General features: G+C 36.1%; 2 protein-coding genes across 4 annotated transcripts; both read right to left on the bottom strand.

Moving 5' to 3' along the window:
• Positions 1 to 5,592: 5,592 nt before the first annotated feature.
• On the bottom strand, positions 5,593 to 12,405 carry LOC126809541 (adhesive plaque matrix protein 2). The gene is made up of 8 exons (XM_056098878.1): positions 12,303 to 12,405; positions 11,761 to 11,900; positions 11,190 to 11,275; positions 9,459 to 10,580; positions 8,930 to 9,068; positions 8,035 to 8,179; positions 6,291 to 6,382; positions 5,593 to 5,952 (listed from the first exon to the last, which is right to left on the bottom strand). Exons 2-8 carry the CDS (start codon positions 11,886 to 11,888, stop codon positions 5,796 to 5,798), a joined length of 1,869 nt encoding a protein of 622 aa, XP_055954853.1. The 5' UTR covers positions 11,889 to 11,900; positions 12,303 to 12,405; the 3' UTR covers positions 5,593 to 5,795.
• A 19,846-nt stretch (positions 12,406 to 32,251) lies between these two features.
• Positions 32,252 to 66,671, bottom strand: LOC126811469 (transmembrane protein 26). Of its 3 annotated transcripts, XM_050537108.2 has the most exons (4): positions 61,668 to 62,185; positions 45,544 to 45,796; positions 35,027 to 35,165; positions 32,252 to 34,536 (listed from the first exon to the last, which is right to left on the bottom strand). In XM_050537108.2, the coding sequence occupies exons 2-4, from the start codon at positions 45,777 to 45,779 to the stop codon at positions 33,835 to 33,837; spliced, it is 1,077 nt and encodes a 358-aa protein (XP_050393065.1). In that variant the 5' UTR covers positions 45,780 to 45,796; positions 61,668 to 62,185; the 3' UTR covers positions 32,252 to 33,834. The 3 variants fall into 3 exon arrangements, with proteins under 3 accessions (XP_050393065.1, XP_050393068.1, XP_050393067.1); XM_050537111.2 differs by lacking the exons at positions 45,544 to 45,796; positions 61,668 to 62,185 and adding an exon at positions 66,351 to 66,671; XM_050537110.2 differs by lacking the exon at positions 45,544 to 45,796.
• Between the last annotated feature and the right edge of the window lie 5,418 nt (positions 66,672 to 72,089).

Here is a 72,089-nt window from a genome sequence, read left to right as displayed (position 1 = left end):
CCAGATATCATGTTAAGTATCACTAAAACGCACGTTCATTTCCCTTTTCAAATACTTTGAAAAATGAAATGAAATGAAACGAAATGAAATGGGGTTTAACGTTCTACTGTTCTGCTCCGATAAGGTTTGTGAAGATGGGCATACGCCATACAGTGTGCTAGCAGCGGCACTATGACCAACTGTCAAGGGATCTTTTACGTGCACGCCAATCTGTACAAGTTCCGACATAGGCGTACGAGCCGGGGAGGAGGGGGGGGGGGGGTCAATCTGACTTTTTGGGAAGACAGGTAAAGTAAAGAAAAACCATATCATCTAGTTGGCAAAATAAAGTTCCCGAAATCTAATACAACACAAATATTACTTTTCTTTTAATTGAATACCACGAATTTGTACTGAATTGACTGTTGATTAAAACATTTTGCCTGGACCCACTCTACTTTGTGTGACATTTTTCGGACATTGATTATTATTTGTGAATGCAGCTCCAACAGTCGAATTGGGTGTTGGAATTTAGGTCGGCATAGAGTGGGATTTCGGTTACAAAGCCATTGGACAACTTTAGAGTTGCTAGAATAGCAGAAAAATGTATTTGCGGTGGTTAAATTTTCAAAATTTTCTTCGGGAGGGCCAGGCCCCCATACCCTGCGATGATTAATTGGACCACATTGAAGTTGCTGTATTCACGGAACGCGTTTAAGGCAGTTAATTTTTCAAAATGTTCTCCCAACGGTCCCGCCTCCGTGGACTGTAAACGATTGATTGGTTGATTGGATTTCGAGTCAGCCTTCTTAATTAGGCTATGCGAGACCACTTTGAAGTTACTGTATTCACGGGGTGGAATAGCAGGAAAACGTGTGTGCGGCCGCCAAATTTTCCAAAATATTCATGCATGGGGAGTCCCTATACGGTAAACTTCGCGCCTCCGTTCTCGCAGAAGACCGGCGCCGCCGTCTGTAACCCGATTTTTTTTCGGGCATTTCAGGTTCTGCCCCCCTCCCCTAACTTTCATCGAGCCCGGTCGCCCATGAGTTCCGATAAACTTTCCCAGCCAATGCATGGACCCAACACACGAACTCCTAGCTAGCGAGCCAACGTCTTACCCACCTAGCTACGTGGCACCCTACTTTTTAAAAAAAGATAAAAAGATTAAAGTTGGCGCCGAGGGGTGGGGGGTATATGAAATAAAAATGTGGGGCTTATCGAAGGCGCATGATTCCACAGAAGTCATGGTCATCCAGCAAATTCCTTATTGCATGCCAGCTTGATTCACCCTTATTGAATGGTAAGCCGATTTATTGTTAGTCTCGGTCACCCAGAACCTCCAAGTCTTCGACAAACGTATTGTATGGGGACTTTGTATGCCAGCTTGATCTCTGCCCCTTCTACTCACCTTGACCTTGTAGATTGATCGCGAAATTATTAATTTCCGTCCTAGTCCGGACTTGTTTCCGTATGCGAATGAGCTTCATCATAATCCCATATAAGGTATATGTTCTAATATGCTAAGTTCTATTATGCATTTGTCTATTATGCAAAATGTAGAATGGAGAAGTGTAATGTGCAATATAACTATTATACTGTATTTTGTATTCTGTATTTTAATACTGTGACATTGGTGTTGTGGAGCAATCCGCTGAGTTGGGAAACCAGAAACCGCCAATCATGGCTGGTTGGTCTTATGAATTTCTTAAATCAGGAACTGGTTGCATACGCTGACTTGGTAATACTCAAAAATCGCTAATTTAGGGGTTAGCCCACCATTAATTCCTTAAGATGGTATCCTAGTACCAACTTCTAGTGGATCATCCCATGTACATCATACTGAAAATCCACCAAGGGGTTCGGAAGTTATCGACATGACATTTACCATTCGAAATGCGACGAATTCCCCGAAAACCCTCACCTTGATGCGGATATCCATGGAGATCATAATCTTCTTTTTGGTGACGCTCTTTAAAAAAGCCCAAAGGCTTAATCAGATATAATTCGAGCATGATCGACACAAATCTTGATCATCGATTAATAGGCTTAATTTTTTTATTTTTAACGTTCTAGTTTTTACTGTAATACATTTTGATGAGACATATTTATACTGCTATAAAGTTAGGGCCAATACGCGAAACTAAATGCAATTAATCTAAGATAATATCATGTTTAAAATAATCTTAAGTTAATTCGAATTAAAATCCACTAACATAAAATCGTTTATATCCCAACATTTGCTTTATTTGCGACGTAACAGGTTGAACGAAGAACGATTTTAATCATCTTAAAAAACTTGTTCTTCTTAGCGCTTAACGTCCGCTTCCACCGAAGGTAATATCGCAGACAAGTTGTCTTAGTCTAACATAGCCGCCTTTATATTAGACCCTATAATTATTATATACGGCTGCCATCTTGGACTCAACTTGGGTCCAAATTACCTCCGATCATTTTGTTATGTTCTTCTCACGAAATAAACCGTAAAACGTCAGTATTTCAGTTCAGGAATGCATTATCTCTCAACTGACTGCGGCTAAAATACTCCACAAAATAACATACTCCCCGCTGTGTTTCGTTTGATTAGAGCTAATCCCACTAAACACTGCTTTAATGGAAGCAAATTTCTGTTCCAAATTATGACTGGTCAATAGTCCGATTATCAACCAATGGCTAAATGCGTAACAATGTCATTACGTTTAAAACAAAGCTCCAAATTGGACCAAATATGTTTACATAACGTTACGTTATGACTCAGGATTTTATTATGCCCAATTAACCAGTGCCTAGCAGAATATTGCAGAAAATCTAATTGCGTGACAAACGAGGCTATCAAGAAGAATACAATGTAAACAATACTGTATGAAGATGAACAATACTTTCACCGTTTTTAATACCTTAAATCAATGTCCAAAGTTTTAGGGAAGATCCCAGATTAAACGAAGGGCTGTCATGGTGCTGTACTTGGGATAGATTTGATTGAACGGGAAGAATTAACACACTCCCTCAAAAGTTCAGGTATCAGAAGCCAATCCAGCAATTGCCAGAGAGGGATTATTCGGGCCATTGCTTCAGGAATATGCAAAATAAGAGATAAAAGCACGCTCGAAAAAAACAATACAATGATGTTTACAAGGCATGTTAATATTAGGGATTCTTCAACTAATTAGTGTTCATAGTCAAGTGCTATTTTTTTAATTAACAAATATGAATTCCACCATAGTTGGCAAATATAAATTGGGACAATGGAAATTCAAGCCCATAGCAATTTTAATGGAAGCGTGACGTCGCGGCGAACAAGGGGATGCAACTATGATTTTAACCCGGATGAAATAACTGGAATCAGACCACCAATGTTTGTTTCATTGAAGTGGCTATTCGACCAGCTGAGCTGTAACATATTTTCAAACTTTTTCTCTATGTAATGAACAGACTGTTACATAGTTATGAAAGGTCGACAGGGGCATTCTAACTTCCAAGTTCCGGCTTCCAACTTTCATGTTCTGACTTCCAACTTCCAAACATAATAGTGGCCAAGCGAATATTTACGGTGGATCCAGTTTTGAAAATCAAGTCTAGCCATTCTAACGGCATAAACGCAGCGCGGAGGCTCAAAGGGATATATCTCTTCTAAAATATTTTGGTGCAGCCCATAACTTATTTCCCCATTGACTTTGCCCAGCTCCAATTTCCCCCAAAATTTTCGTTGGGCAACAGATAGGGCAACACTTGACCATGCCTTTGCTTCAAATTTTGAATAGGATTGACGACTGAGATACTAAAACGTGTAACTACCCACCATACATATCAATGTAACCAGCCTGTAATTTCTGTAATTCTGTTATCCTTCCACCTAAAACCATGAATATTTACCACAACCTGGCAGAAAATGTTAAATCAAACCCTCTTCTTCGGTTCTCAGAGAGAGAGAGAGAGAGAGAGAGAGAGAGAGAGAGAGAGAGAGAGAGACGAAATACAATTTAATTGTGGCATGCCTCCACACTTGAGATCATTAGACACGATTCTTATTAGATCCCGAAAATTCAAGCAACTGTAAACTTTCGCCGGATACTTTTGTTTACATATAATGTGATATGGGATCCCCCTTTCCACTTACCACCAGCGGTAACGCCTAAAGTGCCGACACTGACAAGAGGCGAAAACAGACCTAGTCTGAATCAGGGTTCGTTTTAATACAGCTTCTTCTAATTTATTAACTATGAAAATACAACGTATGAAGTTGGAACTCCAAAACAAAACAAAATACCAGGACTCTACAGGAATCTAGATTTGAATATTTATCAATCAGGCACCACCTCTGTAGACGCCCAAATATACTAAGCAGCAAAAGAAACGTCAGGTTTGTATGTTACTCTGAATAGACGCATTCATAAAATTTGCCAAATGTTTTATTGTATATCTGTGACCACATCTCCAACTTTACCTGAACAATAAGGCTCCTTCTCAAACATAGAATTGAACCCAGGAAATGTTCTCAAAAATGCAACCTGACTTCTGAGATGGTAATGGGTGCTCCATGATTTTCATGTAACTCATAAATGCACCCCCATACCTGGTTGAATCATTCACACTACAACGTCAGCAGCATACCACGACTCACGACAGCTCAGAGGAACCAGGCGTCTGGAAGACTCGACGATGGTCTCACTGCTCAAGCCGTTGCCAATCACTTCCAGTTCAATGTTCGGACCATCTACAGGCTTCAGCAACGCTTTCGGGCCACCAACACAACGGATGATCGCCCTAGAACTGGTAGACCAAGGGTTAGCACAAGGCGACAAGTCTGCCATGTTGTGCGACAGCACGTGCAGAATCACTTCACACAGGCGTCTGAGACAGCACGTCAGACAGTGGGAATACACGAAAAACCCATCAGTACCGATACAGTGCGCCGACGTCTCACCAGAGAGAACATCCATTGCCGTAGACCTTACCTTGGACCGATCCTCACCCCTCGCCATCGACGTGAACGTCTACAGTTTGCCCAACAACACCAGAACTGGTGACACAGGCAATGGAGAACTGTTCTGTTCACAGATGAAAGTCTGCAGATGTGTCATGGAATGAGACACATAGGGAGGTCCAAGCATAATGGTTTGGGGTGGAATCGGCCTGAACCAGAGAGTGGGTCCTGGGGAGTTCCAAAATCTTGGTCCAGGGAGAGGAGACGGCATTACAGCAGTGCGCTACATCGATCAAGCTCTCAGACCCTTAGTCCGGACTTAGTCCGATTGAACATCTTTGTGATGAAATTCAGAGGAGACTTAATAACGTCGTACTGAGACCATGAATTGTGCCAGTTTTTTTCTGAGAGTTTGGTTCCAGGTGCCAATGGAGTTCATCAATCGTCTGTTCCACTTCATGTACAGACGCTGCGCTGCTGTTATTGACACTCGCGGTGGACACACCAGATACTGATGTTTATAGACTGTGTACAGACTTTAAACCTTCTCGTAATGTTTTGGAATTGTGATGAATTAATCATTAATGTGTCAACATAATGTTCACAAAAAAATTGTTTTGATCCATTTAGTAAGTCGTTTTCTAGAATTATTTGATTAAAGTGCCTCTCAGATTTTGAAATCGTACTGACGTTTTTTCTTTTTTTTTTTGCTGTTTAGTATATATGCATTTGGATTATTCAATATTCAGTGGAGGCGCAGAAAGACATGCCGATCTAATACATTCCCCACGAAATACACCATTCATCCGCAACTCTCTTTTAAAAAAAGGTAATTCTTTGTAGCCCGATAAAATATAAATATACAACGAATGAATTCTTTTCTAAGATCTTGTTACATTTTGATGTCTATATAAGCTGCATTATCAAAATCCATTTTCACGCCATCATTGTCCCCATTTCTACTTTCTATATTTCCTTCATGAAATCCATTTCCATAGGTTGTGTCATCCATTGGGAAATTCATTTGTTCTCCTGACTTTGTTTTATTGCTAAAATAGATAAAAATAATAGTACATTATTGAATTTCCAAATGGCATTTTAATTTACAATTGCAACAAATATTGTTTGTTTAGTCAACTTTCCAAAACAAACTGCCTCATGACACCCATCATATAATGTCTATTCCATGAAAGATCAAAAAAGGTAAATGAATAAAAGTAAAGATTTTTGAGTTGAAATCCGGACAGAAAAATAGTGATCAAAAAGAACAAAAATTATTTCATTTAACGAAAATGTATGATATAGTTTCCAGCAATATCTACAAAAAAAGAGAAAATCGTCGATGTAAAAGCGAAAAATCAATTTCAGAAGGATTTTTCCAACTTACGTTTTACAAACAAATAAAAATACAGCAATTACAGCAAAAACACCTACAGCTACACCAACAATCAATTCTGTTTTATGAGAAGACAACCAAGGCTAAAATTTCAAGTAAAGCAAAACGTAGCGTTACTGTTATTGGAAAGTACAACAAAAACTTATTAGCTATGTTAACTCCCCAAATGAAAAGTTAGGGGAGGGGGGAGCATACCATGTCTAATGCACGACATCTTGATCTGAGAAGCTAGCAGGGTTAAAATATACTGTAGGCCTAACACATACTAATTAATGGAAGAACAAATACTAAAGACCCCTGAAGGATAATTATAAATGTTTACCACACACAGGAACTTTAAATTTTGTTCACATCTTTCAAGATATCAATAAAGTTAACAGGCGATAAAATTAATATGTATAGCTTTTAAGTTCCAGGGTGAATTCCAGCACTCAAAATATGAGGATAGATACCAATAATTTAATTGCCTTGAACCTGGTGGACCAAACCCCTGTTGTTAGTATGTCAATTAGAACTAAGCAATTAACATTTTGTGGTCTCTGTGTAAAGACAAGTAGCATAATTCCAGAACGGAAGGTCTACTGCTCACCACAATCATCCAAGATCTTTTGATTTTTAACACATATTTAAAGTTTCATTGAAATCGGATAATCAGTGTGGCCCCTAGACGATCCACGGCATTGTATTACATGTTTTGCCACTATTTGCGTAAAGGGGTGCTTCCATTTTGACGGAAACTTTCGGCCCGATTTTCGAAAAAATCAGATGCAAACGTTACAGGTTATAATTATAAGGCCAGCGTGCCCATTGTTTATAGGATAGTTAACGTATCAACAAACTGGACTTTTACTGAATGATGGCGACATTTCTAGAAAAACTAAAGCAGCATGGGTCCAGACATGAAATGAAATGAAATGGGATTTAACGTCCTACTGTTCTGCTAGGCTAATGAATACGGGCGTACGCCATACAGTGTGCTAAAAGAGGAAATTTTGACCGGGGTGTGGCACTATGGCCTATTCTTACATCGAATTCCAACTGCCAAGGAATATTTTACGTGCACACCAATGTATACACGGGAACTAGGCTTTTCGTCCTATCCGAACGACTAGACAGCTGTCTATGTCAGGACCTCCATCCTACACCACTGACAAGGGGAAACCACGTCGGAAAATCCCGATGAACTTTCTCAGCAAATGCAGGGATCGAACACGCGATGTCCAGACATGAACCTCCAAGACTATCCCAATAGTAGTGCCTGGCTCGTCTACATCTTCATCAAAACACACACCACCACGCACACACCCAATCTGGAAAATCCCGAAGAACTTTCTCGGCCTCCGCTATAGTATCGAAGCCCAGAACTTCGAGTTGGTGAGCCGGCACCTTACTCACAGAACCACCGTGGTTCCCGCTGTTCGACAAAGACATGTATTGGGTTTCATTCGTTTCTAATGATTTCTCACCATACCTTCAGGTGACTTATACATAAAGTAATAATAAGCATGTTATCTTTTCCATCCAAGCTGTTCTCGGACGTACTTAATTCCACAATTCTTTGCATCAAATCATACATATTGGTCTTTAGTTTTCATATGTATATAACAATCTGGACGCACGTAACTAACGTACGAAAATTAAATGGTAACTAGCTTCTGCAGGTAGGGTGGGTCTGCCGTTCAGATTGCAATCTGGATTGTGCCCTTAATACATCCCTTTTTTTACAGAAGATTACCTCAGCTGTAGTAGTTTGTAATTCTCCAGTATAAACCCTATAAGGCAGCGCTTCGGGTACTCCTTTCTTCAATTTTTCACGAAGTTCAGTCACACCTCCACTGTTATTGGTTGATACTTTAATTATAACCTCAGTTAATTGTTCTCTGACAAAAGAAAAAATATTAAATACATGTATACGCCGAATTGAAATAAATGAAATTCCAGTTTAACGCCACTTTGTCATTTGTTAGGCACACTGAAATCAAACGTTTATCTTAATCTTAAGGTGTGCGATGTATGCCACGTGTGTAAATAATTTGCAGGGAAATCTCACGGTTGAGCCCAAAACGTAACCTATCTGTCTGTACTTTCGGGCCCCTTCGGTTAAGTAGAAGAATGAAATCAGGTAGAGATTGGCAGGCCACACGTTGTTTATCAAACTGATCACCAGTAAATATTCGCTTGGTCGCCAATATAACTGATAGGGATGACATCCAGTAAAGTTAATCAGCTCTCAATTTTGACTTTTTTCTTCTGGTGTTTGAAGCATATCTGGATAAAAATGATTTCCTATTTAGTGTGAATGGGTAAATAGCTCGCGGAGGCGTAAAGCGAGTTAAAAGCTCCAATACTGCCCGGACCAGTTTGTCTTTCTACGTCCGATGTAAGCAAAGCACGTGCTATCGACGCCATATACAGTAATGTGGCGTCTCACGGTGGCGTCTTACGTAGAACTAAACTGGGTGTGACTGTAAATGTCAGTCATCTTTTGCCGTGGTTGAAGCTTCCCGCATTATGGCTGTAAAACAATTTGGTTGTTTACTAGAACATGTATTTGCATAGTTAATTTAAGCACAAAAAATACACCAGCGAAGGACAATCTGTAACTAATATACATACATGTATATACTCACCCATTCTTGCCAGTTTGATCACCCAACTTAGTAGAAACAAATGCGTCGACTTGAGAAACCAATTTGGATAGATATGCTTGCAGCTGTGTGATGTTAAACGATGACTTGCTAACCAAAAACTCAATCTTTATTTCAGCAACTGCAAAATAAATTATTGAACACTTTATCGGCTGCGTAAAGTATTGTAACCCATGATAGGCCTACACCTTATATGTAATAAGAATGTTAAAAGAGAGACTATGATGGGCATCAAATACAGTGCTAACAGATAGCGCGTTCATGTATAATCTAAACTTCGTCTTCACTGATATGCGGTGTTCAGAGGTCCGAGGTCAGGAAAAAGGTAAGGACTATTTAGCACGCCATACTCATAGCTCGTGACTGTGACGTATTGGTTGTAACACTTTACTATTTCAATGAAATTTTTACTACTTAAAAGAGTTGATAAAAAATAGAAACATCTTTCAATATACAAGTAAAGTAAATGTTTCGATCGTCAAATAAACACATATTTAAGTTGAATACGAACCCGTTTCAGCAGCTAGTGTTGTTGGCATCGGAATTTTTGCTGACGTTACCAGGTTTTCGGTAAATTCATGCGTTGTGCTACTCATTTGAGGCGAACTATGAACCACATCATTAGTGTATTCACAACTGGTTCCGTTAAATCCTGGGTAACAAATACATTTGGCCACACCAGAGACAATATCACACGTACCATGGTTATTGCATTTCTCTAACTGACAAACATCGTGTTCACATTTTGATCCACTATATCCTTTACTACAGGTACATTTTGCTTTACCAGAAACAACCATACACGATCCATGCTCACTACATTTTTCTGACTGACAGACATTGCTTTCACATTTGAGTCCACTGTATCCGTTGTTGCATCTACATTTCGCTTCACCAGAAACAACTGTACATGTTCCTTTACCGCCGCATTTCTCTGATTGACAGACATTGCTTTCACATTTCGATCCACTGTATCCTATACTACAGTTACATTTTGCTTCACCAGACACAATCATACACGAACCGTGATTATTACAATTCTGTGATTGACAGACATCGTGTTCACATTTTGATCCACTATATCCTTTGTTACAGCTACATTTTGCATTACCAGAAACAACCATACACGATCCATGATCACTACATTTTTCTGACTGACAAACACTTTGTGCACATTTGGATCCACTATAACCCTTAGTGCAGGAACACATGGATCCGTTACTTTTATTTATACAGCTTCCACCATTTAAACAAGGGTTATTTGCGCAGTGGTCAATATTGTCACATTCAGTTCCGGTAAATCCGCTGACACATTGACAAGAGTAATTTGAAGGATGATTCAAACATTTTCCATGATTTTGACATGGTCCACTTTTGCAATAGTCAATGACATCACACGTTTTACCCTTAAATCCACTTGTGCAATCACAGATGAAATCAGATGGCATGTTCCTACAGGTACCGTTATTCACGCACATGTTCTGTGCGCAATAATCATACTGTGAACAGTTCTGTCCAATATAATTGTTATTACACGAACACATGTATCCATCAGATTCAGACGTACAGTTACCATTGTAACAAGGATCACCAAAACAATAATTCCTCTTTTCGCATTTACTGCCAATATAGCCTAGAAAATAATTTATACGATGTAAAAATTTAGCTGTTCTCATGTAATCTTATATCGCCCTATACACAATACTGATAATTCTTTATTCATATAGATCGATTCGAAGAACCTGTTCTCTACTTATTAACAATAAGGGCCAGGAATGGGCTTTAGTTTAGCTGACAATAACTCTAAGTCTTTTACAGATATCGCTGAAATTCAAAAGCCCTTTTTCTCTTACTGATATAGATTAGAAATGTAAAAACTTTATATAAAAGAATAACAGTGACGCGATGACAGGAAGTTAATTTTGACGGATCATTGTCAATGGAATTAATTCTAATATTTGAAGAAAAAAAGCCAGAAAGCGGAATGGCGCAACCGAGTCGTTTTCACGACCTAAATCAAAGTTTTGCCTCTGTTAATGGTTTGGAAATGTTCCCAAAAGTGGTTCTGTCCAGTTTCACCCAGATGAGAATTATGACGTTAAATGAACTGCAGTGCACAAGAGAAGAGTGAACGGGATATTGATGCTCAATCTTCTCTATAGGTGTTAGTACTAGATATAATTGCCTGTAAGTTTTTCATACATTATATACATGTATATATGGATCAAAACAGTAAACCTACCTGGATCACATCTTATTGCACCATTAATGCATGTATAATGGGCACCAACCTCTGGTTTTTGACAGGAATTAAGTCGTAGTAGCAAACTGTAAAAATAAATGTCGTTTTAGATATGTCATATTGTTACAAAAGAAATACATATACAAGTCTAATGGGATGTTGACAATTCGAATTTGATATTCGTTAAGCATTATGCCAGTAGCAAACTGTAAAAAATGTCGTTTTAGATATGTTATATTTTCACCAAAGAAATAAACATACAAATCTAATGGGATGTTGACAAGTCGCATTTGAAATTCGTTAAGCATTATGCCATGGGAATGATGTAACATATTATGTCCTTAGCAAAACAAAAGGCTGAGCCCCATTAATTCTGATCTCTTTGCCTGCACTGTAAAACACTATCCGTATTTTTACAGCTTAATCGTCCAAGATAATGGAAATAATGCTGGTCTGCCACCAGCACACAACAAGAGTTATCCCCCTCGTGTGAATCGATTGCTCTGATGAAAATAATATGGCTGTTCTTCAACAGACTTAACACTCTGTTGTTATTAGATATTGAACTTACCTGGTAGTTCCATTGGTAAGAAAAACAAATAATGTATCTCCATCTTCGTTTATTTCAACCGTCCTTGTTAAACTACTAATAAGTTTACTGGATACAAGATTGTTGTTGTCAGACACTTCTACATGCATGGTAACATTAACCTGAAATCAGTAAATACATATTCAGGCAAAAACCTAATATGTTTTCTTTATGTCCCTGTAAAGCTGTTGGTTAATCCATTTACACTGTATTCCTACACACATTGATAAAACAGTAATGGGTGAGGGTTAATTACTTTAACAATTATTGTGAATACTTCAATTATAAACAACAATAAAGGTTTCTGGAATCATGCAGTTTTTACGGTAATTACGTAAATTGACTCGTATCGTAAATATTGGTCAAATCACCTTACAAATAAATCCTATTTTTATCTTGCAAACTTGAGTGTATGTTACACAGGGTAAGGCCTTCAGAAACCCATATAGAAATCCTTATGATTCATGGTTAACAAGATGTTTATATTGATTAATTATTTAATAGATGATGACAAGTATACTTACAGGTAAATCTGGTAGGTCTATTTCAATATCAGGTACCACAGAATATCCGTCTTCACCAAAATTTATTATGTTTTTGTCTTCATAGGGTTTCGAAGCAGCAGGGCAGTTTCTGGGTGAAAAAAAAAACACATGTCAAGATGGGTAAGTGGAAGTATCAGTGAGCGAATACAAGTATTTGTACTTATTTCCTCCATGTATAGGGGGGGGGGTGTGGATGGCCGAATGGTTAGCACGTGCGCGCTGTATCATAAGGCCTGTCATTGAGTCATCTGGCGTGGTTTCGAATCCCCGGTTGTACGTGACAAGGAGTAAGGTCGCCTGTCCAACCTCGTGGGTTTTCTTCGCCCCCCCCCCCCAGTTTCCTCCCACTGCTAAAGACCTCTACGCGCATGCGAATTATTGAAATAAAATTGAACCATCTGTTAGTCCCGAAATGACCTAGTTTGTGTCGAGTGGACGATAAACCCCATCTCTCTCTCTCTCTCTCTCTCTCTCTCTCTCTCTCTCTCTCTCTCTCTCTTCTCTCTCCATGTATAGTAATGCACACTTTTATGTACAGCAATATTATACACTTCCCAACAAGCTTCATACTCCTCGCAGTGTTTCGTTTGATTAGAACTAATCCCACTACTCACTGCTGTAAACAAAGCAAATTCTTGTTCTAAATTATGACTGGTCAATAGTCCGATTAACAACCAATAGCTAACTGCGTAACAATACCAAACAGAGCTCCAAATTGGACCAAATATGTTTACATAACGTTACGTCATGACTCACGATTTTATTATGCCCAATTAACCAGTGCATAGCAGAATATTGCAGAAAAACTAATTGTGTGACAAACAAGGCTATCAACTGTGAATACGATTTTTACTCTGTGGATATAATGTAAACAATATTGTTTTGAGACGAACAACACTTTCACCGTTTTTAATACCTTAAATCAATGTCCAAAGTTTTAGGGAAGACCCCTGATTAAACGAAGGGCTGTCATTTTGGATAGATTTGATTGAACGGGAAGAATAGACACACTCCCTCAAAATCGCAAGTATCAGAAGCCAATCCAGCAATGGCAAGAGAGGGATTTCTCGGGCCATTGCTTCAGGAATATGAACAAGCTTTGGCCTATATGAATAGTTTGGCTTGGTACCACTTTTAACATCGAAATTCTTGAAACAAGAAAACATTTAATATTCTAACTGATCCGTGATAATGACAAGGTAATAATTGAGGCGAAGTCCAAATTCATTGATAACATACAGATCCATTAACATAAACACACTGTTTTGGGAAACCGAACAGAACTAGAACTGGAATTCCCTAATTTACTGTTCTCAGTTTTGTCCGATTCACGCAAAGGGTTATTGGTACATTTTGATCTTCTTTGTTTATTATATACACATTCCTCGTTTTTAAACCAAACCTAGCACTAGCAGCCTTCACTTACAAGAATCGTTGGGTTTCAATCATATCAACTAAATTACAAATCCAAATATCTGATATACGGAGTAGATGGTCACGACAGTAACGTGAATCTAAATAAAGGGAGTTCTCTATATGATATTCATTATATAGTGTTTCATGCATACTCTGTAATAATTAACCTTGTTAAATTTGTTAAGAAGAAAGAAATGAAAAATAACCTGGCTTGATCAGTTGTGTCCAAACACACCGAAAATAGTGGATCGCATTCACTCGATTTAACGAATAAGAACCCTTTATCACAATCAGGTCTTGGCGCAGCAGTATAATTTATAAACTGTACATTGATTATCCAACTTCTTTTAACCACCTGGAAAAAAGGTTGGCATATGTAAATTACTATGTGGTAAACATTATTAGCTGAAATAACTACATACTTGCAAGTGGCGTGCAGAGGTTTTGTGATGCCCGAGACCAATCCCTTGAATGTCTACCCAGTACTCAGACATTTGAGAATGGCTCATTAAAATTTGTACATACAGACAAAATAAACGTTCAGCAAGTACAACAAAATTAACAGCAATAATTTCAAATTTCATAAAACTTAATTTTAGATTCATTCTTTGATTGTATACTCCCCTGAAATGGATAACCGGGGCCGTCGTCCCATCCACCCTCTCTCTGCACACCACTGATACTTTCATATATTCGTTTAGTATAATGAATTATAGCATATTTACAGTGACCATTTATTTGATGGAATTCTTACAATTTTATCGCACTTTTCTCCATTAAATCCTTTAGAACAACTACACCTTGCTTCACCAGAATCGACAGTACAAGAACCGTGGTTATTGCATGTCTCTGATTGACAAACATCGTGTTCACATTTTGATCCACTATAACCTTTAATGCAGGTACAGTTTGCTGTTCCGGAAACGAGAGTACAAGCTCCGTGATTATTACAATTTTCTGTTTCGCAAACATTATGTTCACATTCTGATCCATTATAACCTATACTACAGCTACATTTTGCTTTACCAGAAACAACCATACACGATCCATGATCACTACATTTTTCTGACTGACAAACATTTTGTGCACATTTGGATCCACTATAACCCTTAATGCAGGAACACATGGATCCGTTACTTTTATTTATACAGCTTCCCCCATTTAAACAAGGGTTATTTGTGCAGTGGTCAATAGTTTCACATTCAGTTCCGGTAAATCCGCTGATACATTGACATGAATAATTTGATGGTTGATTCAAGCATTTTCCACGATTTTGACATGGTCCACTTTTGCAATGGTCAACGACATCACACGTTTTACCCTTAAATCCACTTGTGCAATCGCAGGTGAAATCAGATGGCATGTTCCTACAGGTACCGTTATTCAAGCACATGTTATTTGCGCAATAATCATGCTGTGAACAGTTCTGTCCAATATAATTGTTATTACACGAACACTTGTATCCATCAGATTCAGACGTACAGTTACCATGGTAACAAGGATCACCAAAACAATAATTCCTCTTTTCGCATTTACTGCCAATATACCCTAGAAAATAATGTATACGATGTAAAAATGAGGCGTTCTCATGATTCTCACAATTTCCAATAATTTATTCCAATATTAGATATGTAATATGTAATATGTAATCAACAAGGGTAAACCACGCTTGAAAATCCCTGGGAACTGCCCCCACCAACACAGGGATCCCACCCCCATCGCAATGAAGTCACCCGGGCAGTCTATAATCTGCAAGTTATTCCTAATTTATATATGGAATGCCTTGACCCAGATAATATGACCGACTAACTAAGCCATATATTTATGTTATTAATCAAAATAGTAAACCTACCTGGATCACATCTTATTGCACCATTAATGCATGTATAATGGGCACCAACCTCTGGTTTTGGACAGGAATTAAGTCGTAGTAGCAAACTGTAAACATAATGAATTAATATTACCATGGAAATAGCCTAAAATAACTATTTCTTTAGCAAACGCACCCAAGACTCATAATTAATGGCTAGAGAATTACTACTCCAAATCCGAAAGCAAGAGTTACTCCTATTTGTAGATCGGTCGTGTAGATGGACTGGTAATTGTTTCACCAACGACGCCAACGTTAAATGCATGACATTTCTTAATTTTTACTATTACAAAGAGTCCAACTTCCCATAAACTATTGAAGGCTGCGGGTAGTTGCGCTTTTTAACCGGACCTGGTCAAAGGAAATTATAGGAAGCGACGTTATATTAGGAAGCGATCACCCTCATTCATGTATGTTTACATCCCGATCGACCTTCCACGCCAGAAAACACAAATATTCACCAAAACCTGGCAGACAATGGGCACCGAAACACCTTTCTACAACAACCCCCATGCAATGGGAGAGGGGTGGAGGGGTATGAATATGAACAACATTGCATTCGAGAGATCAGGGTGTGAATGTGTGTGTGTGTGTGTGTGTGGGTGGGGGGGGTAATTACTAGTCGTAGTCCTATCTTAAATACAAGGAACGGAGCATTGATGTACTAAAATACTGAACACACCTGGTAGTCACATCGGTAAGAAGAACAAAAAACGTATCTCCATAATCTTTTATTTCAACCGTCCTTCTTAAACTACTAAGAGGTTTACTGGATACAAGATCGTTGTGGTCAGACACGTCTACATATATGGTAACGTTAACCTGAAATCAGGAAATACATGTTCAGGCAGAAACCTAATATTGTGTCTTTATGTTCCATGTACTTGTAAAGTAATGTGATCGGGTGGCCACTGATTGCTCACCCGTAAAGCTAGTTGTATATGTCCGTGTTTCCATTTGCCACACACAGAAGCATCATATTGTTTCTATAGGTTCATTGTAAAGTAAGGTGATTATTTGACCACCGATCGCTTTACGGTTGAGCTGGTCATAAATCCCATAGAAATCTCCCATTACAATACATCTGTCCCAATCTCTGGCAGAGATTCGAAGAAATAGCTTGTGAAAGTAAACATTTAAATAGTTTGAAGACACATAGCAGAGAGTTCTCCAATCGCGCTGCTTTATATGTAAATGATCTGCAGCCAATGGTCTGTGGCACGCCGGAACAAAAATATAAATAATATTACATAATCTGATGCTGTTAATGCACTGATGAACTATAACACGATTTTTTGTCCCCCGAAGAAAGCAGGGGACTATTAAAATGGGTTCGTCCGTCTGTTTGTCTGTCCCTTTGTCTGTTTGTCTGTCCGTCATTTTCTGCTTAGAGTAAGCAGCGATTCATTGATATGTGTCATCTATTTATTTTGGGATTTCGGCGGGGGACATCAGCTTCACTGTTGGCTTGTTTTTTTTTCTTGTTTTCTTTTTGCAGTGCAGGAAGCTAGTGAAAAGGAATTGGAGATGCAAATGACTAGTTCAGCTGTATTCTGAAGATTTTGCAGACGATAGATGATAAAATACCAACCAAGAATCCGTTAATAATCTAATCCGAGATACCTGGTTATTGTCGCAGCAGAGGACCATGTCAATTAGTGACCGATACTACTGTGACAAAATCAGTTTGACAAAGTCATTCAAGAAAACTGTATTAAAAACAACAGGTACAATCCTCTTCTGTCCCTCTCTGTCTACTACCGAGTGTGCTAAAATAGATCTGCACGAAGGCCAACACAAGACAAATACAAGTTAATGTATCAACCGGTCACACTACCTATACACTTTCTTGCTATTTATGAGATGAATCTAAGCCTTTCAAATCGTATTCTCTCCTTGCAAACTCAAAATGTCAACAAGATGAACCCAAGTTTATCTTCATTAAACATTTAATATAGATGATGACAAGTATACTTACAGGTAAATCTGGTAGGTCTATTTCAATATCAGGTACCACAGAATATCCGTCATCACCAAAATTTATCATGTTTTTGTTTTCATAATTTTTTGAAGCAGCAGTGCAGTTTCTGGATAAAAAAAACAGGCAAATATGGGTGGTTGAAAGTATAGGTCAGTGAGTGAGCGAGCGGGTGATTAAATAATAATTGACAAGTATTCGTACTTGTTTCCAACATGTTTATGTACAGAAATATACACTCCACTTCACAGCTAGTTACGACTAGAATGTTTCTTAATTCAGATTGCTTGTGGCAATGAAATAGTATAAATTAAGTAGCGTTCCAACAATGATAAGAGATTCATTAAATTAATCATAATCTTTTAAGAAACCGAACAGAACTAGCTGACTAGAATCTTCCAATGTACTGTTCTCAATTTTGTCTGATTCACTCATAAATACATTTGACAGACGGGTTAGGTTTGTTTTTAATATTTTTTAAAATTATCTACTTATTTCGTGCAACCACCTGGACTTGATGTTGCTTAAAAAACGAAACAAATTCCAAATATATTATCTTTAAGATTGTATTATTAATAGCAACCCACAATTGTTTTATATTAGGAGGAGGTTAATCATGGTAAGTATGGAAATAATCTACACTTAAACAAACGATTCTTTATATAGCATATCAACTAATCTACTGTCGGGTTATTCTACTCTCTAAAATGAGAAATGAACGATTCTAAAACCCTTACATCTAAACTCATCCTCGGTATCCCCAGTGTTCTCATTCCGTCCTACTCCACTATACCCTGGATTAATCCATAGGGTTTCAACGATTTCAAATTATCTGCCCTGACCTTGATTGTAGCTAAAGTCTGCGAACCAATCAAAAATCAGTTTATAAACTAGTCATGCCCATTTACTGAATGATTTATGTAAATAATGTATATATTTCTAATTCATTTATATTTAATTGTATTATCAAATTCTGTAGTATGTTTCGCTGATTTCAAATATGTATAACATCTATATGTTTGACTTTTGTTATTATTATTACTATTTGTTCTTTGTCTGAAATGTCTCATTCTGTTATGTTTATAATTATTGAACATATACTTGGCAATTTGATTCACAATAACTTGTCAACGATATCACATCGATATCACATGGACGTAAAACTCCGGGAACGAACGATCGATGAGAGGTACTTCCCTTAGCCTACTTCCTTTGCAATGAACGATTTATGGTATTGGTCGGTAAAAATAACACAATCATCAAGGGCGGATAACTTGAAAACGCCCCCCCCCCCGAAACACAACCGAGATTAAGACAGAGGTTAGTGGAGTAGAACGGAATGAAACCACTGGGGATACCGAGGAGGATCTAAACTTGGTCTTTGCATAAAATCGATTTCGCCATGAAAAAATCCAACAAATAGAAAAGTTATATCTTGTAACATCCATAATGTAAATAGACCGATAATCTAATAATACATTCTACAGTAGATATCGCTTGTGTGATAAATTTCATAATCTTAGGAGATATCGCTTTACATGAATTTGATTGGTCAATCAAAAAGGAACTACTTTTTTTATTTTCAAAGAACAGTTCATTTCTTATTAAAAGTAACTTATTTCTTATTAAACAGGAACCATATTCTTATTAAATTGACCGTGATGGAAACACTGGGTCATTATAAAGGACTTTGCAATGTATCACTACGCCGTAATGTAATCAGGTTCAGTAAAAGTGAAATCTGTAGCAAAGAATTATATTTATTTATTTGTGCATGTAAGAAGGGATTGTGTGATAAATAAAATCTCCTACTCATCTTTTTTGATATCAAAAAATATCAACACTCGTCGATAAAGTAAAAAAAAACCCGGCAGAGCCTCGTTTTTTTTACTTTATAGCCTTGTGTTGATATTTTTAGAAATCAAAAAAGACTCGTAGGAGATTCTCTATATAACCCCATTTGTTAAGAACAGGCATCCGCTCAGTGGCGGCGCCAGCCGTCGGTGATTGGAGGGGCAAAGCTGGGGCAAAGTCCAAGGTTAAGGGGGCAAAGGCACGAGTTTTAACTAGGGGTAGGGGGCCTCCCCCAGAAAATTTTGAAAAACAGGTGGCCGGAAATGCAGCCTGGCAGTATTTCAGGCACTGATCGATGAGGTAAAGTGTCAAACGAACGGACTTGCGAATCACGCCGAAGCCCACTCAAGAGCGTCAAAGTAGGGAGTCCTCCCCCAGAGAATTTTGAAAAATAGACTGCCGGAAATGCTGTCTTACAGTATTCTGTCAGGCACCGATCGTCGAGATAAATAGATCTGACCAGATACCGTCCGTCGCCTGATCACTAGTTTATCCGACTAGAGAACAAAATGTCAAACGAACGGACTTGCGAACCTAAACGAATCCCCCTTGTGAGCGCCAAAGTAGCGAGTCCATTGGGGACTTCGCCAAGAAAATTTTGAAAAATAGACTGTCGGAAATGCTCTACAACATGCAAGTTTATGACTGAGTGGGGATGTGGGATTTATTCACCGTAGAAGGTATTGATTACCGAAACGTATCACAAATACTTTTTTTATTTTCTGAAATTATTGGGGGGGGGGGCAAACAGAGGGCAGACCAAAGTAATGGGGGGGGGGGGGGATGCCCCCCCTTGCCCCCCCCCCCCCTGGCGCCGCCACTGCCTCAGCTATGCTAATGAAATAAGCCCAGCTATATAAATAAATAATGTCTATTTATAAAGACATGAATAATAACCTGGCTTGATCAGATGTCTCCAAACACACCGAAAAAACCGGATCGCATTCACTCGATTTAACGAATAAGAACCCTTTATCACAATCAGGTCTTGGTGCAGCAGTATAATTTATAAACTGTACATTGATTATCCAACTTCTTTTAACGACCTGAAAAAATAAGTTGACTATATTTATTTAGCTGAAATGACCAATATTTACGCATATTTTAATTTGTTAATCATGCTTGTTTAGTAATGAGTCACAGTGACAAGTTATTTGAGGGAGTTCTTACATTTTTATCGCACTTTTCTCCACTAAATTCTTTAGAGCAGCTACACTTTGCTTCACCAGAAACGACAGTACAAGAACCGTGATTATTGCATGTCTCTGATTGACAGACATCGTGTTCACATTTTGATCCACCATAACCTTTAGAACATGAACAATTTGCTGTTCCAGAAACAAGAGTACAAGTTCCGTGATTACTACAATTTTCTGTTTCGCAGACATCGTGTTCACATTTTGATCCACTATAACCCTTTGTACAGTTACAATTTGCTGTTCCAGAAACGAGAGTACAAGTTCCGTGATTACTACAATTATCTTTTTCGCAGACATCGTGTTCACATTTTGATCCACTATAACCCTTTGTACAGTTACAATTTGCTGTTCCAGAAACGAGAGTACAAGTTCCGTGATTACTACAATTTTCTGTTTCGCAGACATCGTGTTCACATTTGAGTCCACTATAACCCTTAGTACAGTTACAATTTGCTGTTCCAGAAACGAGGGTACAAGTTCCGTGATTACTACAATTTTCTGTTTCGCAGACATCGTGTTCACATTTGGGCCCACTATAACCTTTAGAACATGAACACTTTGCTCTTCCTGATACGACATCACAAGTTCCGTGAGTATTACAATTCTGTGATTGACAGACATCGTGTTCACATTTGAGTCCACTATAACCCTTAGTACAGTTACAATTTGCTGTTCCAGAAACAAAAGTACAAGTTCCGTGATTACTACAATTTTCTGTTTCGCAGACATCGTGTTCACATTTTGATCCACTATAACCCTTTGTACAGTTACAATTTGCTGTTCCAGAAACGAGAGTACAAGTTCCTTGATTACTACAATTTTCTGTTTCGCAGACATCGTGTTCACATTTGATTCCACTATAACCCTTAGTACAGTTACAATTTGCTGTTCCAGAAACGAGGGTACAAGTTCCGTGATTACTACAATTTTCTGTTTCGCAGACATCGTGTTCACATTTGGGCCCACTATAACCTTTAGAACATGAACACTTTGCTCTTCCTGATACGACATCACAAGTTCCGTGAGTATTACAATTCTGTGATTGACAGACATCGTGTTCACATTTGAGTCCACTATAACCCTTAGTACAGTTACAATTTGCTGTTCCAGAAACAAAAGTACAAGTTCCGTGATTACTACAATTTTCTGTTTCGCAGACATCGTGTTCACATTTTGATCCACTATAACCCTTTGTACAGTTACAATTTGCTGTTCCAGAAACGAGAGTACAAGTTCCTTGATTACTACAATTTTCTGTTTCGCAGACATCGTGTTCACATTTGATTCCACTATAACCCTTAGTACAGTTACAATTTGCTGTTCCAGAAACGAGGGTACAAGTTCCGTGATTACTACAATTTTCTGTTTCGCAGACATCGTGTTCACATTTGGGCCCACTATAACCTTTAGAACATGAACACTTTGCTCTTCCTGATACGACATCACAAGTTCCGTGAGTATTACAATTCTGTGATTGACAGACATCGTGTTCACATTTGAGTCCACTATAACCCTTAGTACAGTTACAATTTGCTGTTCCAGAAACAAAAGTACAAGTTCCGTGATTACTACAATTTTCTGTTTCGCAGACATCGTGTTCACATTTGGGCCCACTATAACCTTTAGAACATGAACACTTTGCTCTTCCTAATACGACAGTACAAGTTCCGTGATTATTACAATTCTGTGATTGACAGACATCGTGTTCACATTTGAGTCCACTATAACCCTTAGTACAGTAACAATTTGCTGTTCCAGAAACAAGAGTACAAGTTCCGTGATTACTACAATTTTCTGTTTCGCAGACATCGTGTTCACATTTTGATCCACTATAACCCTTTGTACAGTTACAATTTGCTGTTCCAGAAACGAGAGTACAAGTTCCTTGATTACTACAATTTTCTGTTTCGCAGACATCGTGTTCACATTTGATTCCACTATAACCCTTAGTACAGTTACAATTTGCTGTTCCAGAAACGAGGGTACAAGTTCCGTGATTACTACAATTTTCTGTTTCGCAGACATCGTGTTCACATTTGGGCCCACTATAACCTTTAGAACATGAACACTTTGCTCTTCCTGATACGACATCACAAGTTCCGTGAGTATTACAATTCTGTGATTGACAGACATCGTGTTCACATTTGCGTCCACTATAACCCTTAGTACAGTTACAATTTGCTGTTCCAGAAACAAAAGTACAAGTTCCGTGATTACTACAATTTTCTGTTTCGCAGACATCGTGTTCACATTTGGGCCCACTATAACCTTTAGAACATGAACACTTTGCTCTTCCTAATACGACAGTACAAGTTCCGTGATTATTACAATTCTGTGATTGACAGACATCGTGTTCACATTTGAGTCCACTATAACCCTTAGTACAGTAACAATTTGCTGTTCCAGAAACAAGAGTACAAGTTCCGTGATTACTACAATTTTCTGTTTCGCAGACATCGTGTTCACAATTGAGTCCACTAAAACCCTTTGTACAGTTACAATTTGCTGTTCCAGAAACGAGAGTACAAGTTCCGTGATTACTACAATTTTCTGTTTCGCAGACATCGTGTTCACATTTGGGCCCACTATAACCTTTAGAACATGAACACTTTGCTCTTCCTAATACGACAGTACAAGTTCCGTGGTTATTACAATTCTGTGATTGACAGACATCGTGTTCACATTTGAGTCCACTATAACCCTTAGTACAGTTACAATTTGCTGTTCCAGAAACGAGAGTACAAGTTCCGTGATTACTACAATTTTCTGTTTCGCAGACATCGTGTTCACATTTTGATCCACCATAACCTTTAGAACATGAACAATTTGCTGTTCCAGAAACAAGAGTACAAGTTCCGTGATTACTACAATTTTCTGTTTCGCAGACATCGTGTTCACATTTTGATCCATTATAACCCTTTGTACAGTTACAATTTGCTGTTCCAGAAACGAGAGTACAAGTTCCGTGATTACTACAATTTTCTGTTTCGCAGACATCGTGTTCACATTTTGATCCACTATAACCCTTTGTACAGTTACAATTTGCTGTTCCAGAAACAAGAGTACAAGTTCCGTGATTACTACAATTTTCTGTTTCGCAGACATCGTGTTCACATTTTGATCCACTATAACCCTTTGTACAGTTACAATTTGCTGTTCCAGAAACGAGAGTACAAGTTCCTTGATTACTACAATTTGCTGTTTCGCAGACATCGTGTTCACATTTGATTCCACTATAACCATTAGTGCAAGAGCACATGAATCCGTTACTTTTATTTATACAGCTTCCCCCATTTAAACAAGGGTTATTTGCGCAGTGGTCAATATTTTCACATTTAGTTCCGGTAAATCCGCTGACACATTGACAAGAGTAATTTGAAGGATTATTCAAGCATGTTCCATGATTTTGACATGGCCCACTTTTGCAATAGTCAACGACATCACACGTTTTACCCTTAAATCCACTTGTGCAATCACAGATGAAATCAGATGGCATGTTCCTACAGGTGCCGTTATTCACGCACATGCTTTGTGTGCAGTAGTCATACTGTGAACAATTCTGTCCAATGTAATTGTTATCACAGGAGCACATGTATCCATCAGATTCAGACGTACAGTTACCATGAACACAGGGATCACCAGAACAATAATTTCCCTCTCTGTATCTACTGTCAATATATCCTGAAGTGAAAAAGAATAAGTCAGCTTTGACTTTCGATCAAAAGAATTAGAATAACAAGGTTCTTTTTAATTTTAAATCGAGATTTGTCCACATAGTGTGCGAGCTGGGTACAGTTTGATCTCAAACTTGCGGAAACGAAGTCTGAGTAGCCTGTTGGTAGTAACTACAATGTTCATCCCTGGGGATTTAGCCGTTACACATTAATCGAAATACGACGTAAACATTTTATTATTGGTGGATGGACTAACTAGAGAAACAAAACCACTAAAGAAATCTTAAGCCATAGGGTTATCAGAAAAGACATGGTCCAATGCCGCCCACAACCCAGCCGTTTGAGAAGTGGAAAGAAGTAGAACGTCGATTGTTTATTACTACAGTGCAACTGAAGAAATAAGATTGCTTGGTATAATCATGCTAGTCGATTGCTAACACCTGATGTAATCGATTTAGCACAGTTTCCATAAGAACTCACTTGGTGATTGGGAAGCTTCTCTGTCCTTTCGTAAGCCTGGAGTCGATGCCTGATAATCCTATACTTGTGTATATATGTTATATTTATGTTGATGTAAATATGTTATTGTTTCTGCGCTGTATTTATGTACGGTTTGTGAATAAAGAATTTTTATTATCACGCTGAAAAATGTTCTAGAAGTCTGCAAATGATTTTTATTCCAGACGGTCTACTTTAAATTTATGAACATGATACAGCTTTACTTGCATCCTAATCGGAACTGGTAGAAAATGTCTACTATCTATAAAGATCAGAGTTTTATTTGATTTAAACTCCGACTATGGGGGAAAATCCTTAAACTTAGAATGGCCGCCTGGTTCAGATCTTATGCACAACTTGACTGGTTGACTCCTGGGGTTCTGATAATATAAAATCGGCATTATGTGTGATATAGATGTTCATTAGCTACTAGCTTTCATGTCAATCAGAATCACAAAGGTGTTCTACTGTCTTATGGTTGCAGAAGACTAATCCATATCCATTAATACTCTGCCTGTCTGAACTTGCTCATTCGTCAGACGAAACTTGTACCTAATGTAATTGGTAGAAGCTGAAGCAGTTATATTACGAATTGTTCAACATGCAGTTTTCCGCGAAGAATTGACGATATGTCGCAGCTAACCCGGAGACAGCTCTAAATGTCAATTACAGGGTCTTCGTATTACAATTAGACCCTTACATCGAAGAGTTGGTGGTCGACTTTCCCGAAAAAAAAAACATTACCGCCAGATCCATATCTCATAGTATTATTCGTCAGGCTATATACTGGACCGTCGCTGGTTCCATTAATGTCAGTTCGCTGATCCAAAATTGCAGACCTACCTGAAGACTGTCTACTAAGATATTCCCCATTCATAAATGCTGGTATGGGCACACAAAGGAAACCCGTGTTTGGCCAATCAACAACAAATGACTGGGAAGCATATTTAGTTGTTTATACAAGCGAGCTGTACATTCCTCCATATCTTGTCTGACAACCCCATGCCACATTATTTATTAAGCGGTGTTGTTTCACTAGTAAAAAAGTCGGTTTACGACAATGTTCGATTAAATGTGATCCGTTCCGGGTGCTACTGGTGCATGTATTAATGCTGATAGCAGCCACTTCTTAAGAACTAAAACTACGTTCTAGTGTATCTGATGACCCCATCCCCCATGAATGAAATTCTTACGTCGTATTTCGATTAAAGTCGAATTTCGCGCCAATCAGTGATGCGTGACTGCTAAACCCTAGGAATGAAAAACTTAAGAAATTCATTTTGGGATCACTTACCAAGTATCTACATGTACCAACAGGCTACCCAAACCTGCTTTCCGCAAATTTGAGATGAAACTTGACCTAGCTCCCACGATATCAGAAAACAATTAATCCGATAGCTTTCATCGCAAATAAACATAAAATACAGGCGATTTTATGCTTTTCTTTGAATTCTTAATCCACAAATTTGAGTAGGCTTCTCATACTATAATATATTCACCAAAATACATTCTTGGGTCTACACCGAGACCACTTAGAAGTGAGGAGACTCTGCATAGTTGTTTATAAGACTGAAAGTCTTAATAAATGTAATAGACTTACCTTTATCAAACACTGTACGACCAAGAATGCAGGTAAAATGATCACCAGCTCCTGGTTTAGGACAGGTAGTCAGACGTAGTAACAAACTATAAAACAGATTTTCTCCCAGTCAATTTATATAGAATTGATAACAGATTTATTTATCTTTTAAAATAGTTATCATTATTATAAATTATTTTCCTAATTTCCATCAGCATCTTAAAGCTCACTAAACAATGTCAGTAAAAGCGGCGATTTAATTTTTTCGCTGCAATTTAATTTATTCGCTGTACATGTACATCGAATACTAATTACCAATATAAACTAGTTTTGACCATGTACATGATGTAAGTAAGTGGTCGACGACACGGGGGTGCTCGAGAAAGAAGAAGCATCACCTGTCTTAGATTTCAGAAATGAACTGTCAGGCATAGCTCACCCACTAATCTGTTAAAATACTTAACAACAGCAATTCATAGTTAATAAAGAAAAGGACATATACCTGGTCGTTTTATTGTTAAGAAAAACAGATTGAGGCTCGTAATGAAGTTCCACTGTTTCAGTTAAAATGCTGATAACCTTAGTTGGTGCTGAATTACTATGGTCGAACACTTTTACACTTATTGTAACACTAACCTGAAAATATATCACGATGTATATAAATGGATAACATTCATGCATATTATGGCTATTTCTGATTTTCACTGTACTAAAGGTACCACCATCTCTTATGAATTATATATATCTATCACTCATTAAGGTTACGCAGGATTTCTCAGATATTCATATGCGGTTTGTTAAATAATGTCGACATGGCGTGATTTGCTAATACACTAGATTCAAATTAGATTGTATACAAAAACTGAGACAAATCTTCTGAGCCATTTCTGAGATAAAAACGTTTTATTAACGAATCGTGCAACGAGTTTCAAAAAAATTGTGTGATAATGCGTTCTTAACATCAAGATTTGGAAAACAAGAAGGCCTTTCATATTATCTGGTATACGTTCATATCGGTGCAACAAAAAAAAAACAATTCAGCAATACGATTCATGTGTGAAACACTGAACGGGTAGTAATTATGATTTTGTTGAAAGCATACTATCGCACTATCATAATACTAATTGAAATAACACACCAGATCTACCCGATTCAATAATTCGTGGCATAAAGGTCTATATACTTACAGGTAAAGTTTGAATTTCAATATCAGGTATTAATGAATATCCATCGTCTCCAAAATCTATAGTATTTGTATTGTTATAGTATTTATTACTTCTGTGGCAATTTCTGAATAATTTTAAACATACATTATGCAAGAGCTAAATGTTATAGGCCTGAAATGTTATATAAACTATTAATTAGACATTTAATAATATAACAAAATCATAATTAACTCTCGATGCCATCTAATGGGTCCGATTTTCATTAGATTTGAATCCTATCTGCCGTTTAACAGCCGTTGATGATTAACCGTAAAAATGGATAATCGAGAGTTTGTTTATTGTCGTAACAACAGTAACAATGATAAACGAGGCTACAGTATTATTAAGATGAGTATTTCTCTGCTCAGAGTGGAGTAATTTGACTGAAATTTCCAGCATATTCCCGTTACATTATCTATTTTTTTAACTATTATAGCGAGAACTGTCAGCTCTTTATCTAATCTCCCATAATGTCGCTATAAGTATTGTAATATTAAACTGTTAGTTATATTCCTAAAGCAATCGTAACGAACGTTATCGACTACCACTGCCACATACAAGTTTTGGGCGATTCTACCCGCCCCACAGCGGGATTCAAAGTCGGGGCATTCTAGTTCATAAGTGATGTGTTTGATATTTATTTTTTTTAAACGTGGTGAATATTATAACCCAACCTGACTTGAACTGGTAATGTCTCAAAGCATAACTCAAATTCTGGATCACATTCGCTTCCTTTATCACAAGTAGGTCTAGATTCCGAAGTATAATTTACAAATTGTACATTCATTATGCTACTGCATTCCACAGCCTGAAGAAAAATACTGCAAGTAAGTTGTCAATCTTTCAGGAAATTGTATCTTTATTAATTGGGTTTTTCTAGTGTTTTTTATGTGAACCTAGAAAGGTCTTGTCGAGAAGACAGTGTACTACCATTCTTCATTTTTGAAACAAAATAAAAGGTGCAGAAGGCCACTAAAAAAATATAATTTGCAAATACGATTTTAAAACAAGTAGTGTTGATATAATAATAAAGATAATCAAAACCCAAAATATTTACAGGTTAGATTATCATAATGCGTCCAGGTAGGTATGATTTAATAATCTGGTTTCATGTCAGCTCTGTTTAATCAGCATTTGATAATCGAGTACCGAACTTGTTCTATCCATTGTAGCTTTACTTTCACTAGACCGATTTGGCCATTTTAGGTTTTAAATATTGTCTTGATGTTGGTTATAGTTTTGAGGTAATACTAAGGGTTTAATTCAGTCGTGGTGTCTTTGCACTAGTTAATTTATTTTGATAGTTACTTTTATACAATGCGTTTAGGAGATTTTTGCGACACAATTCTATCTACTTACGGATCTAGTTTAAGCACAGTATACCTTTTCTTAATCAGAAAAGATAAGAGGAAATACATCAATTCTTACCTGTAAAATAGCGAGGATACTTATCATTAACTTTAATATTAACATCTTGGTGAATCCCAGTTGTGCTTCTAATGCAGCACACTAAATGGTAATGACCATTACTATTAATTGAGAAATATAATCTTATCTCACCTTATCTGATAACAGACTTTATCACCCAATAATACATTCTACAGTAGATATCGCTTGTGTGATAAATTTCATAATCTACATGAATTTGATTGGTCAGTTAAAAAGGAAATACTTTTTTTTATTTTCAAAGAACAGTTCATTTTTTTTAATTAAAAGTAACTGTGTTTGTTTTGGTTTTTTTTTTGTCAAAAATGAACTACTTTTATTTAATTGACTTTGATGGAAACACTGGGTCAATATAAAGGACTTTGCAATGGTTGAATTGCTGTCAAAAATGATGTATCACTACGCCGTAATGTAATCGGGTTCAGTAAAAGTGAAATCTATAGCAAAAAATTATATTTATTTATTTGTGCATGTAAGAAAGGATTGGGTGATAAATGAAATCTTCTACTCTCTTTTTGATATCAAAAAATATCAACACAGGTCGATAAAATAAAGAAAAAACGAGGCTCGCAGGAGATTCTCTATATCCCGTTTTCTACGTAACCAGTAGCCTCATGTTAATTGGATGAAAACACCAACTATAGCGGGGACACCTGTAATAACGTTTTGTTTTTGCCACCGCCTGACGATGCTCATGCAGGGGTTGAAATAGTTATCTGTAGACTGATGATTTAATGATATATATTTATTAAAATATAGACAACAAAACTTGTTTTTTTTTCTTCTTGTTTTAACTTCGTTGTCGTGGAAACCAACTGCAAAGCCAACGAAGATGATTAATTTGAATAGAAATCTAAAATAATATTTATCGGTTTTAAAGGGAGATAACTGCATAAAAAAATCCATTTTCTGCAAATTATTGAATATTCATTGTAGTAATTATACTAATTTTATGATATACGGTAGCATTGGGTTATTATTTGTTTGTTTTGGGTGATATAGCGAGGCAAATGGAACTGCCAGACATCGGTCATCGCATTTGAAGTACATTTCCCACGATATAACTAGCTATTTTTGGAAAAATTGAAGTAATATGCCCATTTTGCATAATTATGTTGTAGTTTTGGATAGTATGTGGTGATATCGGGGTGGTATTGGGCGATATTTGGGCGAAGTTTGGTAATGCTTGGAGCCAACTTAGTTTGTCCCCGAGAGTCAAGTATAGAGCCTAGTACTGAGAAATGTGGGAAAAGAAGACATTTGAAATACATGTATGTAAAAACAGATGAAATAAACTTTTTATTCAAATTAATTAAGACAGCGAAAATTTCAAATTAAAAAACAACTTGATTTTAATAATTGATTAGATGCCCCCTGAAAGTGGATTCCAGGGGCCGTTAACCCCCAAGTTCAAACAGCTATGGTGGCTGGTACTTGTATTATATTGTACATTTTCACCCGAAAAGGCCTTATTGAAGTTTGTATATTTTAAGCATTATAACTAACGTTCGAGTAATAATCTTATAAACGAGTAAAACAATAAATTAATTAGAAATCCCACTCATTTCATTTCATTGTAAAGTTATCGATAGAGCTTTCAAAACAGTGAAAAAAGTCAATATTTGGTGTAGCCTTCGTCAGCCTGGATCACCTGTTGAACTCTCTTCCTCATGGGACGTTGGAACTGAGTCTGCGTTTGTCTGTTCAATTCCCGATGTATTGCCTGATCTAAATCTTGAAGATTCTGCCCTGGTTGATACCTCTGACTAATTTTACAAAATGTTCCAGATATACTCAATTGGATTCTGGCTAAGATATTGTAGCGACACCAGAAAATCAACAACGTCCATCAACGTTGTCGTCCATAAAGGTTGACCATGTGAGAAGAGGGTGATTGTCAAAGTGGGGCACTGCAACCCTTCCAGGATCCCTCTTTGATAACGCTAAACATTGAGATGACCCCGAACTGTTGCCTAAAAGTGCTATACAAAATTATCAATAATCTAACTCCTCCTTATCTTAAGAATCTCATAGATCTTAAACCAACAAATACAAGTCATATTCCAATAGAAACGAAGATAGAGTAAAAGAAATTCGATGTCGTACTGGATTCTTTTTCAAATCATTTATCCCATCCGGTATAAGAGAATGGAATAAACGTGGTACCCCTGCAAGAAAATCGAGAACTCTTAAAATATTCTCTGACCATCACTCCATTTGATATATAACGGTCAGCGGAAGTTCCAAATAATTCCTAGCAAATTTAGACTCCGATGCTCTGACCTGCAGGGTCACAAATTTGAAGGCCCAAATCACTACTTTCTGTGATGCTCTTTAGATTCAAATGCACGAAAGGAACTACAATAAACTGTCTCCTGCTGGACTCCACAGCCCAGCCCTGTACGTCTCCAAACCCGTGCTCTACCATGAGTTATGATCAAGAGAAAGCGACTTTCATCATCCGACAAGTGAATTTTTCACTATGACGTCATGTTCCAATTATGACAGGCTCGGCACTATGTTATTCGTGCCAAGAGAGGTCATCTGATCTGCGAGATTTACCAGAATATTGACGGTCCTTTACGTCATTACTAATGGTCGAAGGATGGTGATTGAACTGTCTGGCAATCTGTCTCATTGACATCCCTAAATTCCTCATGCCAATAATTTACCATTGTTTCGCTGTAGTGAGTTGTCGAGAAGCTATTGTGAAACATAGACAGCGAATACAACGATGGCTGGATTACCAAACAAGCTTTTCGTAACGCAAAAGGTTACGTGCTGCACTGGCAGCTTTCACTGGTATGTATAGAGGACAGAATATTTAAAGATTGTATAGCACTTTGGCATATATGGGGTCTTTCATGTAGCTCATCAGATGTGGATGCAAGAGTGACACCCCATGTAGTAAGCTTGCTTGTAACTGCACTAGGGATTGCCAAGAATTACAGTATTTTGCGCATGTGTTGTCGCAGGATGCAACCAGACACACGACTAACGGATTAAACTGAATATTATTAGTTTTATGGTGGTTATATTCGTATTTTGCGGGTATAGAGTTTGTTTTTTAAATGTTCAAAACACAGCTTAATTGTGCCCTCCTTTTCATGTTCGTCCCATGTGGCCCTGGGATCCCCGATAGGCATGCATGTGGTGTTATCGTATCACTCATATGCTCCTATGTCCAGAACCATATAGTTTGTCTCTAGATACAGTTTGGCTTGGTGAAAAAATCGCCCCAACCGCCGTGATCGAGTTAATGGGCCATATTGTCTGGCATTTTGAATTTTACTATCATGTAAATCACCCCACAATATAATGAACGATTTCGTTGTATTCATTGGCCCCAAAAACATACGGCTCGACACCAAAAATAGCTTCCTAGACTAACTGCTATGAGTTAAAGGGGATTGTTTGAAATGGAGGCCGTCTTGGACGCCGTCTTGAATTTCTCAAAACGCTCAAGGTTGACCCAGACTCACCCGGCAGATTCCGAAAGAGTACACCCAGGCTACTAAAATCAATCATAAAAGAACTTATGCAATTTCCAGGTTCAGCCATAGTTCTGTCGGACTATATATGTGTGTCTCGATGACCAGGGATAGATAACTCTGGTGAAAATTCCGTGGAAATATTTATTACGGGTAGGTGGATTTTTCTGATAAATTGACACTGAAATTGTTAAACAGGCCAAGTAAAGCATTGTGGTAATTCAAGAATTCGTCTCTCTATATTGTTCTATTTATTAAGTATACACCATGTCGTATACTGGACTCTTTTCCAAATCATTTATCCCATCCAGTATAAGGTCGTGACGAGTTAATAAATAGAGATTAATGGTTATTAAAAACTATGTATATGATTAAAGTTTTGGGTTTAAAAAGACCATAGACTAGTGTTCCAGGTAAATGAGGCTCCCATTTGTTTTGAACATTCAGTTTTATTTACAATGAAATGTATTCCAGGCACTCATCAAAGAAGATTGTTGTTTTCGAGAGCTGGGAAATTTGTGATTGACGATTTGTCTGATTCAACAGAATAAAAGTTCCATCGTCGAACTTGAAAATGGAGGGGCATGGAGTAGAGGTTCAAAGCGGGTAGCCCAACATATAGTGCATGTTATTTATATACGCGTGAATAGGACATTAGTGAAGAGGATACGAGTTATTATGTTATTATAGTAACGTTAAAGAAATCTATGTTTTATAACTGGGACACTGGAAGAGAACGAACATTTACATCAGTTATGTTTTTCTATAATCTGATTATGTGAAGTCGTAATAGACATTAGAGAGCAGTGAGTATCATTAATGCATGCGATTATTATACCGTCATATGTAAGAATTTTAGCCATATCAGTGTTGATATAGTTTTTGCGGCGGGAGGAATGCTGGTGATTTCTACTTCGCAATCAACTTCTTATAGAAGACATATTTATATGTTTGAACGCCCTCACCATTAAAAAACATGGAGCCTTGGGAGTTTAATACGGCGATTATAAGGAATAATGTGTCCACATTTAGACAAAGAATGTTAGTCGGTGGAGGACATTTAACAAATTTAAAAAAAAAACACCACATAAAATATTAAATAATAGTAATATATCCGTCGACAAACTCATCACACAAGATTGACATAATTCACAATTAGGAGACAACAAAATAGGTTATAGTTTATCTAATATCAACCAGAAAGACATTTCAGTAATAAACAAGAATACATTATAACAAGTAAAAGTTCATTTACACTGACTCGGAACAGATTTAGCGCCAGTGAGGATCATTGTATAATGCTAATTTACATTCATAACACTAACGAAATTGCCATTTGTCGGTTTCTCATTATCATAATCAGCAGCTTCTACAGCATCCTTTTTCTCCTGTTGCCCAATTATAATTTCTTCATCGTCGTCCTTTTCATTCTCGTCATTTTGACAACACAAGACAATAAGGCGATATGTCAGCAGCATCACCACCAGTAAATTTTTACACGTAAAGAACAGAATATTGTAAGTTATGAGTGTATATCTAATCAACGCGTACAACCGAACGCACAAAAACGGACCATCTTGCATGAGGAATGTCACCAACAAACTCCACACTTCTGTCGTCAGACACATTATTAATACATCCTTCTTTTTCTTGCCTTTCGTTGGTGCGGATGATTCAGTGGGGTGGACTGTTGCTACTCTGGCCTTTTTGGGATTACGAGTAGCCGTGAGAACCAGACAAAACTGAAGTAAACTGATGGACCAAACAACTAGAATGATGTAGACCAACACCCTGTCATTTCTCACTGTTTGTTCATCAAATAACACAAATAACTCCATAATATCTGAAGCCATACCAATATACACAAACAAGAGTTGAGAAAGTTGGTCACGAGTGATCTCCCCTCGCGGAAGTATCCAACGACATAAAATTAGCAGAAACAACAAAGACTGTTCTATGACCGACACCCAGACATCAGCACTTAATTTTATTGGTATACTTATCTGAAAAATAAATCAAGTAAGAAATGAACATTGAAGCTAACAACATACATAGCACTACGAAAGGGTGTGCACAATAGGCCTACAGTGTCCGTGGTAGTCTGGGTAACAGAGACTATGGCGTGATGCCCTGAGTGAACCAAAGACGCCATTAGCATCAAGTCTATGCTTTTGGGCTATAGTTTGAAAACCAAAAGATAGACGTGTAGCTCTTCTACACAATTAACACTTATATACACGCCATTAGTTGTAGTTGTGGAAAAGACTCGCAATATCCATTATAAATGTCGAGTTTGTGTTTTCTCTCTGTATAGCCTCTATATAATGCATTAGGCCCATAAGTTTACCGAAAACGACAAAAAGACACACTTAAAAGAAAACAATATGCTATACTAAATGGAACCTTGGTGGAAATCAAGATAAAAATCACCAGAAATCCATCTAAAGAGTTTAAGCAGAATGAAATAACGGCGGAGTTTATAAAGATATTTACCCCTTGAACCGATGACAATGCCACACCTGAAGCTGTTACATTCTGGGAAATCAGATCATACTGTTCTAGCCTGTCCAATTCTAGGATCCAGATTGAAGGAACTGTACTCAGCAGATAAAAAAAGAAACATGGACAAACCCTGGAATATAGAGAAATAAAAATCGTTGTTTTAGTACACGTTGAGCTATTTACCTCTGAAGACAATTTATTCTTGAATTACTTTTCTTTTTTTATATTTTTGTGTCACTACCATTTTATTAACCACGTGACTAAAGTGCGCAATGTTTTTTGATTATTTGTACAGTAGACTTCCATTGGCTAGCACGATATGTTCGTTATCCAATCAACAATTAAAACAAAAAGATTTGCTAATAAATAGCAGTGGTGAGTAGGGAGGGTTCATTTTTGAATCTGAAGAATGGCATTGGCGCAGACGATACTAAGGGGTATTACTTATGATATCATTAGCCTGAAGTTAATAGTTTTAAAAAGTTATTAAATAACACTCTTGACTGATGTACAGTATTGAGAAATTTTAGTAAAATGTACTATATCACATACATCTGATCCAAGGATTTTAAAGCTTTTACTAACAAAAAGTATAAGTAAATAAATCTTTATACAATTTGTTTATAATATATTCAACAAAATTTTATCAAGAGTATATTTACAATATATTATTATTGTAAACAAAAATAAAATAAACGTGGAATTTTACAACCACGATTTAGGATCCAAAATATTTCAGCCGGGATTTTAAAATTCTTGATAAAACAGTTATGGGTTTGGTTTATTGCCAATATAATATAACCCTTGACCTCCTTCAAGACCCATCCTTTTTGTTTCATATTTCTACTATCTGTTTATTAATATCAGACCGTGATTATCTATAACAAATAATTATTAAATATTTATCTTAATATTATCTTCCATTGTTTCAATAAGATGTTAAACGGCCATTAGTACGTGGGAAGTTAATGTGTTTGCTAGGCCCCAAATATTTGTTATTTATACGCAAAGGTTTCCATCTACTTTCTTTTGGTATAAGAAAATCACCAAATCCACATTTTTGTGGAGGGCTCTTAAGACCCTTTGTTTTAGTCCCAACCAACTCATTGAAACTTTGATATACGTTTTCAAAGAAATGTCCAGTTGTCGTACGTCTGGATAAATTCTGTCTATAACTCAATATCAACTTTTTTTCCTTCTGCAAATTAAATATTTCCTATTTATTGTAAATGGGTATATAAAATGAGTAAACGGCACCATTCTGTCCGGACCGGTTTACACTACAACATCTTATGTAAACAATGCACGTGCCATCGAGCCAATGATCGACGCCTCGTGATGTGACGTCACGTATAGGAGGCATACTTGAACTTATAACGGTCAGTCATCTTATACAGGGTTATAAGATTCCCGTTGTACCTTGGTTATAAATGATTTTTCAGTTGATCGTAGAATTTTGAAGGACATTAAAACTGTTGTAGTAGTTCATTTGATATTTACCCATACCTATAAATAAACTTTTCCTTTTTTCAGTTATTTCGAAATTAACGCACAATTTCCCAGATTAGATTATTATCTAAAAGCATTTTATGTCTCTTTTTTGCTAAATTTAAATACGGAAAATGATTAGTCTCCCGGGACAATTAAATCTGACACAATATTGGGGTTGTGATGCCATCTCAACATTAGAATTGAAACCGTTAATATGGATAAATATAATCGCCCAAAGATCACCAAGAACAAGGTTCAAGAAAAAAACGCACACAAGCTTTAAAGAAATGTTTACTATTACAAACCTATAGCCGGCATACTGTTGTGTTTATTAAGTAAAATATGTTTATCTAAAGTTAAAGCCATTAATGAGGATGTTCATACCCAGTGAAATGTGAAATTAGAACAAATTATGATATTAATGGGATAATCGATCGTGATGAAATTTCCTTTTGTTATCGAACTAATGTCCCAACTTCCTAGAAACTAAGAATTAAATAGAGCACATTATCCTGAAATTTCATTTTTATCAGGCCTCTTTCATGGGCTCTGAGAGAGAGAGAGAGAGAGAGAGAGAGAGAGAGACTAGGTCATTTTGGAACCCCGATCGACAGCATGTTTACCCTCTTTAGGGAAAATATATTTAGCTTACACGGTGAATAAAATCTTCATAGATAGTTGACCTCTTATCAACTACAGACCTATCGGACATGAAACTGATAACCTTTGTTAATCATTTATTGTTCCGATAAATTGATTTCCCATGTTCAACTTATTGATGTTTGATTGCAGACATTATTATTTATCACTATATTAAACAATACATATAGATAAAGTAACCGACAAGGTGAATTTATATCTACACAAAATTTAACGAATTTCGGTCAAGTAATGATTTTTGTTTTCTGTGGACAAATATTTAATATATGTGCATGTAAATATTCTTAGTTTCGCCCGACTAGTTCACATCGTTTAGTACAAGTCATTAAAATATCTTTATGAGTCATTCTTATAGACCATACATTTAAAGGTGAGGTACCAGCTATATCGTTCAGTGAATAAACCTGATTGCATGAGCATTATGTAAGATTTAGGTAAAGTGCTGATAGTCCTCGCTATCATAGTTCAAAAATAGATCATGCAAAAGTAATAAACTAAACAGCAAAAAAAACCCAAAAAAAAGTCATTACGATTTCAAAATCAGAGAGGCACTTTAATCAAATCATTCTAGAAAACGACTTAGGAACTGCATCAAAGCAATTTTTTGTGAACAGTATGTTGACACATTAGTGATTAATTCGTCACAATTCAAAGACATTACGAGAAGGTTTAGAGTCTGTACACAGTCTATACATCAGTATCTGGTGTGTCTACCGTGAGTGTCAATAACAGCAGCGCAGCGTCTGTACATGGAGTGGACCAGACGATTGATGAACGCCATTGGCACCTGGAACCACACTCTCAGAAAAGCCTGACGTAATCCATCGGCTGTGTTTGGTCTCGATACGACGTTATCAAGTCTCCACTGAATTTCATCCCAAAGATGTCCAATCGGGTTTAAGTCCGGACTAAGGGCTGGCCAGTGCACAAAGTTGACACCGTTCTGCTGTAGAAAGCCCCGAGTAACTCTGACGGTGTGGGCACGGGCGTTGTCATGCTGGAAAACGTTGTTTCGATTACGTGCGCACTGCTGTGATGCTGCCTCCTCTCCCTGGACCAAGATTTTGGAACACCACAGGGCCCACTCTCTGGTTCAGGCCGATTCCAACCCAAACCATTATGCTTGGACCTCCCCATGAATCTCGTTTCATGACAAATTGGTCAGAATGACGCTGGCCACGTCGACGCCATATTCTGGTCCGGCCATCTGCAGTTGATACGCAATACCGACTCTCATCTGTAAACAGAATAGTTCTCAACTGCGTGTGTCACCAGTTCTGGTGTTGTTGGGCAAACTGTAGACGTTTACGGCGATGGCGAGGGGGTGAGGATCGGTCTACGGTAAGGTCTACTGCAATGGATGTTCTCTCTGATGAGACGTCGGCGCACTGTATCGGTACTGATGGGTCTTCCGTGTGTTCCCACTGTCTGACGTGTTGTCTCAGATGCCTGTGTGAAGGGATTCTGCACGTGCTGTCGCACAGCATGGCGGTCTTGTCGCCTTGTGGTAATCCTTGGTCTACCAATTCGGGGGCGATCATCCCTGGTGTTTGTGGCCCGAAAGCGTTGCTGAAGCCTGTAGATGGACCGAACATTGACCTGGAAGTGATTAACAACGGCTTGGGCAGTGTGACCAGCGTCGAGTCAGCCATGCGCCTGGTTCCTCTCAGCTGTCGTGAGTCGTGGTATGCTGCTGATGTTATATTGTGAATGATTCAACCAGGTATGGGGGTGCATTTTATAGGGCTGGTCCCGGTGTACAGCACGTGCACCATGAGTTACATGAAAATCATGGAGAACACTATACCATCTCAGAAGCCAGGTTGCGTTTTTGAGAACATTTCCAGGGTTCAATTTTGTGTTTGGGTTGCCTTATTGCTCAGGTAAAGTTGGAGATGTGGTCACAAATATACAATAAAAACATTTGGCAAGTTTTATGCAATGCGTCTATTCAGGGTAACATACCAACCTAACGTTTCATTTACTGCTTAGTATATATTTAAAATTTCAGTCAAACTACTATATTTTCAGCAAAGGTGTCGGTGTTGGAAGTTTTGATAAGAATAGTGTAGTCTTCATTTCCATTGCTACCATTGTTAAGACAATAACGAAAGTCCCTATTATTCATTTTTAGTATAATTAATTATAATAGGCAGATTTAGCTCTTATATAAAGTATATTTATGTCTATGAGAAAGACTCCTGGAAACCGTTCAGTTCTGAAATCTTTAAACCTGGGGGTTTGTTTTATAAAAATCCCCAGAGTTTAGTTTCCATGTCACTTTGGTCATATATAGGTCCCAAAATTCCACGTTATGTCAGTATCAACTCTGTCTATATATCTTTTGGACTATTATGGTGTATAATTGAAAACTGAAATTTATAATTTAACCAAGCAATTTGAGCGACCATTTCCTAACTGCTCAATGATGTGGCTTCGGCACATTTTGTTGTTTGATTAAAAATTTCAATGTGGAATTAACAAACAAATAAACAAACAAGTAACGTTTTCTTGGCACACGAAATGTGGTCAGAAACCTTACTTTACATCTATATACTTTCATGAACTCAGAGCTTCCGTTTTGCTTTGTAAACTACACTATGGGATATTTTACTACGAGACAATACATATACAAAATAAAAAACAATCGATAGCGAAAATCAACATTTCAGATCTTTCAGTTCCCATTACAAAAGCGTAAAACAAATGCACGTTTTATCATCGAATTAAAAAAAAGAAACATAATATTTTATTCTACTGAACATTTAGTTTTTTTGTTTTTGGATTTCTGCATCCCTGTTTATGGCTTTTTAACTTTATGCTTCTGGATATCATAACAATCTCTTGTTGTGCTTTAATGGAAAGTCATTCAGATCAAATAAGTATTGCACGGTGAAGGATTAATATTTAATATATTAACACAATGCCGCATGCAACAAAGGAATCAAAGTAAAAGTTTATCGCATTTTAAACAGAACACGTATGCTATAAAAGTAACTCAAACAATTTTAACGAATCAGGTTGACAGGTTGGCTAAAATTAGACATGAATGAAAGCGAATTGATAAAGAAGTTTGATCTTTGAGTAGTGTAGGCGTAACAAAATTGAAACCGAAACGAAATAAAGATAATTATGAAGAATAGTTTTACATATTATAACGATCCTTAATAATATTTCCTCATTTTGTATTTATCTCGATAATAATCCTCAGGAGTATGATATGTTTTATCTTGACATGGGTTTCATTTCTGTATACAATGTATGTGATCCGATTTCCATAATATAGTATTCTATTTTATTATTTGATTATTATTTGATGATTTTATTGTTTACAATTATATAGTAAAGAAAACACTAACGTGTGTATAATCATCTAGCGCCGTGGGTATGAGTTCGTAACCCTACACGATTCCAAGACAATGCATTTATTAATAATGAACAAACTGACGACCATTTTCCGCTACAAAAGTTAGAATCATACGGTTGTATGGGGTTGAGGAAAGGGAATATGATGTAGTCCTAAATATCAAGAAAGATCTGTTTATGTCAATACTAAGGTGTTTTAATCTCTTAATATGTTTTGTTGACTGATGTACCGCTTTCGCATGGGCTACGAATACCACCAATCGTCCCGAATTGAAATAAATCGAAATTCGTAGTGATTCGGCAACAAAATGTCAAGACAGGGTTACGATAAAGGTATGAAATGATATAATCTTCTATAAACTGTAGCGATTCAGTTACGTATATCCCAAATTATTCACTTACATGCCGAATTCAGTTACGAATACACTACGCTCTCCACGAACGATGCCGATAAATCTACGAAAAGTTTACTATATATGGCACTATTAGTGGCAATTTGGGGTATTCTTGGGTCCCTGAACTTTACAAAAAGCCGCCGACCACTGCCGAACCCGTCATCTGGCCATGAAATAAGAATACCAACACCAACTGCTGATAGCTGAGAACCTGGGGATAAGTCAGGGAAGACGCAAGCTTTGGTGGGTTCGACCATGGCTGATACCCCATCGAAGGCCTCGAATTCGGCCGCTAAAGCAGATTGAGGATTGAATCTGGGATCATCCAGAAGAAACACACACACATGAGACCATCCCTAGAATATGGACTGAAGCTGACAGTGACACACAGACACCTTGCTACAGGAGACCCTCCCTCCACTATGACTTCAGATATGGCATCCAGGCCATCATTGAATAGATGAAGGACGAGGTCAATCCACTGCCCAGACCAAGGATGACTGGGAGGCCATTGCCCAGCAGTTCCAAGGCCAATGAAATGTGTCTTGGGTGGCAAGCAGACAGCCATCAAGAAACCACCCAAATTCGACATTGGTTTTACAACTACAAGGGCCTTTTCGTCGTGGTTCTGATGCCCCTGATGCGACTAGTCATCGTTCAGTGGTCGCTCCTAAGGGGGTGGGGGCATATCTTCTGAGCCCTCTTCTACTGCGGGGATGTCATCCCGTAAAGGTGTAGGACCTGTGGCGCCGTCCTATTCCCCTTGTTCCCGTGGTCGATTGTCTTTGCCGCGTCCCTTTACCTTGGCGGACCCAAAAGGGATTGCGGTGGCATCATGGAGATATTCGTGGTAATTCGTGGTAGATGTTGTCACTTGGGCTCCGGAAACTTTTATGTTGTAAACCAATCGACACCGCTTCTTTATATAGCCGAGAAAATCGTAGCCGATTCTTAGTTGATTCGTAGATGATTCAACCAATTGTAAACTAATCGTAAACGATGCGAGACAATTCGTGAATCTTTCGGCCCATTCGAGAACGCATTCGGCAAATTCGTTGCCAATTCGTGGTTCATTCGTGGTTGAATCGCCGTGTAGCGCCCTCGGTGACAAATGCGTCCTTTGGGTGTGTTAGGGGTGATCCCACCAGGTCTTATAACACATTGAAGTCAGTCGTGGCAATCGTGTTGACCCAATAGGTACATTCCTATCGTAACGCACGACAGTGGGAACCTAGTATTATCTAAAGCCACCCTGCTACTTGAACGATTTTCGTTCCCGCAATGGTGCACTTCGGCGTATCAATGATTAACGAGCGTGAGGGGTGTTGGAAGGATACAGGCGTGCGTGTCATGTCGTGTTGTGCCATGTGTATGCTACGTGCGTAAACCATGCGTGAACAAACACTGCCGACGGTGCGTATCAATGCGTGTCAGTACGTGCCATGGGAATCCACTACACGCGACAAACATGAACAATGCGCGAACAATACTTAAAGATACATTATGGGAGATTTTTATAGAGAGTTGGTCATTCTTGCTATAACAGTTCAAAAGTAGATGATGAAAAAAGAATATATTGAAAATTTCAGTCAAATTACTTTATTCTGAACATAGTTATCATCGTTGTAATATTTGCCTAGAAATGGTAGTGAAATGTGCCATCACCTTGGTCGATAGTTTGATTGACAGGCGTTAACTCCACCTACATATCTCGATTATCAAGAAAAGTTTTCAATGGCATGCGGAAACGCTCTACAGCGGCCTCGCTAAGTACACTCTATCATTTAGCCTCGATCTAACTGACGTATTCTCATCAGGGTGCGCCATATTTCAATTTATCAATGAGTGAAATCCTATTTAAATCCGAGCTGTAGCCGAGCCATCCGTGGGTCTACAGAGTTGATTTTGGGCTTGTTGTTTAAATAAAGATCTAATTTATAATTTCTATAACATCTGACGCCTAAATTAAGACTTGCAATAATCAGATTTTGCTCTTGCATAATGTATGTTTAACCTATGCGTAAACAAGTAGTAGTTAGGGTGGCCCACGCACCTACAGAAACACAGTCCACCGCTGATAGTTCGAGACTACCACTGAAGCGTGCACATTCGCCGTGTCGAGGCCAACTTTCTGACAGTATGATACTATAAATAGTCATGGCACGTGCAATTCTCTACAAATCTATCAACTATAACAGCCGTAAAAAAATTATTGTTGACGATTTTGAATAGCAGTGAAATTAAGCTTCTTGGTTATTACAGCAGATTTAGAAATTACGTTCGTTTCATTTTTTAAATCGCTTTATCATTAACTGTACCGTTAAGAGCGGCATCTTTTGGTTTAGTACAAATAATATCTCAGAAACACTCGGGTTAGACAGGAACATGATACTAGCAGTAGTTTCATTTTACTTTTACAAGCTTCTTAAAACAATTGTTGAGCTAGCTAACGTGCTCATTTCTAAATTCAATTTCTTGTTCTAGCTTTCTGTTATGTTTCGTAAAAAAGGAGTCTTGATTATCCCGACCTGTCAATCAGCCCTAGAATGGTCGATAGACTGGTTAAGCGAGACTATTTTCAAAACAAGGGCACGTAACTGATTTGAGGCTTGGCATATATATAAATATTGTGGCGAAATTGTCGAGATATATGGAGATATTTATTTATGGTGGGTCACCCTAATTTAATATTATTAGCACACTTTCCGAGGTGTATCGGTGAATATCAGGACAGTTTTGGTCGAGGGGCCCAGCCGAGGCGGCTCCCGACCAAAACTGTCCTGATATTCACCGATACACCGAGGAAAGGTGCTAATAAGTTACTTACATCACATTTCTATCGAGTATTGTGAAGCAAAATGTGAAAAATTGTATTTATTATCGAGTCGTTTCAACCGAAAAGTGACAAATACTTTCTGCTCTTTCATTATTTATCCCTTTCTGAGCCTCACGTTACATTTCATGGTAGAATGATTTCGCAGTGGAGAGACGAATTGAGTAGTATTTACACGTGCGTCTTGCTATGATACTCTGAGCGTAAAACAATCACGTGTTTGTTTAGACCACATCGTCAAAACAACTTGTCTATGGCGTAGAGGACTGCGATATTATTAAATGTAGTGTAAAAGAAATGCGAAACGTGGGTCATTCCTGGTGAAAGTATGCATCGGCGGATGGTTCTTCCGTTGAAATTTATTTGTAATAAAGTTTATGACTTTCTAGGCGTTTTCTTCATCCTGCTTATTATCAATGCCTGTGAAGTGTCCAGCAAGAGAACTGTGCCTTCTATCATCACAATTAATTAAAATAATTATTCAATATTCTAATTTATATTTTTTGCATATTAATATAAATCAAACCAAATTATGAAATAGATGCCAATTGATATGTATAATAATTGATTTTTGTAATATGTTGTTATGTTAATTTAATGTCATTGTATATGTTTTTGAACTGCCATGTAGTTCCCCCCATTTTGTTTTGTTACTATGATTTTGACTAGTTGTTTCATGTACAATGGTTAGAGCCATTGTTATCATTTGCGATCTGGGTCGGACGAAACGTCCGCTACTTATTGCTTGATAGGTATCTTTAACGGTATAAAAGTATCCGTGTATCAGAAATGAACAGTACTCTTTCTATACAATACGGATACTCTAAAGCATCCATTGCAATAAAACAGGACAGTTTTATCAAAAGTTGCCAGTGGCAACGAATAGAAGTGGGATGTAAATAGTGTTATTGTGGCTCAATGCTTACCAATGCAGCCCATCTTTGGCAGCTCATTTAGTAGACAGTGCGTAAGACGGCTACCACCGAAATGGCACGCCTTGCAACGACGCATTACAAGCATTGCGGTGGCATAACCTAGTGAGATTTCACCAGGTTCTCTGGTTTTGGTTAACTCCCAAAGAACATAGCATAAACGTTAGATATTGAAATAAAAGATAACCACGCGTTCCGTGAAACCCATGATTTGCTTTCATACCTGTTAACTGATAATATTACATGCGGTAACATAATCACCTTTATGCAGATACAGGGATTTTAACAAATATGTTTGAGTATTTGGGCTTGTAAATTAAATGAGAAGCAGTATTGTATGTGGTATAAGCACATTTTGACTCAAGTACATCATTAGACTATTGATAGAACGGTCAGTCATTTAGATATTATCGTCATTTCTAGCTACTAGTTAGAGAATAAACAAAGATGATAACTTTATAAACGCGGTATAAAGTGCACCATCAACGGCGGTCTATCTGTATTCAATGGGCAAACACAGTATTTTAAACCAAATAATATATAAATCAATCATTTTCAGAATAATTGATTAATAAATTTATAAATGCCCTCACCCAAACGCGCTAGCGGCTCTTTTAAAGTAAAGGAAGGGCATAATAAAAAATAATTTTCAAGGCCGTTTGCCCTTATGACAATTTGATTAAAACATCAAGCTTTTCTCTATAAAAAAGTGATGAAAAATTCTTTTGTGATCTGATTCGTACTATAGGTATAAGCTATTAAAATGATGCTATTTCCCCGCGCTTATGTATAGTTTTTAGATATATACATGAGTATGTTTAAAACACTTACCACATCCCTTCATTTCCCTTACAGACAGCAACCCTGTAGATTAGTTCACCAAGTTGTATTGACACTAGACCCAGAAGGTACCAATATTGTTCGTCATTTGTTTGAGTTACAACTTTCCATAATGACACATATGTGTGAAGTATAAGTATTAACCTCACTAATAAAGCCCAAATAATTGATATCAAATAGAAACAGCATTCACCCAGGGCAAACCAAACTTCACTTTTCCACGACATCGCGACTCATAAATCATCTGAAATGGGCATTAACCAACAGTTAAACTGCTTAATATACTATAAGAATCGTCTGTAACTTGTTTTTCAAATGATATATACTTGAGACGAACCTGTCCAACAAATCCAATACTTCTGTGTAATTACAAATCAATCTAAATTCTCGTCATGCTCTTCTAATATCGAACGAACAGTGATATTACACAATCTCAAATACTGCCACAATCACATAACAAGCAAGTATAGTTCATTTTCTAGTATTCTCACAAATTATTGTTTCGCTCTAGAAATTTTTCTAAGACTCCAGAGATCATCAACTTTAAGAATAGTTATTGCTAAAGATGAAGATCAGACGTTCAGCATCTACTGCATGAATTATTCTGTATTCCCATGTTAACTTATCGACTATATTGATACATCGTATCTATAGAGAATGACGTATGGATGTTAATGAAACAACGACAGTGCTGTCAGTCAATTGACGAGTTGTGCTCACTGAATCGAAACACGGATACTGGAGATGTTTTGTTCCTAAGTACATCTTAAATATATGTCAGCAGAAATCGTTTAACGGTGCATGAAAATTCACAAATATCAAATTAGTACAGTACATATTCTTGAATCAATAGAACCCTGAGCAGTAAGGCTTTGGGGGTTCTAATTTGATATCTCAGAAGAGGTGAACATCACTAAATTGACAAAAGGCAATAGATTTTAATTTATGACTGCACCATGATTGAAGCGTATCAAGAATTCTGATTGGTCGAAAATTCTCCGTCGAATGGAGAATAAATGGATTTTGATTCCTTTTGATAATGCGTATTTCACCAATCAGAATACTTGTTAAAATTTCAATAATGCCAGAATTAGAAATACAGCATATACCGGTACAATGTTCTTTAATTTTAATCTAATGCTTGTTCATAATCGAACAGCCGTTACCATTTTATCTATGATTTAATTTCAAAAATATAAATCAACTCAAAATAGTTTCAAAAACATAAATCATTTAATTAGCAGTCAAGAAGCCGGCTGTGACATTATAACCAGTTACACCCCATACTCTTCAGTTGTGCTCACTGAATCGAAACACGGATACTGGAGATGTTTTGTTCCTAAGTACATCTTAAATATATGTCAGCAGAAATCGTTTAACGGTGCATGAAAATTCACAAATATCAAATTAGTACAGTACATATTCTTGAATCAATAGAACCCTGAGCAGTAAGGCTTTGGGGGTTCTAATTTGATATCTCAGAAGAGGTGAACATCACTAAATTGACAAAAGGCAATAGATTTTAATTTATGACTGCACCATGATTGAAGCGTATCAAGAATTCTGATTGGTCGAAAATTCTCCGTCGAATGGAGAATAAATGGATTTTGATTCCTTTTGATAATGCGTATTTCACCAATCAGAATACTTGTTAAAATTTCAATAATGCCAGAATTAGAAATACAGCATATACCGGTACAATGTTCTTTAATTTTAATCTAATGCTTGTTCATAATCGAACAGCCGTTACCATTTTATCTACGATTTAATTTCAAAAATATAAATCAACTCAAAATAGTTTCAAAAACATAAATCATTTAATTAGCAGTCAAGAAGCCGGCTGTGACATTATAACCAGTTACACCCCATACTCTTCAGCAGATGGCGCTTTACTACTGTGCCAGTACGTCATTATGAATAACTTGCTTATGATCCATTTTCTTGTATATAGAAGGCGGTTCTACCAATTCACTGTTTTTGTAACTTATTTCAATATATACCACCATTCCGATAAACTGATGCCAAAAGGCCACCATAGACCTGGTCAACCGGTGTTGTTTACTAGTTACGTTTTTAAAAAATTAAACAATGCTTTTATTCGGGAAATGTGAATGGGAAGGTAAGGGCTAGCCTATAATATAATATTATAAAATAGACACTAACCCTACGTAAATTGAACACACCATTACTCGTTGACTGCAAGTTTTGAGTCGATGGGTTTAAATAAATCAGCCCCGGCATGATTTTCGCCTCTGTTTCAAACTCTAATATTCATTACAACACCATTTGTATTTAGTAAGGCGTTATAATATCAGCAGTCATTATGGTAAATAGTAGGGTCCCGGAAGTACACTCTTTGTGCGAGCTTTTCACATCGCCCCTCTTGGTCCATAAAAATGCATTGATTATATTCACTTAATGTGAAAATATCGACCGACTATCAATTTCTTTCACGACGATTATTTGTTAACATACTTTCATCGTAATTTCACATTTATTAGGGTTTCTACGCAGTGTGAAACAATATTGTTTTTTGTTCGGATTCTTATAAGCTTTCATATTACATATGAAAGCTTATTGTTTCTGTTAAGATTATTATTTTTTTCCCATAAATCTTATATGTCAGAATCTAACCTTGACGAAATTCATTTTCACCTGCAGTTTCAGAATTTCGTATTTCGAAATTTCGTCGCTGTGATTTCGTCCGGGAAGTTGAGACCAATTTGACAACTTCTTTAATATCTGCACGATTTTCATGAAATTTGGAATGTAAGTAGATCTTACCGATGCGACTTGAAAGATGTCATTAGGAATTTCCTAACGTATCTCCCCTTGGAGAAATTAAGGGACAAATTTTTGAGAAATCGAAAAAAAAGTAGGTCAGAATGCCTTGAATTTCTTTCTTCTGTACTAGCTAAAAAATTACTGATGCGTACACAAAATATGGAGTTTGTCGATGGAACTGGAAGTGCCACCATTTTGAAACGTGAAAATTGTAATAATATTGCTAGAATTTTTGCTCTTGAAATAAGATGCCTTTATATTTCATTAATTAATATCTTTGGAATGTTAGTAATTTCAAACATATTTACATATATAGTGTGCACTAAATCAACTTAGTCTGTAATTGACAGTTGACATATAAAAACGAGCTCTTTATCGAAAACATATGTCAATTATTTACCACCAGAATTACACGTGAGTGGAATTATTCTAATTGCATCATTTGATTTAAAGTAACCAATCATTTTGTTAATTACACAAGTTCAGGGCCATGATCACGCTTTATTGTGCATGATATTCATTTACCTTTAAAAGAAACCGGGGAACCCCGTAAGTCAGACTTGCATTAGATTCCAGAGATCGAGGGTACATCTGGGTTCCTAGACAGCCGAGAGGCTGGATAGGGTGGAGAAGTGGTTTTAGCTATATAGTATTGTAATTTGTGCTATGCTTGTATACCTGTATTCAGTTATATGCTATATAAAATGTAGAAGCGAACTATGCATTATTATTCCTGGTAAGACAAACGTCTTAAGAAACTGGAAGAAGTAAATACACAACGTGAAGCAGAAGTAAAGACAGCTAGAGACAAATTCTAGACGATCACAAGGCTACAGAAATATGTAGTAAGAAAAGATGCATGTGTCGTACGTAGGATGTGGCGACCGGTTTCCCATAGACGCTCTCCACGTCAGACAGAAGACTTATGGTGATACAAAATTCACTAAGGCTTTTGCGATATTTACTTACAGACATTGAAGTTACATTTTCTGAATCCTTGAAGGAATGCCTAAAAATCTATCGGAGCAGAATTTTTATTTTGGTCAACTGATGGTCACCATTTTGAAATGAATATGAAAAAAAGTGAAAAATCCACATTAACGGACGTGAAAATGAACACAATAGGCCGTAGTTTTAAGAATACCTCTCCTATTTCCGAAATGAATACATTTCTGGATAGCCGGGCTCAGGGTCAAATTTTTGATGTTTGAAAATTTCGAATTTTGCCTCTGACCGTTTTGGTGCCGACAAAGTTGTTTACAAGACAATTTATTTCCTTAATTTTCAAATTTTACAAATTTGACCTAAATATTCCAACAGCTGAGGTCAATCTGATTCCCAAAATATAAGTTCCATTTAAAATTATATCATTTCATTTTTCAATATTTTCCCTCTATTTTTGAGATCTTTCCCGCCATTTTCATTTCATTTTCTGATCCGTCTCGTTTATAAAAGGCTTTGGGCTAGCAACGGGACTGTTTACAACCCATCCAGCGTCTTCATATTTTAAAACATTTCTACGTAACTTTCATAAACTCGTAGCAATAGCCCATACGAAGAGAATATATATCAAACTTTGTTTGTAATATGAGCAGTTGCCGAGAAATAGGCAATTTTGCATGAGTCATTAAAAATTGTTGGTAATATAAGCAGTTGCCGAGAAATAGGCAATTTTACATCAGTCACTTTTCATGTTATTTTGCCTGTAAAAGAATCAATTATTATTCGATTTTAAATTTTCTTTCACCATTTGATGTCGAATGTCACTGTCAACGAGGTCAAACCATTTTAAAACTTTCACTGTCACCCGTAATGACGTCATTTGCAAAAAAAAATTAGCCTACAAAACAAATATTTTATTCAAATGAGTCGTACTGTTATTTGTTAAAAATTATGATACTTGATTACAATCAACAAATCGAATGAACCCATACGATCATACCGATACCACAAAATGGTTTCTAACTTGTACGGTTGTAGATTTTCTACAAGTCACTTTTCAAGGTTTTTGGTCTATAAATGTGTCAATAAGTATTCGATTTTCATAAAACTAATTTAACATTTTCATCATCACCGGAAGTAATGTAATCTTGGCAAAAACTGTATTTTAAGCCTTCAAAACAATTTTTTTTATGTGAGTTATATTTAGTATTCGTTTAACATTATATTTAAATCCAATGAAAAAAGGTGTACAAATCAGCTAATTACAACCCATTCATCGTCTTCATATTTTAAAATATTTCTTCGCAACTTTCATAATTTTGTAGCATTAATCCATAGGAAGACAATGTATGTCAAAATTAGTCTGTAATATGTGCAGTTGCAGAGAAATAGGCAAGTTTGCACGAATCACTTTTCGCGTTATTTTGCCTGTAAAAGAGACAGCTATTATTGGATTTTCATAAAAGTGATAACGGATGATGCACGGAGCAAGTACACGTCATATCAAATTGATTACAATTTAAAATTGGCACCGGAAGAGACGACATTTTGTTAAAAAAAAACCTTTAAAATCGATATTATTTGCTACGTATTGAAAATTTTACCTTTAGATTGAATCAACATATACGGTTATATGGATATCACAAAATGGTTCCTAACTTGTTCAGTTGCAGAGAAATAGATGATTTTCTACAAGTAACTTTTAAAGGTTTTGGCCCATAAAAGTGTCAATTATTATTCTATTTTCATAACATTTTGACCATGTGATGACCAATGCCATTTACAATTTCATGAAATTTTACATTTTCATTATCACCGGAAGTAGTCTCATTTTGGCAAAAACTGTATTTTTAGCCTCAAAAACAAATATTTTTTTGAAGTAAGCGATATTCATTATTCGTTTAAAATTGTGAACAAATAGAATAAATCAATACGGTCATATATTTATGTCGAGAAATAACCAATATTCGGACCATCTACAGGCTTCAGCAACGCTTTCGGGCCACCAACACCACGGATGATCGTCACCGAACTGGTAGACCAAGGGTTACCACAATGCGACAAGACCGCCATGTTGTGCGACAGAACGTCCAGAATCCTACGTCATATCACATTTCGCACGTCATCGAAACAACGTTTTCCAGCATGACAACGCCCGTGCCCAGACTCGGGACTTTCTACAGCAGAACGGTGTCAACGTTATGCACTGGCCAGCCTTTTGTCCGGACTTAAACCCGATTGAACATCTTTGGGATGAAATTCAGAGGAGACCTAATAACGTCGCACCGAGACCAAACACAGTCGATGGATTGCGCCAGGCTTTTCTGAGAGTATTTCCATGGCGTTCATCAATCGTCTGGTCCACTCATGTACAGACGCTGCGCTGCTGTTATTGACACTCGCAGTGGACACACCAGATAGGCTACTGATGTATAGAATGCGCACAGACTATAAACTTTCTCGTATTGTCTTGTAATTGTGATGAATTAATCACTAATGTGTCAACGTGCTGTTCACAAAAAATTGCTTTGATCCATTCAGTAAGTCGTTTTCTGGAATGATTTGATTAAAGTGCCTGTCTGATTTTGAAATCGTACTGATGTGTGTTTTTTTTTTTTTTTGGGGGGGGGGGGGTTGCTGTTTAGTATAGTAATAGCGAATTCGCGGCCTACAGAAAAGAATGTGTTTTCACCACAATTTGATTGCAAAATATTCTATCATTATTGTTTGATACATCCCAGTCTATCTAAGATAGTTAAAACATGTAACATAATATTTTATATCATTACACTATGTTTACTATGTGAATATATAATTAACATGTAGATCATGTGTTCAGATGAGTAGATGTTTTATTTTGATTGATTTAATGATTTCTGTCTGAAACTAACATCAAGTACAAATAGAGTAATTGATCTGTTATCGACAACGTTAGTTTTGTCGTACAAAACTGTTTAGTATGAAATCGAAATATAAAATGGTTTCGCAGTCTAAAATTGTTACAATTCAGGGACCTGTTTCACGAAATTTTAACTAAAATAAAATCCAAATTTTAGTAATTTGATTGGACAATATTAGATTGATTTTAGTGCTTAGCCAGTCAAAATTTAAGTATCTACTAAAATGTGTATTTTATCTTTAGTTACAATTTCGTGAAACAGGGCCCTGATTTAAAATACGATATCAGATCACAGAGTGACTATTTTAATAAACTTGCATTAAACTGAAAAGATTATGTAGAATGCCTAATGGTTCGCTTGGTTTCTTTTTTAAATAGTAGATCCAGTACCGGATTTACATAGGGGCTTGGTAGGGTGAAGCCTAGGGCCTCACAATCAAGGTGTATCATATTTTTATACACTCATATTTTCATGTGGACGTATTATGCCGTGGACAATCTACAGGTCAAATTTTTTATCCGATTTTTACGAAACTTGATATATAGGTCTATCTCCCAACGATCTCGGTTCCTTGCGATATTGGCATGTATCGGAGAATAACTTCATTGATTATGGCCCCTGATTGTACGAAAAATCACTTTTTTAGCTTGTGGGCACTCTAGAGGTCACAATTTTCACCCGATTTTGATGGAACTTGACATTCATGTATATAGTCTAAAGATCTTGGACCCTTTCGATATTCACGCATATCGGATCGTAACTTCCTGAATTATGACCCCTGATTGTACGCCAAATCGCGTGTTTAGCTCGTGGTCCCTCTAGATGTCATGATTATTATCTAATTTAAAAACTCGTACGCAAATAGTGTAAACATCTGGTATATCAAGGTTGTGGACCCTCTAGAGGTCACAATTTTGATGAAACTTGAAATGCATGTTTATAACCCAAAGATCTTGTTTCCTGTCGATATTCGCGCATATTGGATCGTAACTTCCTGATTGTACGGAAAATTGCGTTTTTAGCTTGTGGTCCCGCTAGAGGTCACAATTATCATTCGAATATATCACCGTTACACCATAATGTCGGTTTAGTTCGAATGCCGTGAAAATCGGACTAAAACTGCCGGACAAAATGGCCGCCCCATGTACGCAAATAGTGTAAACATCTGGTATAAATTTTGATCCGATTTTGATGAAACTTGAAATAGAATGTTTATAATCCAAAGATCTTGATTGCTTTCGATATTCGTGCATATCAGATCGTAACTTCCTGAATTATGGCCCTTGATTGTACGAAAAATCGCGTTTTTAGCCTGTGGTCCCTGTAGAAGTCACAATTTTTATCCGATTTAAAAAAAAAACGTGTGAATATATCACTTTTACCCACTAAGATCCCGGTTCCTTCTGATAATCGCGCATATCTGAAAGTAACTTCCTGGATTATGGCCCGTGATTTTTGAAGGAAGGTTGAATTCTAATTTCGAAATGAAACTTCCTGACAAAATGGCCGCTCTTTGTACTCAAATTGCATAAAAGTATGCAATACGAAGGTTGTGGATCCTCTAGAGGTACAATTTTTATCCGATTTTGATGAAACTTAAAACATATCTTTATATTCCAAAGATCTCAGTCCCTTTGGATATTTGCTCATTTTAGACTATAACGTTCTGGATTATGGCCCCTGATTGTACAAAAAATCGCTTTTGTTTTTAGCTTGTTCTCTATCCATCTCTTGGATTGGGAGCGCTTCCTTGGAATAGCCTAGAGTCGCTCTTCATCTAAGCAAGACACTGTGCAAACAGGACAGTAATCGAATATACAAGAAAGGCACACAGAATCATTTAAAGATGCACTCCCTGGTAAGTCTTTTTGGACCAGGAACTGTTCGCTAACCGCAATTCGTAAAAGCCTTACGCTCCGCCAATTCAAGTCCAATCAACATGGAAAATGGCATTCTTGTTCTTCGAACAATTCTGCGTCAATTTGGTGAATTTGATTTTCGAATTTCACCCAATAACATGGCCAGTTTCTGTTACGTAGTACGATCGTACTATGTTTGTTTTTTCAATAAAATAATGGCACATCAGGTCAATATGGAAAGTAGATACACAATCTTACTAGAAAACTACCGGATTCCCTTGAAAAACAACATGAGACGTGAACAGGTCAAAATGTCTTCAGCTCGAGACCATTAAACAACTTAAAATACAGACACTCGCACGTGCTTTGCAATGAAATATGTCACGCGCGTCCAAAATTTCAACTAGTACGCTTGGCACATTGCCCGTACCATTATTTGAAATAATGGTACGCCAACATCAAATGATGACGTCACATCTGTATTTTAATTATGGTTAATGAACAGCGATTAACCACAAATTGTACAAACCAGAAATGGCCTCCACCCAGTCAGGTCACAAACAAAGCTGCTTAATATAGATATTAACAGCTTGGATTATATTTATTCTCGATTAAAATGTTTTAGAGAGCAAACTTTTTATTATTAAGTTAGTTTTGAATATGTTTTAGTCCAAATATACCAAAAAAACGCACACTGTCTGTGTGGTAAAAAACGGTGGTATACAGATTAGATAAGTCTATATAATCTAGATGTTTGCTAGCTTTTGTATTTCTTGTGATAAATTTGATTACGCTCTTTGCTCCACTTTTCAAACGTCATCTTAAACATCCAAGTACCGAATTGACACGAATAATAATTAGATTGCCCACAACTTTTGGAAGTCTGTATATTTCGAAACTGAATGTACAGAGTAGTGGGGGTATGCATATTATTGTTTGCTCGGGGTGAAATATGTATATATTTTAGTATATCAAGATAATCAAATCTAGCAATGTCAAAGATACATCTATTACACTTGAACATTAAATCATAATTCACAATCAAAACAGCTGAAGATATATTGAATGCAAATATTTGAAATCGATTGTTAGGAAGAATATTCATGTTGTGTTTTTAATGCACACTAGTCAATATTGTCGTTGCGCTGTTATGGAAAAAATTAACAGCAAACATAACAAGGGGCATTGGAGACTTTAGTATAGTTCTAATGAATAAGTGTTTTGATAAAAAAAAAAATATGCACATACTCGTGCAAGGAAGAAGTGATGTGAAGTCGAATTGCAATTCTTAAAGGGACTATCCCGATTTGAACAAAGTCTCAAAAATAAAAGTCTGAGTACGTATGAAATTTAAACGCCAAAATATACAGGAATCTACCTTGTCTCAAACTTTCAGCTCAAAATATTGAGTCGTTTAGACGTGAATGTCAAAACTGCTTATCCGGACACGTAACCCTTTTAAGATTTCGGATCAAATTTTTCGTTGAGTGACCTGATAATCGATTCCCGTTCCTTTAGAGGTCTATACAATGAATGACCCATGTGCTGTACTTGATAACGAAAGGTAAATTTCACCTACACATTATTTTTATAAAATAAAAGTCTGGTTTTATCCAGACACCGCAGTATACAGGGTGGGACACCCTTTTCCATTTCCAGATGATGACTGACGGGTTTAAGTTGTTCGAAAACGCATCACATAACTTGAGTTAGTTGCTCGGCCCTAAGGTAGGGGATTTTAAGGGATTTTAACACAAAATTAAGCAGTTTTATTCTCCAAAATATTATCGGGATTGGCCCTTTAAAGAAAAACTTTTGAACTTTCCTAAATCTCCAATTTCATACGAATGGAGTGAAACGTGATCGCCATTTAATAATTTAATTTAAAAATGTATAATCGAAACGTCTCGTAACAATAATTGTACTTGACAATCGCGACTATATTATGAATACTTCATTTATATATTATCTATTTTTTAGCTATTATAGCAAGAATAGTTAGCCCTTTATTTAAATCTTACATAATCATAGGCGTTCCGGCTGGATGATAGTTAGAGATGCAGAACCCGAAATGCACGAAAGAAATTTGGGTTTTCCTGCTATTCTAGCCCCTAAATACAACAACTTCAATGTTGTCTAATATAGCCTAATTGAATTGGTGACTCGAATTTCAATAAACCAATCAATCGTTTACCATCGGGAGAAAATTTTGAAAATTTTCCTGCTATTTCAGCCTGTAAATACAGGAACTTCAATGTGGTCCAATATAGACTACCTTTGGTGGCTGACGCGAATCTCCAACGACCAGTCAATCGTTTACAGTCCACGGAACGTCAGTGTGGTCCAGTATAGCCTACCTTTGGTAGCTGACCCGAATGCCCAACAACCAGTCAATCGTCTAGGGGTATGGGGACCTCGCCATACAGGAGAACATTTTTAAAATTTAAATACCGCAAATTCATTTTTTGCTATTCTAGCCCGTGAGTTAAGCAACTCCAATATTTTCCAGTGGTTTTGTAACCGAATTCCCACTCAATGCCGACCTGAATTCCATCCATCCAATCAGACTGTTGCAGATACATTCACAAATAATAATCGATACCCGAATATTGTCGCACAAAGTAGTGTGGCTTCACACAAAATGTTTTAATCCATAGTCAATTAAGTACAAATCCGTGGTATTCAATTAAAAGAAAAGTAAAATTAGTGTTTTAATTTAACCACTAAATGAAATAGATTTTTTTTTTCACTTTACCCGTCTGCCCGAACGCCTATGTACATAATGTAAGGTAATAGGAATAGTTTCAGACATATTTTAGTGAATAATACAGGCAGAAAAATGTACATTTAACAACTATACGGAGCTTTGCAATACGTTTGTGAAACGCCTGAAATGATTTAAATGAGCTACGTAAAGCCGACATGAACAGCTCAATATTTTGATATCAATCTTTTAGACAAGGTAATTATGTTATATCTTCACATTTAGGTGACTGATGTGCATAAACCCATGTTTATTAACAAATAACATTTGAAAACTAGTACTGATCCTTTAAACATACATTATGCAAGAGCTAAATCTGCCTATTGCAGGTCTTTCTTTAGGACGGAAATGTTATCTAAATTATTAATTAGACATTAATCAACCTATCCAGACCATAATCAACCCTAGATGGTTCTGCCTGCGGTCTTTAGTGGATTATGAGCCGATTTACTGCATAACTTTCCTTCAAGATTTAACGATAAAAGGGATAATCGAGACAATGCTGTTTATCGTACTGACTTTAGTAATGATGATCGAGGCTAGGCAGAAATTCCAACCGCTTAGTTCTCGGTTCATAGTGGATCAATTTGAATGAAATTTTCAGCTAATTGCTTTTACATTATCTAGTTTTTAACTACTATAGTGAGAACTGCCAACTCGTTATCGAATCTCCCATAATGTATCTTTAATCAGCGATCCAGGATATTCAATGTAATGTACACCCCCACACCCCGCAAGCAACTGAAATGTTCTTGCACTTTTTTGTCTGGGAAAGTAAAACACGTTTAATAGTGTACATGCTTAATACAACTGAGTTGAAATAAAATAATATTTTGGGAAAATAACCCCGTGTTGACTTAACGCAGAGATTTTGTGAAAATATTGACAAAGAGACATTGATATGTTTAGAATTCTGGTGCACGGTTGTTGAAGAGATTGGATTGTTTTTAGTGCATTAAACGGGGGTGTTATTTTCATATATTGAAAATATCGATTGTAGATCAATACAGAATTGATTAACCTGTTTTAATTAACGATTACTATCAGTATTTTAGTCATTTAATATTAAGCTGCCATTCCTGCAACTATCTATATTCATTACACGGTTATAATGATGATAGAACACACCTTTCAAACAATACTATTGTTATAGCTTTGGTGTATTATTTTTCTGATAGGATATTAAGAATTTTGTGCATAAATTTGTTGATCTAACCAATCCTTACTCCGTCATATCCATTTAAACGCCCGAATAGGCACAATAATAAATGCTTCATTTTCCACCTGCGATCGAAATTAATTACCATTGTATTTCCCTCTATTCTTATTTATTCACAATGCAAATAATAATTATGAATTGATGAATGAGTATCAGAAAGCAGCTATAATTATAAAATACGAGCATAAAACCAAGTCTGCCTACTATTTAACTGTAATATGTAAAGTATATCACCCGACATTCGTTTCTTTACTAACTTTGATGGACCAAAAGTTATATTCGATCACCAATTCCCTTCATTTGGTGATCGAATATAACAATCGGCTCAACAAAGAAGTAAGTAAATTGGTGACTAATGCATGGTACAATTTTATTTTAATAATTCGCTTGTGTGTAGGGGTATTTAGCAGTGGAAAGAAACCGGAGGACAAGGAGAAAGCCCAGGAGATTGGTTAGGTGACCCTACTTCTTGTCATGTACAAGCTGTGTATGAAATATTATTAGATACGTAAGACGTCATTGAAATACATCCAACGATTTTTAACACATTACCATATGAAGGCCAGAAAGTATGAAAATGACATCAAAGCTAACATTGTTGCGGTGGATAGAAGCATTTATAACGTAACCGTTTAAAATGGGGAAAAAACACCTAGCAAGCGCACCAAGTATACGAATCTCAAGATAAATTTGTCACAGGACAACACTACTCTAACTGTGAAGTGTATTGCCAAATGGTATCAGGGGGTCCAGAAAAGGTAACATACCCTAAGAAAAAAAAATTCTGTTTGACATAAATAAACAGCCTTAAACTTAATTCAATTCTAACTGTACTTTCATCTATTGAAGAATTAATCAATACCTTCCATACAAAAATGTTTTTTTGAATGATTTTGTTGCCGTCAATTGTATTCAATAAAAATAAACTAAATTAATGATTCGGTAAATAACTACCAAAACATAGAACAAAGAGTACATAAATAAAACAATGATAATCTAAACATACAAAGTAACTTGTAAAATAAATTTAACCTAAATACAAACACAGAAAAATTGGAAGGGATCGATAGAGATAATTAATGAAACCTGATAAACTTGAATGAAATCTGATTTTTTGTTTATTTAGAGTCGGGTCTAAAAGGGCAATAACGATAATATTAAGAAAAAGATTTCCTAATGTTTACTGGCAACTCATTTCAAAGAGAAGGTGCAGCAGCGCTGAAACTTCAATTACTGTTCTGTTAGGAACAGCATGAATTTTGTAGTGCGTTTCGGGTTATAGCTAACCAAAAGTTCACATTAAATATAAGGGCACAAGATCATTTAGACACTGTACTGAGGTCTGGCCTCGACAAGCCACAAGTGGTGGGACTTTACCACTTATGATACCGATGAAAATTCTGAGATTCTTGTTCTATTCCTGGCAACGATGTCTGGGATAATATAAAAATCAAAATGTTCGCATAATCATTTCTAGACATATAATAGGGCAGGGAACGTGTTATTTGGACAGGAATTTAGAAAAAAAACACAGAAAGTGCAGGATAGATGATGTTATGGCCGCGATGTTAGCGGAGACAAATTAAATATATTAAAGATATCCCAGGAGTATATATAATGAATGAAACTAATGTAAAATTCAATAGAGCGATTTGATTAATATAGACCAATATATTTATTCTTTTTTTCGTCTTCAACTCTATGCCTATGGCTTGTTGGCCCTGTTAATAAGTATAGCTGTCAAATGGTGTACTCCTATCCAAAATAACTGCGGAGCAACGGAAGACGAAAATATTAAGATTCTAAATAGAAAAGAAATGAAATGAAATATGGTTTAACGCCCTGAGCTAATGAAGATCGGCGTTGTAAATAGATTCTAAAAACTACATTATCTAATTGAATAACAGACACCCGGACTGTGGTATGTTACCTCAGTGTTCAAGACACACAAGTAATAAACATAGCCAGGATATGATGCACATAAGAAATATTCTTGGTTTGATTTGAAATGGTCACCATATAATGACCAATATTAATTATATCAACGAAAGTAAAAAAAAATGTATACAAAATCTGAACAGCTCAGTAGATATTAAAGAAACTCTAATATATGTATGCATATGACATATGATTGAAAATGGAGGTCATTATGAAGAGCTGATCGTCCTGATGCTAAACATCTTTTAGATTTACGTTTCTAGGAATGATAGTACTTTACTTTATTAGAATCGTCTAAAACACAACCACGTCTAGATGAAAAGTTTCCGGGCCACACTTTATTATTTATGCTGCATTATACAGTTCAACACACATATGTACATAAATGTTTTGAATGAATTTTATATTCTGGTTGACTTATATCGTATATTTCTTATCAAAGGGAAGTAAATCTTGTTATATTCATTTTAATCTCATTCAGCCAAGTCCGTCAATAACATCAACTTTTTGTAACAAGTAATGATTAAAGATACATTATGGGAGATTAGATAAAGAGCAGACAGTTCTCACTATAATAGTTAAAAACTAGATAATCTAAATACAATTTGCTGAAAATTTCAGTCAAATTGATACACTCTGAACCGAGATTTTAGCGATTGAATTTTCGACCTAGCCTCGATCATCATTACTAAAGGCGGTACGATAAAAAACATAGTCTCGATTATCCACTTCATGATTAAATTATGAATGGAAGTCGAACAGGAAATCGGAACCTAATCCAATAAACATCGCAGGCTAGCGATGACACCGAGAGTTGATTATGGTCTGGATAAGTTAATTAATTTCTACTTAATAATTTAGATAACATTTCAGGCCAAATGTATAATATTTTTTTAAAATAAAAGCAAAAAAAATTGCATGGTCTTGAAGATAAAATAAATAAAATGTGCTTATTTAGATAACATTTCAGGCCAAAAGAAAGACCTGCAATAGGCAGATTTAGCTCTTGCATAATATATGTTTAACAAAACAAATAATATTTTTTTAAAATAAAAGCAAAAAATTTACATGCTCTTGAACATAAAATAAATAAAATGTGCTTAGTTCGCTGCTTTTTTTTTTTTTTTTTCACCCTCTCAAATAATTGAATTTAATCTAGTACATTAGTTAACTGAATTTTATAATATATTTAGATGGTAAAATGGCCTCAATCTGTTCAGTATTTACTGAGAAATTAATATTGTAATTATCACACATATTAATAACCTCAAAGAGTATATAAAAGATAATTAAAAAATATAATAATAACCATGCAAATAATTTCGAAATATCATAATAACCGCGCGAATAATTACGAAATATCATATTAACCGTGCAACTAATTTCGAAATATCATAATAACCTTGCGAATAATTACGAAATATAATTATAATCGTGCGAATAATTACAAAATATCAAAATAACAGTGCGAATAATTACGAAATATCATCATAATAACCTTGGGAATAATTATGAAATATCGAAATAACCGTGCGAATAATTACGAAATATCATCATAACCATGCGAATGATTCCGAAATATCATATATTATAGCATCTACCAGTTATTATTAACATCAAAGAGTATACAAAAAATAAATACGAAATATAATAACCGTGTGAATGAAATATCATAATAACCGTGCGAATTCGGGTTAAGTTACACCTACCAATTATTTTCAGCTCCTTTCTTTCGAACCACGGTGTATATTCCTTCACTCAGTTGTAAGAGGACAAAATTTAATAAATACCAATACACTCCTTCTCCTTTTGTATCTACTGTCCTCCATATTGTAATCATTGTATGACATATCAGAATAACACGAACAAGTATTGCCCAAAACATTGTCCAGCCATACTTAATTATATTAATGAAACTTCTCAGATATTCTTGAGGACACATTTTTGTTACACCATCCAAACTGCCCAAGTATATATTATATAAACAATCTATACAGCAATACCCTTTCTTTTATTCCTTCTTCGAAACAAATTATACCAGTTTAGTCATCCAGCTGCAACAATAAGCCCACTTCTTTTCCGAAGTGTTTCCAACCTCCATGTATATTTATACATAAATTCTATAGGCTAATGTTACAAAGCATAACACATTGAATCTTATTGATTTTCCACCAAATTGAACGTGCTGGAAATGTACATGGGAACTGAGTTGAAAATTGGAATATGTTTTTCCTGTTTAAAAAATGATATTGGATTATATTTTTCTCCTTATTCAATAAAACCACCACGTAAAATGATCGATTATTGTCGACAACAGCTGTTAAAATTTCCTAATAAAGTCAAACAACAAAACAAGCATAAAAACCAAACTTGCCATACAGCAATAGAGTCAAACAACCTCCGTTAATAATATATTGACAAGCAATTTACAACAACTACCCGGTTTCAAAACGTAATAATCCTTAACGAGATTAATAGACATTGAAATAAATATTCTACCTTACACAATAGCCGAGATCATTAAATTACGTATAGTACTTGTTTAGTACTTGACACTTCCTGTAATTGATGTTCTTCTTGCACGTATATCGGCAATTAAATGCTTGCTATTGGGTCGTTACCATGAATAAAATGGCCAGCAATAATTATTTTTTGTATTGCTATCGTTTTATTTATTTATTTATTTAATTATTTACTTTTTTTCCTTTTTGTTCTTTTTATATAAAATTGAAATTAATTTGAAAACAGTTAACAATATGCATGGAAATGTTGATTTTACAATACTGTGCCTGCTATCAAAGGGTCGTAATGATCGTTGTTTCAAAAATTTGGAACACTTAAGTATACGTTGATATAATATTTTGAGGAAATACAGCATGAATTATAGTCACGAATAATTATTTTAGTCCATAGAGTTAAAGATACGTTCCCATAAAAGTTTTTATCGGGGAGTTATTTCTAATCAAAGTATGCAAAATCTTGGATTCCATGAACAATTGACAATGCGGGCGCAAAGACTAAAATGCATGGGTCTCAGTAACTGGCAATCTGTCATTTTGTTCTCTGCTCTACAGCACATGTAGTGCTTTGTATCTGTTTATTGAATACTAGCGGTTATCAGAACAGTAAGAGTAACAGTACAAAAGGTTCTTGCGTTTAGATGGCGGAAAAAGAAATGAAATGGGGTTTAACGCTCTACTGCTCTGCTCCGACTAGGCTATTGAAGACGGGCATATGTAACCGTGCTGGTTATAGCAGTTCTATTTAAATCTAGAATATTTCAGATAATGCTTTAATTTTTAAAAAAGAAAATTCATCAAGACTAAAATGCATGGGTCTCAGTAACTGGCAATCTGTCATTTTGTTCTCTGCTCTACAGCACATGTAGTGCTTTGTATCTGTTTATTGAATACTAGCGGTTATCAGAACAGTAAGAGTAACAGTACAAAAGGTTCTTGCGTTTAGATGGCGGAAAAAGAAATGAAATGGGGTTTAACGCTCTACTGCTCTGCTCCGACTAGGCTATTGAAGACGGGCATATGTAACCGTGCTGGTTATAGCAGTTCTATTTAAATCTAGAATATTTCAGATAATGCTTTAATTTTTAAAAAAGAAAATTCATCAAACTGAATTCTGTATACACGTAAACTCTTAAGGACAATAATTATTCTATTTCTTCCAAACATTGTGTGTGTGTGCTATTGAACTTGAAGGGTGACTATAGCCAAGGGTGAAACGTTACGTAATTCTAATGACATGTTAATTTATTATAATCCCTTGTTGTTTATAAAACTGTTATAGGTAGAAAGTAACTGACAATATGGCCTGTCTCGTGAACATGCCAATCGTATGATTAATCTATTAATTGTTTTATTTACCATTGTTTTATTTCTTATATTGTACATTATTACACCAATGCTTGTTTATGTCAACACTTGATGTAGCCAAGAGATTAGAAGTAATTCCATATAAATATGTGATTATACTTGATACATTAACTTGTCTACGATATCACCTTAGGTGGAAGTGGACGTAAAACCCCAGAAACTTACCTACCCTGATACATTAGTCAATTAGGTCTATCCGACTTAGTAGCATTAGGTACTATATAGTCGGTTATCCGCGGTCCTGTAAGTGTATGTAGATAATTATTATTTTAAGTTTACAGTATTAAAGATTTGAAGAACCATTCCAGACTTATAATATCTGACGGACTTCACGGTCACACATACATCATGCAGTGTGCTATGAGGGAAGTTTTCGAATTCCAACTGTCAAGGGTTCTTTTATGCGCATGCCAGTGTACACGGGACCTCGGTTTTTCGTCCCATAAGAACGACAATACGTTGTCCCTTACCACACTCTTCGTCCTACACACTGACAAGGGGGAACCAAGTCAGAAAATCCTCGGTTAACGTTCTGCTTACTGAGCGACAGTGCCCCCCCCCCCCCCCGCGAGAAAAGAAATGGGAAGAGAGGATAATTCAAGAATTTACTTTGAAATTCGATATTCATGGCAAATGGACAGCGAGTAACGACGAATGCAAGCTCCAATGCATTGTCCCTCAGTCAAGTCGCGTGACAAACATGGATTCTTACAATAGATTGGGGTACTTTCTATTCCGTTTAAAATGTTATGATAGGGATTTGGAAAAACTGTGATAGATAAATTAGTTTGAATATGTTTTAGTTCAAATATACACTGTTAAAATTTTTATGTATTTTTACCTCGTTTTAACTGGCAGAAATATTGCCATCGTTATAACTGTTTTTTAACATTGCATGTTATTTCACAGTCTGTAATGTAAATTTACCTCTAGCTATTATACATCCAAGGTAAAATTACATAGCTGTAAATGGAGTATATGTACAATTACCATGATGTTAATTTACATAAATTTGTACAATAACATTTTAAACAAAAAATAATGGGTATTTTGATAGAGTTTATGTAATAATATCTCATAAATGGTGTAGAATTACATATTATGTAATTTGCCAAGGTAACATTATTCAAAGGAATGTGTTTGTCTCCGCTTGGCTAATTAGTCCTAGGTTAGATCCTGGCGAACACAGAAAGTTTTGCGGAACTTCCAGCCGAGCATGTAAAACAGCATTCGATAATGTAAAGAAAATAAGTGAAATGGGGTTTAATGTGCTACTGTTCTGCTCCTTATAATGGAAAGAGTAGGTGGCATGACACAGTTCAAGCAAAATGCCGCACCCAACTCAATGTATGGCAGATGCCTGTCTTTATTAGCAAGTTCGGTGCATTCAGATTTTGAATAACCTATTTCTCTAAAATGGACTAAACTGACTGACAGAACAGTAAATATTTTGTATAATATTCGATATGTGATCAAAGGGAGGATAACCTATGTGACCACTATTTGAAGGTAAATTTACAATTTTCTGTAAAAATAATATTTCCAGCGGCATTTCTGTTAATATACAGCTCACGTGATGTAAACTGACATATGGTTGTATTATTACATTAAATTTGATGTAATTTTATATAAGCCTCGTATTCTTATGCGTCTACATCGTTTTAAATGTAAGTTAACAAACCATGTGATATTACAAATCATGTACTGTATTTTTACTATAATTATAACTGTAAATATACATATAATTTTAACAGTGTATCATCAAATAACACAGTTTGTACGCATACAAGTGTCATTAAACGTGGTAACGTATTTCAAAATCGAAATACTATTTTAAATTTTATATAACTTTCTCGAATTCAGAATTTGTTTTTGTTCCTAACACAATCTGTTTACGGGGTATTCGAAACCTAAAGAAATTAATCTTACATATTACATCTCAATCAAAATTTTAAATATGAATGCGATGAATCTATATTTTCAAAGAACGAAATAGCGCTTGTATAATAATGTGAACGCTTGTCTTGGAACATGATACTCAACGAGAAGCTCCTATGTTAATGACATAACAATGGTCACAGTAATACTTGGGACATGATACTGAACGAGAAACTTCTATGTTAATGACATAACAATGGTCACAGTAATACTTATGTATATTTGGCCACTAACAGGTCTGCATTTAAATTTAGTTATGTCATTATGAGATTTGATTAACAGATTGAAAGAAATCAAGTTCCCCTTTACCCCCCCCCCACCTTTTTCATTTCTAATTATTTCATTCATATAGACTACCTTCCATATCGACTCAATGGGATATTTACTAAAAAAACAAGCTATTTTCAATAAATTCAAATCTGACATCATACCACACCCCAGCAGATAATTAATACCAGATTAATAATACAATAGATTTATTACAAACCACGCGACAGGATTGGGTGGTCTTTAAAACAAGGGATTTCAAAACTAGAAATTAAATTCATCTAGAAATGATCTACCTACCATTTATTTTCTTCTCCTTTATTACGAACCACAGAATAAATACTTTCCACAATTTGCAAGAAAACACTTTTTAGTAAATACCAATAGATCACTTGTTTTAAATCAACTGTCCTCCATACTGCAAATACTACATGGGCAATTAACAACAGACGACCAAATAGTGCCCAAAAGATTTTTACACCTGTGTGAAATTTTTGCAGAAAATGTTTAAAACACTGTATGGGACCCATGGGTATTTTTTTAGATCTTAAACACTGTGGCTATGATTTCTGAATTTTGAAGAGTTTATGTACAAACTAGAAGCGAGAACAATAAACACCGTTGTCAACATGGAGACGATCATATGGGTTTGCCACATTCGAGAAGGAAATCTTGTACACTTGATTGGACATATCAGGATTAGTCAATTAATTTCAAGGTAGGTTTATCAGAATGTGATATCGACCGGTTACGTAAATAATATAGGCTACTCTTAAATGAAATATTGACACGGAGATTATAAAATCTTATTTACTAATCTGAATAACTGGTACGGTGGGGTGCGACAGTATGAACTATAAATTTAAAGCACAGATTAACACTGTTACAAGTGAATCAGAAATCGAGCTCGAGAGATTTAAAAATTATTGGCGTGGGGCTGATATTTTAAGATCAAAAGTCAAATATGCGACCAAAAGCACCGCCCACAAGATACTACTACTAATATTTGGGACCTAGAAATTAACACAAATGGGTCGTAACGTATATAATAATGCAATATGAATGTATATAAACTGATTTACATTCAATCGTTTCCGTTTTTACTCTAATTTCAAAGCAGTTATGTTCGGCGAAATACGCCAGAAGTCTCAATCGAATGGCAATCTCTAGGGTCTGGTTATTCCTGTCTACACCGATAGTATTTATTACGCATGCTCTCCAGATAAGAAAATGGGGTCACCGTTTGACATGACGTGTGGAATATGTCTAACCTCGTTCTTCCGAGTCGCTCGTTACAAATTGCGCTGAAACGCATTATGGTACACGATTCGTGTACCAATCGTTAAATGTTTATTTTACCTTAATTATTGGATATCAGAAGCCCATCTTTTCCCGGTAAGATCACAACACCAATGTTGATTTAAATTGACAAATAATTCGTATAGAATACAGTTTTATTTTTTTGTATCGTCTTTCTGTCAACGGGATACACCCAGATTTGTTTATATGTGATTTTATGTGACGTTACTCGAACAACCAGCTGAAGTTTAGAGCTCCAAACTACACATTTATTATGCAAATCGATCAGTGATAGGATTTAATGTTTCAATTATAACCGCCATTTCGAGATTAACATGATGAGTTATTTTTTCTTTAGTTGTGTGTGCAATGCGACGGTAAATATTGACAGGATATCCGCGTGCCTGAATCTTCCTTAACGGATCTATTAATTGAAATTGATCTAAACGAATCAGCCGTATCCCGTAGGGCGATTTATCTATACCAGTCATAGTTTCGATCCCATGTCTGTACCTGACAAAGTGTCGGACCACCTACAGAAAGTCGATGGGTTTTTACCGCTTCTAAAACACCCACACACAAGCTAATTATTGAAATAGAAATATATATATACATCCAGTGTTTTCTCGAATTGTAAATAACTGACAAAAGCTTACCATTTACAACCCTTCGCTTGATTGACAAATAATTCGTGGAAAGTTTCCACCACCATTAAAACATTAATAGCAAGAAAATACCAATACATCTGTTGGTTTTTGATATCTGTCATCCGCCATATTGCCAAAAGGCTGTGCGTCAATAAAATAGCACGAACAACCGAAACTTGAAGAATATTTCTAATATGTGCACTCAGCATTATGCTGCTATTCCAATTAATGTCCTACCAAAAATGGCGTGTTCTTCTGATCTGTTTGCTAAATACTTGGGTATTGTAAGACCGACCTGTCGGATTGGAGTGACCGTGTCCACTGTTGTTATTGTTTGGAGATAAAACCGTAATCATCCACCATGTCGCGACGGGACTCTTAAGATATTTGTGATTACGTCTGTTAACAAGATCCATTCAGTGGGTTCATTATCACCCATATTAATACGATTATACAGCATTAACACATATGTTAATCTCTTTAATCCAGTATTTCAGTTGATAGTGATTCAATTAATTTTAAAATGTTATATTAAAATGAAATCTCATAGTTTGACTAAAACAAAAATACCAACTGAAAATTTTAGTAATTGTTAAATACAAGTTACATAATCTTTTCACCTCGACTTTAACGCATAGAAATCAAATATGATTATTTCGGTTATAAAGATGTCGACTTGAAATCAACATAAAGTACTGTAAACTTTTTAAGGTCATAACTTACGTAAGGATTTATTTATTTGAATAATTTTATAGGTAAACCTTCGATTGGGTATGGTCTTAATTCTATTTTTGAGTTTGAAGACGGCCTCTTGTAATTGTAAAATGAAATGACTGCTTCGGTTGCTAGGGAAACCACTAAGCTCTCAAAACTGTATGCTCTTTGGTTTCCGGTCCTAGCACTGTGGCAGCCACCTGTCTGAAGTATAACGTCTGGTGTAGGCTGGTTTATATGGCGATCAAATTCTGAGCCATGCAGCATATCTTGCGGCACTTAATTTACAATTCATAATTTCATTTTTGTTATATAGAGTCGGGAGGGGCGTTCCTCGAGATAGTTGCTGGAGCACAAAGTAGCTATTTGAGTTATAAGGTTACTTTTGAAACGCCCGCGTGGAAAACAAACTCATAGAAAGCCATGATCTAAATCTATATAAGAACATGCCTACAGCAAATAAAGAAATGACGTAGGATGCATTATTTCTTTGTAAATACAAACATAAATTTGAGTACAAATGAATCTAGTTATAATATTCGTTGACGTGGAATAGACTTGTTCTATTATGACCTTAGTTTGAATCTACCATGTCCGGACAGGTTAACACGTTTAATTATGGGTATTGTTCAGACACAGGCACCGAATGGCTAGAGTTATAAAAGCACTTGTTGGACCATTATCGAGTGAGTGGCTAATTCGTTTTGTTCATTTGTATGTATGCGTTTTTGTAATGTTTCCATCAAGCGATAAATCACATCAGTGACTGGCGAATGTTTTCTTGTGTTGTTATAAGTTTTATAATAGATATTTTTATTGTAACATTTACTAAACAAATAACATAGATTTAAACAAAGGGTTGGTCAAGTTTAAGTTTTCTAGGAATTACAAATTAACAGAATAATGAACATCTATATTTTGTATTTATTATGACAACCACAAAACATTCTCATTCCATTTAAAAAGAAAAATTGTCAAATGTGGAACATTGATGATTAATGGGAGTTTTAATCTTAATCTTTCGCATTTTATCGTAAAAATAATTAATATAGAGCTATTTGTGGTCTTTTCTTTCCTAAAAAAACATGTTAAAATCATGAACGCAGCCGCGATAATAAATAGATACCCATCGATTGTAAATCATATGTAAACTGCCTGTAAAATATAATTTGTGTATTTATAACAAAAGTCAACGTATGAGTAATCTCTAACATGGTTGATTCATCTTCGACCAACTGCAAAGACTTCAGCTACATTGTAGAGATTGACAGTAGATAATTGACCAGAGAAGATTGGCGCATTGTAATATAATTGACAGATAGTTCCATGGAACATATCTATGAATCGTCCTTACACTGGTAACATATATTTCTTTGAGAATAGGCAGATAAATGACGAACAAACCACAAACAAAATATACTTATTCTCGTGATATTTCCGGGTTCTCTGAATCCCCTCTCTGATAGTATTGTCTGTTAACCACCCCCACCACAAACACACACAATAAATCTAGTAATTAGGTTTTACTTTTTATGAAACAAACAGATATTAAAATTAACAATAAAAACACCATTTAAAGGGCGTTATGGTAGATTAGATAAAGAGTAGATAAAAAAAATAGATGACGTAAATGGAATATACTGAAAATTTCAGTCAAGTTGCTCCACTCTGAACCGAGATATTAGGTTTGGAATTTTAGGCTAACCTCGATCATCATTACTAAAGTCGTGGTACGATAAACAACAAAGTCTCAATTATCCATTTTAACGTTTAATTATTTTGTAAAAAAATGTATTCCAATCCCCTAAGTACCGCAGGCAAGCGATGTCATCTAGAGTTGATTATGGTCTGGATAAGTTAATTAATGTGTAATTAATAATATAGATAATATTTCAGGCCTAAAGAAAGACCTGCAATAGGTAGATTTAACTCTTGCATAATGTGTGTTTAATAAAAGCCTAGAAACTTTGAACCAACAATTGAGAAACTGCCCTGTAAAATATTAGATGAAATTTGTTTCTTCTGGTTAGGTTGTTGACCTCCTACCCACAGATTAACATTACCTAAAACACAAGATAATCGCGTCATAAATCCACGGACACAAGCGAGACAAACAATGAATAACTATTAATAAGAAATACAAATTTGATTAATCAAAAGTATCTAATAATGTATATTTGTTTGTTTATTTTGTAAAAATTGGGTTACTCTCAATTTCTAATGAATTTAAATGTCGATGATCAGTGCAGTGGTCTCCTGGAAAGGGGTATTTTTATGCCAAGTCGCTAAAAAGCATCGTATGAATAACTACACACAAACGGCAAGTTTAAACAAGTGCGAAGACTTTGAGGATACCTTTCTTCGTTTCTTAATTTCTCCTCACACGACTATATTTCACTGTCAATTCTTTATTGATGATATATCATGGTAACATCATGTCTATAAAAGGGGGAAGGGGTGGCACGGTTCGATCCCTGTGTTGACAGAGAAAGTTTATCGGGATTTTCCGGCGTGGTTCCCCCTTGTCAGTGGTGCAGAACTTCAGAGCATATATATTCGTTCGGATGGGACGAAAAACCGAGGTCCCATGTACACATTGGCGTGTACGTAAAAGGAGCCTTGACAATTATAGTCCGTAGTGCTGCTGCCCAGGCACAATTTCCCCTCATATCACACTGTATGGTATCCCCGTCTTCATAAGCCCAGTCGTTTCATTTCATCACTGTAAAAGGGGAAAACCTCATCATATTTGAGCTTTGGCATTATGTAACCTTTAAAGTCAACACCCTGTCTGACAGGAGTATAAATAATACCTGGTTCTACCATCCAGCCTTTATCATCAATCCAGAGGGCCATATATTCTGGTGGAATCGTGAAATCATATAACGTCGTGGAATGAGACTTGATATAAATTCTATCAAAATCAACCAATTGTATATTTGGCGTTTCTTGGGTGGCATTTATCCAGGAGATGTAGACTTGAACTACCTAAAACAAACACAACATACTCGCGTGGATAATTCGGACAAGTTAAGGGTAAAAAAATATTGCGCACTTGTTTCAAGATAGAAGGAATAAAGAGATACAGCAGAGATTTTGTATTAAAAAATTAAAATGTTCTACTTATTTTAAACCAACCAAATCCTTCGAAAAATGTGTTTTGTATTACAAGTATAATAGTATAAAGGGATTTGGGTCGCCGAATGTTTTAACGCGTGCGCTGTAGATCACATGTCTGTCAAGTGGCCTGGTTTCGATTCCCCGCACTGATATAATAATAATAATAATAATAATAATAATATCTTTATTTTCAAAGGTGAAAAATTAGGCTTAGAGCCTGTTTACAATTTTGCCCTTTATAACAAAGAAATGAAAAATA

The sequence above is a fragment of the Patella vulgata genome, chromosome 2 (genome assembly GCF_932274485.2).
Source record: "Patella vulgata chromosome 2, xgPatVulg1.2, whole genome shotgun sequence".
Classification (NCBI taxonomy): domain Eukaryota; kingdom Metazoa; phylum Mollusca; class Gastropoda; family Patellidae; genus Patella; species Patella vulgata.
Note: the sequence above shows the minus strand (reverse complement) of the source record. Positions and strands in the feature narration are given on the sequence as shown.

Bases quoted from the DNA above. Each gene is read 5' to 3' on its own strand.
- LOC126809541 (XM_056098878.1), bottom strand. From the start codon at position 11,888: ATGCATGTAGAAGTGTCTGACAACAACAATCTTGTATCCAGTAAACTT. The intron at 8,180-8,929 runs GTGAGTATATAC...TTCTTTTGTCAG, and splicing joins GATCAAACTGGCAAGAATGG to AGAACAATTAACTGAGGTTA. The intron at 5,953-6,290 runs GTAAGTTGGAAA...TATCTATTTTAG, and splicing joins TTTTTATTTGTTTGTAAAAC to CAATAAAACAAAGTCAGGAG.
- LOC126811469 (XM_050537108.2), bottom strand. From the start codon at position 45,779: ATGTCGTGGAAAAGTGAAGTTTGGTTTGCCCTGGGTGAATGCTGTTTC. The intron at 35,166-45,543 runs GTAAGTGTTTTA...TCTATATTCCAG, and splicing joins AAGGGAAATGAAGGGATGTG to GGTTTGTCCATGTTTCTTTT. The intron at 34,537-35,026 runs GTAAATATCTTT...TTTATTTTTCAG, and splicing joins CATTGTCATCGGTTCAAGGG to ATAAGTATACCAATAAAATT.